The 72,089-nt window shown below is 40.5% G+C and overlaps 1 long non-coding RNA gene across 1 annotated transcript; it reads right to left on the reverse strand.

The window, feature by feature from the left end:
- Nucleotides 1–29,737: 29,737 nt before the first annotated feature.
- On the reverse strand, nucleotides 29,738–49,616 carry LOC309859190. The gene is made up of 3 exons (XR_014308590.1): nucleotides 49,444–49,616; nucleotides 48,764–48,856; nucleotides 29,738–30,785 (listed from the first exon to the last, which is right to left on the reverse strand). It is a non-coding gene; the product is annotated as an uncharacterized lncRNA (long non-coding RNA).
- Nucleotides 49,617–72,089: the final 22,473 nt, after the last annotated feature.

Consider the following 72,089-nt stretch of genomic DNA (forward strand, 5'->3'; position numbering starts at 1 on the left):
CCCTTTGAAGTCGGGACATCACCACCCTGCCTCATGGGACTGTGTGCTGTGTCCGCGAGCAAAATTGTTGAGCAACTGACACATTCCCAGCAGCAAATATTTCAGCAGGTAGTGAAGATAATTAGGAGCAGATTTTGATCTTGCTGACTTGTGGTGAAAAGCAGGGTATCAAGGGATATGAATACAGAGACAATCAAGTCATATTAAAGTCTACCATGAAAGCTCCCTCCAATATGAGGGACGAAAAGCAGTAAAAACAAAGCTATTTTCAGTTTGAAGAGGAGAAAATGCTCCCCTTTGATCCCTGACATACTATGACAGGGAAACAAAGCTCTCAGACAAATCATCCTCTATGGTAATTCTCTTTCTTGTCTGAAATTTTGTGTGTGACAACCAAATTGCTGCTGCTTTAAAAAGTTCATTCAGTTTGTTCATTCAACAAATGTTTGATAAATGCCTAACACATGCCAGGCACTATGTTAGGCCCATGGATCTTAGCATTCAACCAGTCATGGTGGATAGGGAGAGATGGAAACATTTTTTCAGAAAATTATAGTACAGCATGTTAAGCATCAAACAAGGTTAATGAGGGTGACTTTGAAGCAAAGGAAGGGAGCCCTATAAAAGAATGGTAGACACATGATGAAGTTAAGGGTGGCTTCCTGGAGGAGGAGGCATTTGATGATCAAATAGGCTTCAGCAATATTAATGGAGAAAGGCTGTTTATTAAAGGCCAAAGAGCTTTTGGAAAGGCACAGAAGCATAAGGAAACTCAGGCAATAATAACAAGTTTAATTAATGAATTCATTTTGGTGCAGGTGTTAGGGCTGTGAGAAGTAAGGATAAATGGGACCACATCAGTGGCATGTGTTCTGCTAAGGCATTTGTCCTTCAGCCTAAGGGAAATGAAACATCTTGGAGTGAATTTAAGAATCAAATTTCTTCCCCCCCTTTTTTTAAAAATTACTTATTTATTTGAGAGAGAGAGAACACAAGTAGAGAAGAGGGAATGGGAGAGAGGGAAGAGGCAAAGGAGGAGTAGCGGAGGGGGAGAGGCAGAACAGGAGAGAAAAGCAGACTCTCTGTAAACCAGGGAGCCCTATGTGGGATTTGATTCCAGGACCCCAGGATCATGAGCTGAGCCAAAGGCAGACACTTAACCAACTGAGCCATCCAGTTGCTCTTAGGATCAAATTTCTATCTTCAAAATGAGCAGAAGACATGAACAGACAGTTCTCCAATGAAGACATCGAAATGGCTAACAGACACATGAAAAAAAGGTTCATCATCATTAGCCATCAGGGAAATCCAAATCAAAACCACATTGAGATACCATCTTACACCAGTTAGAATGGCAAAGATTAACAAGGCAGGAAACAACAATATGTTGGAGAGGATTTGGAGAAAGGGGAACCCTTTTACACTGTTGGTGGGAATGCAAGTTGGTACAGCCACTTTGAAAAATAGTGTGGAGATTCCTCAAAATATTAAAAATAGAACTACCCTACGACTCTTCAATTACACTACTGGGTATTTACCCCAAAGATACAGATGTAGTGAAAAGAAGGGCCATATTTACTCCAATGTTCATAGCAGCAATGTCCGCAATAACCAAACTGTGGAAAGAGCCAAGATGCCCTTCAACAGACGAATGGATAAAGAAGATATGGTCCATATATACAATAGAGTATTATGCTTCCATTAGAAAGGATGAATACCCAACTTTTGCATCAACATGGATGGAACTGGAAGAGATTATGCTGGGTACAGTAAGTCAAGCAGAGAGAGTCAATTATCATATGGTTTCACTTACTTGTGGAACATAAGGAATAACATGGAAGACATTAGAAGAAGGAAAAAAAAAAGTGAATCAGTGGAAATCGGAAGGGGAGATGACCCATGAGACTGTGGACTCTGAGAAACAAACCGAGGGTTTTAGAGGGGAGGAGTGTGGGGGGATGGGTCAGCCTGGTGGTGGGTATTAAGGAGGGCATGTATTGCATGGAGCACTGGGTGCTGTATATAACCAATGAATCTTGGACCACTGCATCAAGAACTAATGATGTATTTTATGGTGGCTAACATAACACAATAAAAAAATTTCTATCTTCGAAGATCACCAGAATAGATGGTAAATTACATAGAAGAAAGATGGCTAGGAAAGCAGGAAGTCACCTAGGAGGCTATTGTAATCACTGGTAGGGAATTCCTCAAGCTCCACAACAGTGGGAATGAAAGAAGAGCTCAAGCTCTTTTTAGAAGTTGAATTCAGAGTAGAATGAACTGAGATCTAAGACTGTATTTTATGAAAAAATAAAAGCTTATCTTTAATGAAATTAGTAATTAAGACCACCTTGGTTTAATTTATGGGATGTTGTGTGTTCTTGAAAAAATTCTCTATGTAGATTAGATTCTCATAAACTAAATCACATCTGAATGTGGCAGAAGAGCTTGTTATTTAACACATTCTTATACTGATTGATTAGAGGTAAATAATAACCCTCTAACTTATTTGCTTTTTTAATGTGAATTTTAGGAGTTGGAGATGACACAAAGCATGTTGCATGTGCCTTTGCCACCAGTTCAATTTTATTTAGCCAAATGATCTACTTTTTTCTCTAATAATGTATAGCTATCATCTACTGCAGTAGTATTGTACCCCACTGTATCCATTTCAGAAGTGTCCTGGCTAATTTTTGTCATTTGCCTATAATGTCAAGTTAATACAAATGACCCATGTACTGTAAAAAGACCATTTGTGAGTGGCACGAAGGCATCTTTGATGGAATTACAGATGGATGCATGCATAAACAGGAAAGAGGGGGAGTGGTAAGTGGAGAGATGAAAAGGTGTGGGATTTGTAGACTCTTACACCTTCAATTAACCCTGAAGAGTTAAGTCATGTGAGGAAACAGAGCCACAGAAACCAGCCATCGCCAGATCAGAAGTCAGATCACTTAATAAACAGTCTAATGCAACTGATTTATGTCATACAGCTACAAAATAGACTTTGGATAAATAAACAAATATGTAAAGAATTGTACACTTCTGCAGCATACCAAGATAGTGGCAAAAGAAAAGTTAAATGGAGAGAATAATAGGTTTTTTCCAAATTCCACGAAAAAAGATGATCCCAATTTTTAAAAATTTTTTCGTTATTATGTTCAATTTCCAACTTTAAAAAGAAAATGGCTTTGCATCAAAACAAGGAAAATCCATCAGGTGCTGCATGTACATTGTCCCATTTCCATCTGCACGATGAACTAAATCTGTAGACGTTCCTAGCCCCCTTTTACAAATGACAAAATTGACACTCAGAAGAATTAAATGGCATGCCCAGCATCCTTCACTTCTAAAAATCTAAGAAGGACATGCAACTTGATCCCACAACTCCTATTACCATTCTGAACATCTCCCATGGAAGCTGGGCTTCTGCAAGCTAGCTCTTGGTACTTTGATGTGAAGACTCTCCATGAACGCCTTCTGTTTGCCTTTATGGAGTTGTGTGTGAACTGCTCTCTAGGAGGTCATTCAGTAAGTTACTGGAATCCTTTCTTAATACTTCATAGATAATAAAAAAATTTCCCTTTAATAATTCCAAATACAACGTTTCGAAGACTCCAAGACATGTGTGGATGCTTGTTGAACTCTCTCAATTATTTCATCAGGTTCCCATGAATGAATACAAAAAGAAAACATACTGGGTCAAGTCAGTGGTCCACTCTGCCCAGTGGACGACACTCATGCTGATATGAAGGGCCATTTGTCATTTGCGCTCTAATGTGTCAGCTTCAAAGGATTCAGCAACCGCCCAAACAGGTCAAGCTTGTCCTAGTTACAAATTGTAGCTTAACCATTCATCATCTCAGCTCAATCCTTTTCAAGTGTATTGGTATAGGTTTATGTAGATGACCTTTACTTATGCATCTGGTAACTCAAAAACACTTATTGAGCACCTTTTGTGTGCCAGACAATTTCTAAGATATAACAGATCCCGGGAAGAATAACACCTATTGCCCCTGAGAAGTGTAGGTAAACAGACAACTGCTGTGTATTACAAATTAGTTATGATAGAGAACAGCAGATAGCACTACAGAAATTGGTGGATGGGCTCATATATTCCTGTTGGGGGTGGGCTGCTTCAGAGAGCGTGTCCCCTTTATCCCAGGCTCCAGAGCAAACTCACCGAAAGCAGCCCAGCAAATCCACAGCCTAAAACAGAACCACCCTGCAAAGCCCAGTCTAGATCAGCCAAATGGTAGTCACATCCCATGATGGACTTGAAAACAAATATTTGTTGTTTATAAGACTCTTGTTTGGGTTGGTTTTCTTTTATGTAACGTTATTACAATAGTCATCTAATACTAGATGTATGACTTTGGCACATGAATGGTGCTTGCTAACTAGTGGATCCAACTGTTCTTATCTTTTTTCTCTTGGCATCAAGTATCCATTGAAAATGGAATGTACATGTAAGTGAATCTGTGTCTACACCATATTTAAACAAAATACTCTACAGTTTCGTCACCAAAGAGTATCTAACTCCACATTACAGAGAGGGAAATGATGGCATAGAGATTCATGGTGCCTACAATCCATTAGTTAAATAGTCAGTGCAGTACATAAGGCAAACCTGGCCCAGCGGCGTTTTGGAAATTTGCTGCCTACCATGCAACGGGGAAGCTCTGTGAACATTTCAGCATTCCCTCAAAGGTGAATCCGTACTAAGGAATTAGAAAGGCTCTCTTGGCACCCCTGCCAAGTGGCTTTTCTTTAGAGGCAGACATAATGTCACAGTTGAGAATGCAGGTAAAAAGAAACACCCAACGATTCTTAGGAGAGCTTTATGATGATGACTGAGGCAGGTAACTGACCCAGTTTCTTTTTTGATGGAAGCAGTTCCTATCCCCGAGAAAATTCTCGTAACCCTCCCTAAGAGACACAATATCCTGATGTGATTGTTGGACTGTTCTTTCCTTTTCATAAAAAAGAGAAACTTAAACTTACTACGAGCAAACTCCATGAGACTTGAACTTGGAGGTTTCCTTTCCAGAGTGCACACAGGATCGCCTGGCATTTGGGCATCTTGGCTTTCACCCATGTCATCATGCTGCAGGCTAGGGAAAGGATACACGGTCACCTTTACATGTTTTATTCATGCTACAACTGTGCGCCTACCATTTATTTGTGGTAGCAAAGGATTAAAGTGTGGTCCAGGTTGTAAAGAAAAGGAAGGAAAAGAAGCTGATGTCCACTGGAGGCCAAATACGGCATTTCTGTTCTGTATTTTCCCTGTGATCTTCTCAACAACTCTTCAGGGTAAGTAGAATCTTCTTTTTAAAATACAGAAAACGGAGCCTCGGAATGATGCCTTAGGCTGGGTTTACTGGAACCAGACTCTGCAGCAGAGATTTAAATGCAGAAGTTTTCCTGGTTGAGGGGGGAGGGGTGTCCCTATGGGAAACCCAGCTGGTAGGACAAGATGGGAGAAAGGCCTGAGCGGAAGTGGATGCATCACAACCGAGGCCTCAACTGATTCTATGAGGAGTTCTAGAATAACTCCAGATTGAGACGAGGGGTTGGGATAGACCCAAGTGACTACACAAAAAAGTATTCTTTTATGAAGTCCTTGCTATAAATAACCAGGTAAGAAGAATGAATTCACTGGTTTACTTTATTTGCTCATTCATGCATTCATTGATTGAATCATTCATTCACAAATACTTATAAAGCCCCTACTATGTGCCAGAAGCTACTATAGGTCCTGTATAAACTCTGAATATAGATTAAGTATACTTTTTGCCCTTTGAGGAACTTGCAATTCAGCCATGTGAATGGCTAAGTAAACTAGGTCTTAAAAAAAAAAAAAGCACATACCATAAAACTTACATTAAATTAAAATAAGGAAAGGCCTAATCTGCAAGCAAATATCTCCCGAAGACTATAGGAAATCCCTGACAGACAAGAAGGCACTTGCAAAGAGGACCCAAGTATTCCCTTCTGCCTTGAAAGCTGCTCTCTGTGGGTAGGAACTAATTAAAGGGTATGCTTTTCTGTCTCATCATCTCTGTTTGATGGATTTGGCTCTGCACAGAGGCCAGAGTCTGGCTTGGATTGCTTCTGAATTTGCCCTTCTATCAGATGCAATCTCTAGACTCTTTCTCTCTGCCACAGGGGGGAAAAATGTTCTCACTATGAATAATAAGCCCTTAAGTGAAGTGACTCTAAAGAAAGTAGATTGGAAAATAAAGACTGAGCTAAATAAAAATGTCATAATAGGCAAGAAGTCCTGCCAGTACTTTTCCACTGAGACCCTTAGCCCACTATCCATCAATATTTGGGGCTTAAAGTAGAGAATGTAATTAGTATGACACCATTTGCGGAGACCTCCACGGACATAAAAAGGCATGGTTCTGGGTTCAGAGCACCCTCATCAGTAGAGCAATATAAACACAGTATGAACAAACAGAAATACTTAATAAAGATGAGGTGAAATTTCTTTGAGGTTTCTTTTCAAAATTAACCAATTTGAAACAGGATGCATAAACAGCCTGTTGAACTCTGAATCTATCATTACAATTCAAGAAGAAACTTGTGGTAGTCTACACTGACTACACAAAAAAGTATTCTTTTATGAAGTCCTTGCTATAAATAACCAGGTAAGAATAATGAATTCACTGGTTTACTTTATTTGCAAAATTGAAGTAAAAAGAGTAAGAATGACTTATCGTTAAGAGAAAAAGAGGGAGTTGACATTTAAAGAGTGTCAAACTGAGGTTGAATTATGCTAATCTAATTTCCTAGAAACACCCAAATTAATCAGCTCAATTACCAAAAGAGAGTAGGAAGAAAACTATCTGGAAACTACGAAGATTATCTCACTTAGGAACTCATTCATTCATTCGTCCATTCAGCAGTGTGCACTGAGCACCTACTGTGTGCCAGACAGTCTTCTAGGAACCATTCAGATGAAGTGGTAGATACAAGAAAAATGTTCTTATTTTTCTTGAAACTCACATTCAAGAGCATAAAAAAGAAATAATTAGCAAGCACAAAAATAAATAATACGAGTATAATATTGAGGATTGATAAGGGCTTTGGAAGCATAGTCAGTACATAGAGAATAATGGCAGGGTCAAGCATTTTGGATGGAATGGCAGATACCAGCTTCTCAGAAGAGGTGGCATTTGAGGAACAGTTTCAAGGAAGAGAAGGAGCCTTCTAGAAATCTGTGGAGAGAAGGGTACTCCAAAGATGAGGAAACAGTCAGCACAGAGGCCCTGAGGTAGAAACAACTTTGGTGTAAATGAGGAAAGTCATTGTCTATTCACAAAGCTGTGTGTCCCAATGTCTGTTTCTCAGTTGTGTAAAGACTCTAGATTTAGCCATGGGAGGTCCATGAGTTTTCTGAGGAAGAGGAAGGATGGCAGGAGATGCATTGGCAAAGCCTAACTGTGACATCATTGGAAAAGCGGTACACCTAAGTCAGATGTCCTGGTTTCTGATTCAGATGATGCTGTCACTCAGGTCCGAGTGACTTGGGGCCAGCCCCAGCTCTCCAAGGAGCCCCCATCTAAACAACACAGAAGCTGAACTTGATCTGTAAGTCCTCTGCACCCACCCTCTTCACAGTCCTGTAAACCTGCTGTTTAACATGCAATTTAAAGTGGGTGCCCCAGACCTTCAGGACTTTGAGATGCCAGCGGCTAATCCCATTGTGTGATGTTTGGCTTTGTTTGTTTAGGTGAAAATAATTAAATCAATTATCTTTTACACAATAACCAGGGAGCAATTTTTTAGTGAGATGAGTAAGGGAGAAGATAGAAGGTAGATGTGCATCTTTTGCCCTGGGTAAAGAACCCCAGCCCTCTTCTGCACCTGCTGGGGGCTGACTATGTGAGCTTTCTCCATTTTAAATATTAAGCCTATTGTTCTTAGGAACCAATTACAGCTTGTCAGGAATTTTTAAGTAACCTCAGTAATTGGATGGGATGCTGGCAGACCATCCACTGAGTGAAGAACAGGTCTACATTTTCAGAGTGCTGACGAGACATACTTTGCATTTAACTATCCAGATTAGATGGAAGTAGCTTTTTCATTCTACAAATGAGTGTGCAGAAGTCCAAAGTAGCTAGGGAAGCAGCTTAAATGTTTATTTCCAGCAAAACCAGGGCTAGAATCCGTATTCCTGACTCTAACTTCTTACTTTGACATGTGCATAATTGAATAATATTATAAGTATATTTAGTTACAAATATATTTAGTTTACAGAGCCCTGATTTCTCTTGCACCATCCAGGAATCTGTTAACCCCAATATTCCTTTGGGTTAATTAGCAAAAATAAATAAGTAAAGCAGCCCCATGCCAGGGTACATGGCTCTGTCAGTAAACCTCAGGTTAGAGCAGTCCCTCTCAACCCCACCTTGTTGGCCTTAGTTGTGCAGTGTACAGACTGCAGAGCTGTATTCTGGCAGGCCTGATCCTGACTTACCAACTAACTTTTAGCCATTTGAGGACATTGTGGATTTTACCTTCTTTGATGAAATAGCAAGAGGAGAAAATATAATACATATTACTTGTATTTACCTTTTGTTTTCCAATGTACTGAACTATTTTATAGTATTTTGATTGCTCTAAAGAGCAATCTTAGGGGATAGTGAAGAAAAAGAAAGGATTGATGCTTTTATGTGATTGGTTAGGTAGCAAAGATTCAGAGAGATATCGGGACCTTTCCACATTGACCCAGTCAGTAACTGGAGAAAATGAATTTTGATCTCAGAACTTCTACTGCTGAATACAACTGTTTCCCCATCTTATTTCCGTAGAGAAACTTAAGCGTGATCTTCTTCTCCTTCTCCTCCTCCTCCTCCTCCTCCTCCTCCTCCTCCTCCTTCTTCTTCTTCTTTTACTTCTTCTTCTTCTTCTTTTAAATGAATTGTTAAAGCTCCTGGACAAGAGTTAAAAGCATAAAGTCTTGGGAAAGGAGCTAAAATGGGAACTGCAAAGAAATTTTGCTATAATCTATGGATTTCACTTTTCCAAGGAATCTTTGTGTTCTTAGGTTGAACCGGTTAGTTGTTCCCACACACTGAGTACTGTTGCATGCTGGGAACTGGTTAGAGTCAGCTGCGCACTCATTCTTGTCTATTTGGGGCCCAGACCTGTCCAAGTGCAGAGAAAATGACCATGTTACTTAATGCAGAGAAAATGACTGGGTTGCTTACGCAAAACATACGTGTAATTGAAAAACAAAAACAATTACGTTAATTAAAACAATTGCTCAGATTTTGGAACACAATAAAAGAGATTTAAAAGTTATGATAATTTCACCAAAACAAACTGTTATAACTAAAAAATGAAATTTCCTCACACGCTGTCTTATGTTTATAATGCCACGTACACATTGACGAATGACCTTTTTCATTTCTGAGCTCTTTGTATTGGTGTCGTGGGAAGGCCCAGAGAGACACGCAGTTGAACTCTCAAGGGCAGGGCAAGATCATCAGGGCGATACATCTCAGTACAAAAATGTGAAGGAAGCATTCTGGCGAAAGAGAGAATTGCTGGGTGAAGATTCAACTTGTGAAGAAGTAGCTTCTGAGGTCAGCATAGAATTTTGTCTTATTGCTGTTCAATTATATTTAGAAGTGTTTACAGTTGAATATGTCTACACAAGCTTGTGGCCAACCTGCAAGTCTTGTTAAAATATGTTGGCCTAACTGGAAAGGCCTCTGATCAGCCACTAACCCTGGTTCAGTCATCTGTCCAGTCTCTAAGTCCCGAGCCTCACCTGGTCCTTGCTGTAGCATCCTTATTGGGCATTTTCTTCTTTCATCAGGACTGTATCTTTGGACAGACATTTAGGAACTTACCATGCTTCCTGGGCATGCTTCCACTCCAAACCTACATTCTGGCTTCTCCTCAGATCTTCCCCTCAAAGCCAGGGAACAACCAGGCAAGCTTAGCCTGGCCCCCTGAGGACCCTCCTCAGACCAAGGCTGTGGGTTCTCAGTTGTCTGTGTGGGAAAGTTTGGATGAAAACCTTGTGGCCCTTCTGAGAAAATTACTGAGAATCTTTGACAAAAGAAAATGAGTTAGAAAAGGTACAGGCTCCTTCTGGAGGCAAACCCACATATTAAAAGACAAACTGTTTTAAACTGTAAGAAACACCTAACCGAGCTTCTATTAGCTAAATTCATGTTGGAGAGAATATTTTCTCTGTGTTCTGTTAAAGTATTCAAAATCACTCTTTGTATGACTAAGACCTAGGTTTTGCTGTAAGTGTGAAGACAAAAATGTACAACTACATTTTTCTCTTTGGCGCTCAGGGAAGAAAGAATGGCAACACCTCTTCAAGAAGAAACAGCAGGTTTTTCTTGTTCTTACACAAACTCGAGGGACAGATAAAGTCAACGTGATGTCTCCTAATGATTGGAGTTGAAATATTTTAAGAAGACTATAGTAACACTTTAACTGTTCCTGATAATATTTTAGAATGATGATAATATATCCCAGTATAAGAGAGATCAGCTTACTTAAAGTTGAATGTGAAGCCTCTGTATTTCATGTAATTTATGTCACTAAAACTTTGTTATAAAGTTCTAAAGAAGGCACACCCCCATCTCTACTATATAGACAGCATCCCAAGTGTGGTTAAAGTCTAGTATATTAGAATGTATATCCAAGCTACCCACAGCAGTCCACTGCATTTTTTTTTTAATTAAGTATATATTTTTGAGTGAGTGCGGCAGGGTGAGGAGCAGAAGGAGAAGCTGACTCCCCAGTAGAAACTCCATCCCAGGATCTGGGGATCATGACCCAAGCCGAAGGCAGATAGATGTTCAACCTAAGGAGCCACCCAGGTGTCCAACTGGTCATTTATGGCAAGCAATTCAAGTGATATTGGAAATTTTTTGATAGTTGATCTGCCAATACACATACATAAAAACACCGGCCACTAGCTTCGACTTGCAGGTTCATCATCTTAATTTCAGTCCAACAACTAAAATAAGCCACTCACTGCAAAGCAACTGCATTCTCAGGATAAACCTGATCATTTGGGAAGTAGATAGCCACAGCATGTGTGTGGACAAAGCCTGAGGTCCCACACTTATCCCATCAATCTTATGGTTCTATTTCTGAAGAGAATAAACAAGTCGAGAGTAATTTTAAAAAGCAAATATATAGAGTACACAGGTATATTTAATTTCAGCAGAATGGATGAGGGAGCAAATCTAGAATCAGACTACCTGGACCCAAATCCTGGTCTAGCCACTTCTGACCTACGTAAATGCTGGACAAAGTGTGTTGTGAGCTTCTGTTTTCCCATCTGTAGGATGAAAGCTAAGACTTGGCATAGGTCTTTTACAAAGATTAAAATAAATCATCTCTGCCAAATTCAAAGCACTTTTTGTCATTCAATAGTGTTAGCTATTATGCTTTTTTTTTTTTTTAACTTAGAAGAATGAAGACCTGTTGAAGTAACACAAGGAAATTGACAAGAATGCTATCCTACTGAATAACACCCAGACCTCTGGTTTATAAAACACAGGTGAAATATAACTGAGAGAAGAGAAAAATCCTGGTTTTACAATCAGAAGGACTAAATTTGAATTTTTCCCCTACTGATCTTGAGCCTATGGCTTCTTTTCTTTCTCTCTTTAAAATGACAATGTCGATTGCCACCTCACCCGGTGGTAATGGAGATTAATGAGAGCAAGCATGCAAATTAACAAACGCAGTGCTTCTAGGCAACACAGTAGGTGCTAAATAAATACTCTCATTGCCCTCTTTTCCCTTCCTCAGACTCTGATGTCAGAGTTTATCATTTGTCTGAATTGGATACTTGAGCAGTGATACTTCTCAGTGGTTTTAGGTCAAGACCGTTTGTTTCTAAAACCAGTTCATGAGCCCCTATTGTAAAGTGCTTAGATATCTGCATAGATTGGACACATTTTCATCACAAAGTGGCTTCAAACTGCATCAGTAGAGGAGGCTCTGTTTCAGACTTGGTTCAGCTGTCTGCTCAGGTGCATATCATGCATCTAACATAGGTTGTTGACTGGCACAATGCTGAACGTTGCATTTCACATTCATGGCCTCTAAATAAAGTGTCTGAGATAGTTCATGCATCTGAGTCATATCCTCCATACTCCAGACCTGTCTGGAGAAAATATCACCCCCTTCTTATTGGAAATGCCTGAAGGTGTAAAGTTGTTACTAAGTTTCTCCCTCATTGAGTCCAGTCCCTCCTCTTGATTCAGGCTGTTCTCAGGAAGCTATTTCTAGTCAAATAAATGGACCAGGAGATTTTTTTACCCGCTGTTTTGCTAGTTTTTAATATGGTATGAAGGTGACTAATGTGTTCCAGTTTCAGGCTGGGACAAGATAACCTTTCCCAGAAAGCTGGTTCTTTTTTTTTTTCTTTCTTTCTTTTTCAAAGACAAAATTATGCTATGCAGTTAAAAGATCAGTTAGGGATTTCCATTCTGGTCGGAAGTCTGGTAAACATATGCTAATTTTCAAATACAGGGTTGACTTGGACTTCCCTAGTGTAAGGAGATTCTGTTTAGAAGAAGATGGAAAATCAATTCCTCGCTGGTTAAGAAATAATGCCTTCACTTATTTTAAAAGTGAAAGAGAGCCGGAAGTTAAACTTCCTTTTAAACTTGAACCTGTCAGGCCACAAGAGCTTCCTTAGCAAAATGGTTTTTTGTTGTTGTTGTTGCCTGACATCAGTGTTGTAATGGAGTGTCATGATGTTTCTGTTCAGCATTCAGAAATGATTTGCATCTCCCAGGAAAGTATTTGAACAGCTTTTCTAGCTCTCTGATTCCGGATGCTTTTCCTCAAGGAAGTTCAATGCAAAGGTCTGGCTTTCAGTCTGCTTTACTAATCTAGCCTGACAATAAGGCTGAAAGTGTTCAAGGACACGTACCGACTTACTTAAGCATCTCTACTGAATGCACCTGCTATAAAGACTTAGACAGTAAACAGTGGTATGCAATCGTGGTGTGCCTGCCATCGATGCTTCCAAAGCCTGCCACAGGAGTCTTCGTCATTATGAGACATGCCTTTTGTTGGCTTGCTTTTATTTTAATTGCCTTCAGTACAGCAATTCAGTCTGATTCAGATTTAGCTAAGTGATTTTTCATCGTCCCCTACTGTGTAACAAATACTAATGATTGGATTTCACGTATATTACCTAACTTAATCTTTGAAATAATTGCTGAGGCATGCATTACTGTTTCTGGGAGCTCTGGAGGTTAAAGTGACTTGCCCAAACTCACTCCACTCTCAGGGGCTAGGGCAGCAACCATTAAAAAAAAAAAAAAAAAAAAAAAAAGAATAGAATTGGGAATTGAACCCAAGTCTTCCCAGGGCAGGCACTAGTTGTTCTTGCCCAATCTGTGTCCAATACACCAGACTCCTATTGAAGAAAGAAACCAAGAACACCCCAAAAGTCCTATGGGCAAAGAAATTTGGAAAGCATAGAATGAAGCACACTTAACTGGTTTCTAAAGTGTAAGATTTTCTTAACACCAAGAATAAGATTTCATAGTAGCCAAGATGAATCCCAAACATTTTACCAGTGGAATCCTTTCTAATAAAGGACCCTCACAGGACTTCATACCTGTTGGGAAATGTCTGCATTACGGCTTATCCTTGTGTGGTATTTTCTGAGTTTTTTTAATAATATCTCGAAGAATGACAGTGCCCCCCACCTTTTTTTTTTTTTTTTTTTTTTTTTTTTTTTTTTTTTACCGCACAATCCAACTGTTCAAGTCATTAAAGATGTCTCTGGGAAAACATGACCCACACCGCAAAGCCATTAAGAGCCCATAGTGCATAGTGCATAGTCCCTGCTGAGCTGATTTCAAGAATCTCTGCTTGCCCAAAAGTATCACCAGGATCCTTTATTTCCAATCATGAACTTGGAAACACCTAACATAGTGAGCTACAGAGTGCATCTTCCAAGAACATAGGTTCCAAGAGCCATGAAGGAACGTTTTATGTTCCATTCTGTGATTCTCTGTTAGAACTTTACAGAAATCAAAATTCTGGGAAGTAATAGACTCTTGTCCTCATACATACAGAAGATCATGAGGATCTTCTCTTTTTTAATATATGTCCAAAAGAGAAGAAATTCTATGAGCTCATTTACTCCCCAATCAGCTGGGAAGGAATCAGAAGAAAGGAGATTGCAAAAGTCATGGTAAAATCTATTGAACTGAAGCAGAACTTCCTGAAACTTAGTTGTCCTGCAAGCCTCACATTCCCCATTTAGGGCTGGTTAATGTGGGTTTGTAGATGTGATGGGAACTGGAAGTCATGGTGGGAGGGACAATCCTTCCTTCCGTTAACCGTTGTTAACAGCAAATGAACAACATGAAAAAAAGAAGGTGAAGAATGACTAATTCCTTCACCCTGGGTCATTGTACTCAGTCTGTGAAGGAACTGCACCTGCTCTTGTTTCCCATGTGTGAGTAGGCCTAGAATCCTGGAGGTGCAGCTCAGTCCCTTCTAGTCTAAGGCTATGTTGAGTCTGTCCTCTGCACAATGTATGTGGGAACAATGGGCAGTTCTTTCATCATGGTGGACACTGGTCTCCAACCCAACTCACTATCAACCTTCTGAGACTGTCCATTCATATCCTCAACCTCTTCTCCTCCATCAACTGCGTGGATACCCAGACTACACTATTTAGGATTCCATCCCCCCTTATACTACTCTGTGTGGCTGCCATCTCTGCAAACTGATTGCCAACCCCATGGTTTATGTCTTTGATTGTATTTTCAAGTTTTGGAGTGGACAGACACACATAAACATACTCACAGCCATATACAAATACATTCCAAGATATATCTTTTAAGATATGTTAATATAATACATACTAACCCATGTTAATTTCTAGTTATGTTACTGCATTTATTCCTCACTTTTAGTGAATTGGGATATTGGTACAGAACAATAGAGTTGTTTTGGCCACATACTATGCCACTAGATATCTGTCTTTTGCCAAGAACCTTAATTTCTCCAGGAAGCAAATCCTTCATTTGGAAAACAGGGCTCTCACAGTGTAATTATGAGTTTTAACTATGCATTTAAAACCATTCCACAAATCCCGAAAGGCATTATGATTTCCCTATCTTACCTATTCACTGATTCGGCAAAAACCTATTGTGAGTCTGCTATGTGAAAACATGAGGCAAGGTCTAGGGACCCACACATAAATAAAGTCACATCTACCCACGAAGACTTCCCATAGAAGCACTTAATGCCATAAAGCTTTCTTGACCTCTTAGCATTTAATTGCATCCTCCTTCTGGACACCCATTTCTCTTATGTTCCAAGAAAGCACAAGTCTAGGTATTCCTTCTCTCTTTCCCTCCCTTCCTTCCTTCTCTATTGCTTTGGCTGGCTAAGTTCTTTTACACCATTTCTAAATGTTGGTGTTTCCAAAAGCATTGATCTCAAGCCAAGTCATGATCTGTAGTGTCTTCTATACAACATTACTTATTACCTTTAAATTTCATCTGAGGTCAAGGCCTCCAAAATGTGTATCTCTAGCCAGAAATGTGATTTCTTTACATAGTACAACTAGTAATACAACTAACATGTTTTCATGACAGACATGTGAGTTTGGAAAATCTTGACCTGCCTCTATGAATCTGTCACTACTGGTGTTTTCCTTATCTTCATAAATGTTACCTCCCCTCATCTCCCTGAACAGGTCCCAAACCTGGCCATCATTAGTTAGACCTTCCCCAACATATCCTGTCAAAGCTTATCAAGAATCTCCCCACCTCTGCTGCCACCATCCAAGTGCAACTGCCAGCATCACTCACCTGAACCTTGGCAATGACCTTTCAACGGATCCCCCAGGGTCATCTTTCTCAAACAAAAAATGTACTTTCTAGCTAAAAACCCTTCAAGGACTTCCCCTTGCATTTGACAAAAACAAACAATAAACAAAACACAATCCCTCACATGATGTACCAAGCTAGATGACTTGCTACCCTCTTACTTACTGGTCCCACCAAGGGTGACCCCCTTGCTGCTTTAACCTTCATTTGGGACATCAGACACAGCAGCCCTCTCCTGCCTCTGGATCTTGTATTTGCCCCAGGCTCTCTTGAAGCCTTGCCCCTTGACTCCATCTTCATTTAGCTGAGACCTACTCATAGTTCAGGTCTAGTTTAACACTGCTTCTTCAGAAGACTGCCTTGACTCACCCATCTAATGAAGATCCCCTCTCATTCTTTCTTTTATAAACCTGTACTTTTCCGGGGCGCCTGGGTGGCTCAGTGGGTTAAAGCCTCTGCCTTCAGCTCAGGTCATGATCTCAGGGTCCTGCGATCAAGCCCCATGTCAGGCTCTCTGCTAAGTGGGGAGCCTGCTTCCCTCCTCTCTCTGCCTGCCTCTCTGCCTACTTGTGATTTGTCTCTGTCAAATAAATAAATAAATTCTTAAAAAAAAAAAGAAAGAAAGAAATCTGTACTTTTCCTTCATGGCACTTACTTTTATAATTTGATTCATCTGCTTAATATTTATCTTTCCCGCATGAGAATAAACCCCATGAGAGAAGAGACTAGACTGTTTATATTCCTGAATACTCAGCCCCTAGTACCTGGTTAATAGCCAACATGGTAGCATGTATTTATAGAATGAACTAAGGAAAGAATGATATTTTATAATCTGTTTGAAACCTGACTCTTTAAACTACAGTTTTTCATTAAAAATATTGTAGATGATATGTTAATCATTTACCTGACTTCTTACGTTGAAGAAATAAAATATAACATCATTTTTTTCCCTGATGACCTAAGTCACCAAAGAACAAAGGATGAAACAGTTAATTCAGACAAGACTTATGTATAAGGTCAAAACCAACTGCACTAGCATAAGTTACAGAAACTTGGCTTTATAACAGTTAATGAGAATATAACTCAGGAGTTTTAGTTTGACTAAAGATTCAGAATGAGTCAACAGCAGACTATGGCTCCTGGAACATTAATATAGACATAAGTTACATTCATAGAACTTTAGAATCTAAAATAAGGTGAAAGTTCCTCTCTCCTCTGAACATAAAATATCTATTTATTTTAGGACACCAGCATTAAGCACATAACAAAGCTTCAGGGTACTGGGAGGAAAGGTTAAATGCTAGAAGACCACCTTATTGCCCTGGTGGGTATTCTTTTTTTTTTCTTTTTTTTTTTTTTTTAAGATTTTATTTATTTATTTGAGAGAGAGACAGTGAGAGAGAACATGAGTGAGGAGAAGGTCAGAGGGAGAAGCAGACTTCCCATGGAGCTGGGAGCCCGATGTGGGACTCGATCCTGGGACTCCAGGATCATGACCCGAGCTGAATGCAGTTGTCCAACCAACTGAGCCACCCAGGCACCCCTGGTGGGTTTTCTTAATGGCCTGGTGTGGGCATTCTTTAGCACACTGGCCTCCCCCGTCATTGGATAATTATAGCCTCTTAGTCGGGCTTCTCCCCTCTCATTATTCCCATGACTTGCCATCAGCCACTTATTTCCCAAATCCAAATTCCTCCCCAAGATCTCTTCCTGAGCTTCACATGCTCCAGGGCACACTGAGTATCTCTGCCTGGTTATCTTGTAAGGAAAGTTCTTCCAACTTAAGCCAGCACATTTCCATTTATAGAGTACCTTCTACCTGCTCTCAAATCAAAAACCTGAGAGATATCTGAGGCTCTCCTTCCTCAGCTCCCAAACCTGCTAAAGTGATGTTAACCATCACTAGCATGCATTAAGATATGAATGGTCTACCATGCTCTGGGACTATTTCAGAAACCATACTTGCATTGGAAGTGGGGTTAGGTGTCTTATTGAGCTCCAGCTACTGCAACCAACATTAATAACGGGATTGGTCAAATAGCAGACATTTATTTCTCACAGTTCTGGAGGCTAGGAAGTCTAAAATCAGGTGCCAGCAAGGTCAGGTATCTGGTAAAGAAGGGCCTTCTTCTTCTTGCAGATGTTTGCCTTCCTCCTGTGTCCTCATATGAGTGAGAGAGAGGGCCCTCTGGTTTCTTCCTCTTCTTAAAACGTCACTAATCCATTATGATGGCCCCACCCTTATGACCCCATCTAAACTTAAACATTCAGTTGATCACTTTGGAGACCTCGTTATGATGCTGTCAGGTAAGACAGTGGTTCTGTTGAAATTTGTGAGTCTGTCTGTGTACTATTAGCTGCAGTCTATTATTTCTGATTTTTATGTCTGATTTTATGATTTTACCGTTTTTTCCCACTTCCTTTGAGAGTACTTGTCTCCAGTATCATGTTCTCTTCCTTGCCTACTATTTGCTGAAGCTTAGGAAAGCAGAGAATTCAGTTGCCTGAATTTTCTAGAATATAGGTAATTAGAATATGAATGTGGATTTCTGGATTCTTCCGTGGATGTAGAGTTTAAACAGTTAATTTGGTAGCATTCATCTCGCCTGCCTAATTATGGCTTCCACCACACAACCCTATTTCACATGGTGCCTTTGCCAATGCCATACCCCATACCTGGAATGCCCTGCTTACCATCACTAATTCTCTGTCTGGAGAGTTTCTGCTCATCCTTGAAATCACATCCAAGCTTCTCTCTAAGGATGTCTCCTCTAACTGCTCAGGCCTGGCTAAACCTCCCTCATTCATGTCTACCCAGCCCCCTGGGCCTGCCACTCTCATCGTGTGTGTTACTTTGTGCTATCATGGTTGTCACAACTGGAATGATTCCATTTGATAGATTTAATGTGCCATGAACAACCGTTATAAGTTCTGGGAGAACTCTAGGACCTGCTAAATATGTCCCAGAATTTGGGGAAGGTGGGGGAGGGTATTGCATTTACTTGTCCCAGCTCATCCTGCACTTCTACTCCTTTGTATTTGTAAGTCCCAGTTCCCGAACCTTAGACATGCTATCCTCACACCACCTTAGACATGCTAGCCTCACCAGCCTACTATCTTTCCTTCCTAGTATGTTTCATGCTGTACAATTTCTATTCTCTCATCTGTAAAAGGGAAATATTGGGACCTTTTTTTGTATTATTGTGAAGTTTAAGCTATTACTTACAAAGCACGTAACACAGTGTCTGGTGCCCAGGGAAAGCTCAGTAAGTGTAGGTTGTTGTTTGAATTGTTGCTACGATCGACATATGAGCAGGGAGAAATTTTGTAATCATGGTTTCTTCCATTAAACTCCGCTGAATTTATTCACCACTTTTCATACAACTAGAAAATGGGTTTTCTTCTAAGACAAAGCCAACTCCAGAGACTGATCCTTTCCCGTTCCTTGCTCTCATCAACCTTCCTGGGCATCTTCTTCTCCCTTTTCTCCTTCCCCTTCTTCTTCCCAACCTCTACTCTTCTTTTCTTCTTCCTCCAACTTCTTGTTGCAGAGTTTCCTGGATTGACTTTTCTGTTAGAATTTAAACTCCTTGAGGGTAAGAATTAGGACATATTCAACTAGTAAGACTGGAGATTGTCACATGATGGTCTTCATTAAACCCCCAATTGCTGAAACACAGAAGCTTTCTCTTGGCTATCTTCCACTTTCCTAGATGTGTCTGGATGCTGCATTGCTTTGTAAGTAGCCTCCAGATACATATTCCTTTTTGCTTACTTATTTATGTGTGTGTGTGTGTGTGTGTGTTACAAAAAGCAACAATTGGTGTGCCTGGCTGACTCAACCCATAAAACATGCAACTCTTGACCCTGAGGTGGTAAGTTTGAGCCCCATGTTGGGTGCAGAGTTTACCTAAAAATAAAATCTTGTAAAGAACAACAAAACCAAAGAGTAATAATAGCTAGTATTATTAGGGAAACTCTAGGTACTTACTTTATTCAAATATTACCAAAATTCTATGAGACATGAATTATCTTTATTTGCATTTTACAGATGAGAAAACGGAGGCTGAGGGAGTTTAAGCAATTTGATTAGTTTTAAAATAATAGTTAAGTAGTGTAGTGAGGAATTAAACCAAGCAATTAAATTCTAATACCAGTGATTTAACTGTACAAGCAAGTATGTGTACTAATTTTATCACAGATAATGGCTACTAAAGGAAACTGGGAAAAGTGACTAATGTTTCTAAGGAAAATATTTTTAGCCCATATCCAATACAGAACAAGTTATTAGATTAAAAAAAAAAAACTACAATTAAAATTTGTCTGGGAAACTAATCATTGTTCCTAATCATCCTGTAAAAGCTAATCAGTGAATGAAACTCCATGCCCAGTCTCAGAAAAAAAGAAGGAAATCGTTCAAAAGTGTCATTTTGCCATCTTTTTGCTCAGACACATGAAACAGCCTTAATATGATGGTTAGCAATAGAGACAGACAAAGCTAACCTCCCCTCTTCTTACTCTAGCCATCCACTTGCAGGAGCAGTAGCCCTACTTCAACCTTTTGCTGATTGGCTGGGCCCAATCAATGAGTGAGCCTCTAAAATCTGAGTGGTAGTGAGCAAATAACAAGTTGGAAAGGCAATTTTTCCTAATGATTTGGAAATTAGGTAAAGTAAGGGATCAAAGACAAGAGAAGATAAATACATGTATAAAATTGCAACAAAGTGGGCCTAGTTCTTGATTTTGATAATGTCTTCTAAACTGTGGATTAAAACAATGTCTTGAAATTTCTCTGCTGAAAGTGAGTATAATGAAAGAACGATGACAAAGCTTTAGCAAGTTATAAAAATAAGGAGAACCATGTAATATTTTCCCCCAGATCTATCTCTGGGATTTTGCTTTTCTTTCAAAAAGATATACGTGGACTTTGAAAATCATCTACTCCATTTCCCCATCTTTTCCTCCCCACTCAAGATTCAAGATAGTACACATTAAAGATCTTTCCATGGGAATATCAGCTCAACCATCAACTGCTTCTGTAGACTTCTCTTCTTGCAAAAGATTAAGTGGGACATACAGGAAATGTACATAAAACAACCCACACAGTGTTACTCTCCTCCTTGACCTCTCTGGGTGAAGAAAACTAAGGCCCCTGTGAAAGCATACTCTTCCTCTTCACTTAACATGTTCTTTCTGTCACAGGTCAAATGTAAAGCAAACCTTTCCACAACATGCCATTGTTATGCTCTTTCTAACCAAACCTTCTATCTCCAGCTAAATTCTGTCCCTTTGATTCAGTGTTCAACCCATTCCTTCCATCCCTTCTACTCTGCTGAAATGGCTTTCTTCAACTTCAAAAAACAAGGCCACCATCTTAAGCTTAAAGTACTTGGTTTCCCACTGAATTTATAATAAAGTAATAGGTTACATTTTTTGCATTATCTTCCTCTTATATTCAACCTTTCAGTCACAGTGTCCTTTCCTCTACTGGAATATGCCAGATTCTGTCCAACTGCAGGGCTCTTGCACATGCTATTTCTGTTGACTGGACTATATTCTTTCCATCTTCACCTAATCCATTCCAAAGATCTTTCAGTTCTCAAACCTACTTATTTTATGTTCTCATAGGCACCACACACCTCTGCTTTGTAACACTTGTCATGATTGCAATAGGTATAAATGTCCTTTGGGTAAAGGAAAATGTTGAAAAGATAATGGGTTTCTTATCCAGCTATCTTAAATTCTAGAGTAATAAAAGTCAGAGTTTCCTGGTAGTTCTTGCCTCTACCTATTTAATTGTTAAACTTCTCCCTGGATCTTCTGTTTTTTCTTAGCTAAAGATCAGAGGAAGCTACAGGGCACCTGACTGGCTCAGTATATAGAGCATTTGACCCTTGATCTTGAGGTCGTGAGTTCAAACCCCATCTTCAGTGTAGAGTTTACTTAAAAAATGATAAAAATCAGAGGATTTTAAAAAAGATTTTATTTATTTTTTTTTTGACAGAGAGAGACACAGCAGGAAACGGAACACAAGCCCGGGGAAGTGGGAGACAGAGAAGCAGGCTTCCCACAGAGCAAGGAGCCCAATGTGGGGATCAATGTGGGGTTCGATCCTAGGACCCTGGGATCATGACCTGAGCCAAAGGACTTAAGCTTAAGGACTGAGCCACCCAGGGGCTCCTCAGAGGATTTTTAGTTCATTATCTGCGTCTTCTATAAGTATCATTCACTCCTTACAAATAATTTGCTTCAGAATGAGGAACTGATTGTTTATGTCCTAATTTGACTCCAAAATCAGATCCCTCATAGTCCAGGGAGAACTTACTTTAACCCCAACTGTAGCACAGCAGGTATGGTCCTTGTGACACAGGAGAAGGGAGATTTAGCAATGACAAATTTAATTCATAGGAAGCAATCTCTGAGTTTTAGACAGAGATGAATGAGAGGGACTTCCTCCCCTAATGAGGCTCAGAGGAGATATTTATTTACTTATTTCTATTTTTAAAGAAGATTTTTTTTTAATAGACCAAGCACAAGCAGAGGTTGCCACAGAGAGAGAAGGAAAAGCAGGTACCCCACCCAGCAGGGAGCCTGATGCAGGGCTCGATCCCAGTACCCTGGGATCATGACCTGAGTTAAAGGCAGAAGCTTAACTGACTGAGTCACCCAGATGTCCTTCAGAGTGGATGGCATCCCATTTTCATAAATTGATCTGAAATGACAAGGGAGAGGTGGAGTGAATGAAAAGAAGACAAACAAAAAAAAAATGGACTTTGCAAGAGTAATCTAATTAGATCTAATTAATCTAATTAGAGTAACCATCTCTCAAGGTAAATTTGATTCAGTCATGAACAAGTGTCATCTTTTCTTTCGACGGTCACCTCTCCAAGATGCCATGTTGGCCAATACACAGTAAGTTCATGAAAAGAAGATGCAAGCAAATGAATGATAAGAGAGTGTGTAAAATGTCCTTCTGTCTCTTTGGGGATACAAACAGCAAATCTATGGGGAAAGGAAGGTGGCCAAATAGATAAGATATGAGTCTGGAGAGGCTTTGAGGTTATACATTGGCTCTCAGAGGGAGTAATGTCAGGCCATCATGTCAGATTTAATATGTGTGAGAAATGCAGAAGAAAAGGGAAAATACAAAAAAAAAAATGATTGTAGCTGTAAAGGTTAACAGATTGCAAATGGAGTTTTTTTTTTTCTTTTAAAACTCTTGAGTGAAGCCTGAAATTGAAATGTCATTGGCAGTAATATTAAAGAGCCAATAAAACCTACAAATTCTATAGTGACTGTGTGATCCAAGATGGAAATGATGCTGATGGTTTGCCAACAGTGTGGGTCCATTACATGGATCTTCTGTCATACAAGAATGCTGTATATGTTATTCATCTCATCCCTCTAACATTTACACATGCTTGAGGTTTTGCAGTCTGTCTGCCCCTACCTTGTTTATGTCACCTAGCGCTAGCTGCCAGCCCACTGGGGTTCCATGATCCAGATGCAGCAATCTTGCCTGGCTCGTCATCACGTTTACTACCTTTGAGTGGCACAAGGTGTGCCTGTCTTGAGAATGTCACACCCCCTGCATTTCCCTCTAGATCAGTCTTTCTCCCCAGAGGACATTTGATTACCTTTTTGCTTGTCACACTGGGTAGGCATGCTATTGATATCTAGTGGGTAAGGAACAGGGATGTCATTGTACATCCTGTAACGCACAGAACAACTTTCCACTGAATGGAATCAGCTGGCCCCAAATGTCAATAGGGCCAGGAGAGAGAAATTCTGTTCTAGATTATTTCTAATGCTCCATCTTTCAAGATTTCCACTTACTGTTCACTTCTGGGAACCCTTCCTTGATCTCCCTAACTAGATGAGGGAGCCCAAGGCACTTGGCCTTTCTACATTGCAACAACTCTCACAGTTGTAATCAATTCATTTTTCTGTTTAATTATGTGTATAACCCAGTCAATGAGACAGCCAGAAGGAAGGACATACTTAAAGAAATTTATCTGGCTGAACAGTGACTAGGAAAATAATTGAAACTTATCTTGCTGATAATTGAATAGGAAACATTTGCACCAGAGGATGGTGCAAATGTTTTTATTTTCCTTATTCAATGCTGAGTCCCTCACCCCCGCCATTTTTAAAAAGATTTATTTACTTGAGAGAGAGAGGGAGGGAGGGAGACAAAAAGAGAGAGAGAGAGAGGGAAAACAGGGGAGAGGGAGAGGAGGAGAAGAGAGAATCTCAAGCAGACTCCACATGGAGCCTAGAGCCCAAAGCAGGGCTCTATCCCATGACCTTGAGATCAGGATCTGAGCCAAACCAAGAGTAGGATGTCTAACCTACTGTACCAACCAGACACCCCTGAGTTCCCTTTTGATGGATGCCCCATCATGCTTGTTTTATACTCCTCTTCTCCCTCAGAGTCCAGATTCATCCAGATCGCCACTTTTGTTTAATCCATTTCACTCCCAAGTGGATGTTTCTTAAGCGCAAGGCCCAAATTGGCAATTTCAGTTGTTCCCTGAACCTCATGTTCTTCAGAGTAGAATGGTGACATAGTCCATAGACTCTTTTTAAAATATTTTTGTTGATGACGATCATCTGCATTGGTAACCTTGATGTGCTTTCATGCCAGAAGAAATCCCGACTTCACTAAGGGTTATTATAACAGGAACAAACCCTGTTCCAAACAACTAACTCCTGCCTGCCACACATGGAGGGAAGGGAGAGATAAAGGGACTTCTGGAGGAAGAAGTGTTCACAAACCTGAAAATCAACACATCGCTTCAACCTCCACTCCCAAGTCCTGAAGTTTCTGCCTCATTAGTTCCCCACTTCTTCCTCTCTCCCTACATTACTTAAAGCACTGCCATCTTTGGAGCCTTATCATTCCCATCACTGTGTATCTTATTCAGGTGACCATTCTCTGGACCCCATGGCACAGGACTTGAGGGACCAAGTCTTGAGTAACTTTAGGTCACTAACATATTGGTTTGGCACCTGGTATGAGTACAATGACCATGTTTCTATTCTGAGAGCCCAGATATTTATTATAGGGACTCATCTTCTTTTATATCTGAGAATAATAATTTTATCCAGGTACAGTGAACCTCTGGTGTGTTTTAAGAAATCCTTTAGGGGCACCTGGGTGGCCTCAGGGTCCTGGGACCAAGCCCCACATTGGGCTCTCTGCTCAGCAGGGAGCCTGCTTCTCCTCTCTCTGCCTGCCTCTTTGAGTACTTATGATCTCTTTCTGTCAAATAAATAAATAAAATCTTTAAAAAAGTCCTTTACTGTAGATCTCTGAATATGATGGTCTTCATATTAAGACCTATTTCATTCTGTGAATTGACAACTCGAAGTTGGAAATACAATTGGCTAGGAGAGATATGGAAAAATCCTTAACATCATGAGTATTCAAATAAATGTAATGATAAAACGATGAAATGGGATTTATACAATTTTTTTAAGTAAAATGAGAATATCTAGTATTGGCAGGAGTCTGGGCACATAGCTCTGCTCATCCACTGGTGCTCTAAGTGGTTAAAGCAATCCAGCAGTAAGTCACAAGACACTTGAAAAACATGTGATATGAAGCACAAAAATGGGTTTGTTGTGAATTGTAAAAAGAATTCAGAAGTATCACAAGCCTTCCTCTTTCTCTTTGTCCTCCTTTCCACTTCCTCTTCCTTTCTGTTTCTTTGTTGGTGGCAGGACCTAGAGGTAGAGGGACTGAGGTGATAGCAGGAATCCTAATGAAGAAACATAACTTTAATGGGAATCCTAGAGAATCAGAAACTCAGTCTACCTAAGCCAACATCAGTCACCATGTCAGGACTATTCAAAGTTATAAGCCTTTCAAAAGAAAGTCATCAAAAGAAACCATAGGGGATAGAGGTTAATTAAATACATAATTAGAATCTGGCTTCTTGCAAAGTTCAAAGTGGGGGGAGAGTAGAGGGGTATGGAGGAGAGAGTAGGGGGTAGGGAAAAGACAAAAATAAAAATTTGCATTTGCATTTTTTTTATTGTTTTGCTTCTGGTATTCTAATACCCCAAAACATATCTTTTAAAAGTCAACATGAAGACCATTTACCCCAAAATAGATCTTTTAAAAGTCAACATGAAGACCATTATTTAAAAAATTACCATTTATTGACAATTGCTGGAGACTATGCAAATACTTCCCCACGTTTTATACAGTTATTATCAGCTGCTTTTCATCTCTGGGGCTCTTGATTCAGTTAAACTTGGCAGGCATATATGGAGCACCTACTATGTACCAAGTACCACACTAGACAATAAGCTTAGGAAAATGAGGGTGACACCATCCCTGTGCATACAGAGCTCCTGGCCCAGTGGGGAGGACAGGTACATATAGAAAGCATGACAGTAAAAAGGGAGGTGTGTCAGAATTGACTTAGCACAGAGCCAGAAGCAAGGCTGTGTCACCCGGAAGGCCACACACACAAAGCTAATGCCTGGTCTCGAGCTTTAAGGTATGGCAGATGACCAAGCAAAATGGAAAAAGTAAGTGGAGTCCAGATCCAGATAATAGGACGCACAGAGAGATCTGGAAAAGGCAAGGGAGAATTCAAGGACAGCAGGAGGCTTGGGCATGTAGGCACTGCCAGGGCATGAGGGAGGATTTGAGAGCGTAAGATGAAAATAAGGAGCAAGATGCTCAAGTGTTGGTTTAAGACGTTACATATTTTAGTAGCTCCCATAGTCAGAGCTGATCCTCTAGTCTACAGGATCCACGCAAATCCTATTAATCAGGCAAGGGTCATCATCCCCACATTTACATATAAGCAGGCACATCAGAGTCTAAGTATGTATAGATGTCAAATGCTGCACAGCAAATAGAAGTAAAGCTGAGAGCAGATTCCACACCTTCAGGCTAGGAGGATCTAAGTCCTTTAATCCTTTGTTCCTTCCTTTGCTCCTTTCTTCCTTCTACAAAGATTTATGGAGTCTCCATGATGAGCTAGTTCCTATCGCGAATGTAGTGTTCTAGGTCCTAAGGATGGAGGCTTAATCACCCACTATCTTCTTCTCTGTGTTTCTTCTTCCTTTGAATGAACTACACTACTGGCAGTGTAGTTCATTCTCAGTGGAAACTAGTAGAGAGCCTGGCACAAAGTTAGGACTCATTAAATGAGCAGTTAGTGGGATTGTTGTCGAATTAAGCCAGTGCATCTCATAACACCTGTCCCAAGAAATATGGAAGCTGAGCAGAAGGAAAGACATCTACACTGCAGAACGAAAGGTATGCAGTCATATATGGGTTTTGACGTCAAGTCATCAGTTTGAAATCCCAAGTCTGTGACTTTGAGCAGCTTCCTTAACGTCTCTGAACTTCCATGTCTTTATCTGGAAAATGCAGCAATAATATTTGCCCTCAGGACTTGGTCTTAGGGTAAAAGAAGACAACCTATCATCATCTGGTAGTCGCATCCTAAGCCTGGCATAACACACTGGCAAGTAGGAGGTGCCCAATCAAAAGCAGCAGTTATTACTGGGGCAAGGCTAACCAGCAGAGGTAGCATCAGTTGGAGTTTCACAAACACAGTTGGTGTACAGCAAGGCTAACACTAACCAGCATTATGACTGGCATGTCGCACTTTGAACACAGAGTTCTTTCTCAGACGGACAGACCCTTTGGAGCTCTTCCCTTCTCCACTGTCGTGACAGGGAGGACCAACCCCTGACCTGGCAGAGCTGCCACATTTCATTCTGGGGCTGAGTCACTCTGAGTAGAGCCCAGGACAACTCGTGTCACCATCATCAAAGAGCAGAGGTCTACAGGCACCACAAACATGAGTCTGGATTTTCATCCCCTATGCTACACAAGCCAGACTCACACACACAGAACAAAAAGGTAAACACACGACCCAAGCCTTTGTTCTCACATTGGTCACTATGTCCAGCCCTGTTGTCCTCATGTTCCCACCTTCTATGCCAAGCCTCAAAGAGTGGAAGCTCAGATGAAAGAAACATTCACCCTTGATTGATTCTAAGAGAAGCTTGGATTTTGGAGCCTGGGATTTTTTTCTTTAGATTGTATGTAATATTTTTGGTAAGAACTTACAGAACTCATTCTCTGAATAGTTTTGACAAGTATAGAAATGTTAATGCAATAAATGAACCCAGAAATATAAGAGAACCCAAACCTAGAAAGCCAATAAGTAAAAAATGGAAATAACCTTAATTATCAATAATAAGAAAATGGTTAAGTAAAACTAAGGCACACCCAGATATTGGAATATGGGAAGTCCCTAAATTGTTAGTTTTAGTGACATGGGAACATGTCTAAAACCATGTAAAAACACAGACTAGAAAACTTTGCATACAGCATGATTGCAATTATTAAACATATATTACATATATCAAGAAGGCTACTTTTGTATGGGATTACAATACTTACTTATACTTTCTGTATATCTACACTTATACAGTAAATATTTATAACTATTTATATTGAAAATGTTTCAAAAATATAATAGATAGCTTAAGTAACTTACAATCACCCTTGCCTTTGAAGGCGGTATGGAGGACAAATGAACTCAGTAAGAACTTAGTTAATAAGCATTTACCCTTGTAAAGTTCTGGTTGGTGCCATAGACATGAAGTGGCTAAGGTTTGCTGAACAAATCATTAGTCAAGGGATGTCTTTGTTGCCAAATATTTGGAGAACAGTGTCAAATGAAAGGGGGAAAAAAAAAATCCTGGTGTGTGAGTCAGGAAATCAAAGTGTTAATACTAACTCCACCACTAAATGTACTTGAATAGTTTATTTTCCTCTATGTTTCAGTTTTCCACTGGAATAGGAGGGGAAAATGTTCCTTCCTTCATTCATGGATTCATTTATTCAAGAGCTATTTCTTGAGGATTTACTATAGATCAGGTTCTACTATAGGTTCTGGAACAGAGCATTAGACAAAAGCAATGTGGCGTCTCCTTTCAAAGAACTTATGTCCTGATAAAGTAGACGAACCATAGACCACTGATCAAATACATAAGTAAACTGGGATCACGGGATCTTGAGAAATAGAGGTGGGATGAGGAGAAAGAGAGCGGTGTGGAAGGTCTCTAAGGAGGTGATTCGTTAAGTGAAATGTCAGAGCAAGCCAGGCTGTTATCCAGGGGGAAAGGTGTCCAAGCAGAAGGAACAGCATGTACAAAGGCCCCGAGGCAGAAGTGTGGCTGGGGTAAAGGGACCCAGCCAAAGGTGGTGGAAATGAAGTCGATTCTTTTCCCTGCAGTTTAACCAAATAGAATTCAGCAGAAAGCCTGTTGCAAGCTCAAAATGCTCCCAGTGCTGGAGCTTCAAAGTCCAAGGCCTCTGCACAGGTAGTGCATTTACAGAAACTTCATCAGCCCCGCCGCAGGACTTTGAAGGCCCGCTGTGCAACTATTAGCTGATCCCACTTAACAAACAGTGACGCAGTCCCCAGGCATGTTTGTGCCCAAGCAGGTGATGATTTTCTCTCCACTGACTCCAGTCAAGGACTTTCTGCTTCCAGATTTCAGGCTCCAGGTGACGTTGGGCACAGGGGGTCAGGTGGCGAGTGGAACAGGTCACACACCAGCCAGGTGACATGATCTGTACCCGGCTCAAATTTCAAAGAGCCCACTTTTCCGCCCGTGTGTCAAGCACACAGTTAGTTTGAATGTTGCAAGCAGAGTAAGATGATTCATCAATTTCCAAACCCCTGGGAAAGGAACCTATTGTTTCAATTCTTTAAAAATGTTTTCCTAACCCCTACAGAGGTAGCTATAAGTTGGGAAGATAAACTAGGATGCAGTTAAGGGCCAAAAAAAGAAGCAATTACTGTCATCCATAATTACAAGGCTTATCATTTATTGTGCAGTAATAGTCGCATTTCCAAGCAGACATTATTAATTAGTGAACTAACAAGGCAATTTGCATTCATCTCAGTCCAGAAGAATTCAAACTACTTCAACAGACCAAACATAGGTAATTTAGCCTTATTACTTTTTGTCTTTTTAATAGAAGGGGAAACCGAGGCAGAACACATTGAATGGATCATGAAAAGAGGTAAGTCCACCCAAAGTTTTGTAGAAATCAGATAGTCATCCAAGAGAACACAGCATTGCATCGATTCATAGAGATGTATTAGAGCATAAAGATGTGCAGGCAGGGACATTAGGTTAATTTCTCAGCAGCCCCATCCATTCTGACGTGGGACCAGATCTCTCCCGATCTGTTTCCCTCTCCGCGAAATGGGACTGTCAGTTTTTGTCTGACATGATTGTTCTGCAGAATAAATGAGAAATGTGTGCCTGCAAAGCAGGTCTGGTTTGTAACATGGGTGGATACTGTCCAGATCTCAGCAGAAGGACTGCTTAAGGAGGAAGGAGCTCTGCATTGGCCCTGAGTGTCGGGGCTGAATGTTTCTGGAAGAAGGGAAGGGAAGATGCAGGAGGAAATCCAACTCATTTTAAGGAAAAATGTCAGAAGATCAGCTAGGTTTCCAGTTTGAGGCATGAGGAGGGATCCTAGCAGATCCATCTTCCATAGGAACAACAGAGCCTGCAGAGCAGACGTATATCCAGTCATCCAATGACTTGCTTCTGGAATGAGTTTGATTTGTGAGAGTGTTTATAGGCCATCTTCTATTGATGTTGGCTTTGTGGCATGGAGAAGTCCTCATGGCTAACACGTTCAGCTTGTACAATGAGAGCTTGTGGCATATAATATGTATGGAAAGTGAGTATCTATGTGTTTATGCAGATTAGGAAAACTCATACATCGGACAGACATAAGTAGCCCAGGTGACCAGGAGTGTTTCTCCCTGTTAGTTTCTCTCTTTTCCTTTCTCCTCCTCCTCTTCCTCTTCCTTCTCCTTCTCCTCTTCTTCTTCTTCTTTTCAACAGGGTCAACTGGTATGAACAAAACAGAAGAAGCAATTATGACACTATAACACGAATCTGAGACATAATCTAGGAAAGTCTCTTTGCTTTTAAAACTAAAGAAGCAGACGCTGAGAGACCCACTTTCCCCAGATTATAAAGCTTTTACAGTACTTAGTCAGAACCTGGACTCAGGTCTTCTCTGACCCTACAAACCTAGCTCCTCCTGGATGTACCTTCCCGCCCCTCAGATAGTATCTCCTCAGAAGAAAGGAAGTTTGTCATTTCTGAGTCCTGGGTTCTGGCCACTCAGAGTCTTGCCACAGAGAGAAAGAAATAAAGAGCAATGTGGTTTATTAGGCACAGGCTACATGGTATTGGAACTTGGGGACCTGATTTTAATTCCTTCATCTGTATTTTTTTTTAAGATTTTATTTATTTATTTGGCAGAGAGAGACACGGCGAGAGAGGGAACACAAGCAGGGGGAATGGGAAAGGGAGAAGCAGGCTTTCCGCGGAGCAGGGAGCCCTGGGGCTCGATCCCATGATCCAGGGATCACGACCAGATCGGAAGGCAGCTTAAAGACGGAGACACCCAGGCACCCCTCGTCTGGACTTTGTGATCTCAAAGTCAGTTCCTCATCTCTGAAGTGTGGATCATGGAGGCTGCTCCCACGGAGCATTGTATTTAAAGAGATTATATACTGAAGACACAGATAAAGAGGAAATGAACCCCCCCAAAAGTTCCCATTCTCCTTTTCTCATCCTCCACGAGATACTAGTATTGTTATTCGTATCATTCTTATTGTCACTCAATAGCAGGAAAATACCCTCTCCTTTCATCTAGTTCCTCATTGGGCATGTCCGATTTGATTCCTTTGATTCTGGGAGAATGAAGACAGTCTTTATATAGTCATTATCTTTCTTAAGGCAACATTCATTTTTCAGAACAACCTGAATGAAGATGGGAAGCAAGAGGCGAGAGGCTCTACATCTCTCCCTATTTATCAATTACTTGGAATAACATAAGGATTCCACCTTCTCCCCACCTGCTGCAAGTTATGGACTGTAATATTCTATCCTATTGCCCTGGATTACTTGTGATAAGGAGGGAGTGTTTGTTAAATATTATCCAGCTAGTAATACCATTATTTGTATAGGACACCTGTTATCCAAAGGTTTCACTGTACCCTTCAAAGGTCTCATTATCTAAAAGACACATTCCAGGGCCATCAATCACTAAATCTCTTCCACGGCCTCAGTTTCCAAGAGAGGCAAGGCTCGGGCTCTCATTCTCTAGTCATTATCTCACCCTTGGAGCATACTCTGTCATAGTCTGAAAGATTTTATATTTTTGTTGTTGAAATCTGGGAGGCAATGATGTCTCAGGTATTGGGCTGAGGTCAGGAGATCTCTGTTTCCATGGCGACGATCATAGTGGTTATTATGATAACATTCTTGTTCACCTACAACATGGCTTGCAATTCTTACATCTTCACTGCTTCAGTCCTACCCCAAATACTGGTTGGTATGTTTTTGACATAGGTAATGAAGGAACCAACTAGGAATGGCATAAATAAGGAAAAATATCATTATCTCACCTAAAACTTTTCTGGTAGGAGGACACTTTCAGAATTGGTCCCACAATCTTGGAATTCTGCCATCTTGAGCCTGTCAGCTTTTGCTTTCAGATTTTTCTCTTAATGAGCACAAGGTGGCTGTTACAGTTCCTGGCATCAAATCCTCACATGATAACGTGCACAATTAGAAAAGGAGAATAATTGTCACTCTCTGAGCCCTTTTTTCAGAATGAGGTAAATTTCACACACAGAGGAAAAAGAATGAAGAAAATTTCCCAGAAACTCATCAGAGGACTTCTCTCCATGTCTTTCTGACATTACCCATTACTGAGTCATTCACAGGCAAGGGGGGTGGCAGGGTTGCCCCCACTGGCTTCAAGTTGTCCAGTGCACATGTGTTGTGTATGAGCACATGTGTGGGCACACATACACACCATTCCCTGGCTAGAGCTGAGGAGGGACCCAGACTCTCTTAAAGCAAAATATTTCCAATTAGCCTATCATGATTAGGGTCCCATTAGCAAGGAAAAAGAGAAAGACTGTCGGGTAAGTAGCCATTACTTGCCCTATTTTACAAATGAAGAAACGGAGGTTCAGAGTGGTTATTAACTGCATTACTCAGAGTAGATTAACCACTGTGACAAAGGACTTTAAATATCAGCGGCCTAATACAATAATATTTTATTTCTCACTCATGTCATGGTCTGGTGACACTGTGGGGAGGGGACAGGGCAAGCCCCATGCAGGTATTCAAGGACCAAGGCAACTTCTGCCCATGAATCTACCCCCTTCTGCATCCTTGGAGTTCTTCCATTCAGCTGAGGACAGAGAAAGAACAGGAGGATTGTCTAGGGAAAGTTCTTGTGGGCCAGGCCTGAGTGGTGCATAGGACTCAGCTCCCATTCTTTGGCTACGGTTCTGCCATCTGGCCACACCTAACTGCAAGGGAGGCTGGGAGCACAATACAGTGCCAAGGAAGGGAAGGGAGCCCTCTCCCATGGTCATTGAGTAGACGGCCCAGCTGACATGCCATGCCAGCTAGGTCTGAATGCACGGGGGAGTTATGGCACCTCTTGTCCTGATGATGCTTCTACTTGTGTGACACTTTGCAAGCTAAACTCATTCAGCTTTCCAATCAGTGTTTCCTGCTCTAACCCTGATAGTCCAATCCCTCCCCCTTATCATGGCTCCTAAACTCCCTGAAACTTGTCCCAGATTTTGTCTCACGTCTCAAGTTCGTTGACCTTCCATTGACGTTAGATTCTACGAGTTCCCTTTTGTAGAAACATTTTTCCTCAGTTCTCAGACACTTGTTCTTTCCTGCATTATTTTCCTCTCTTCTTTCTGTAGGTCCATTTGCTCTCAGCACAAGCATTTTGGTCTCCTTTTCCCGAATCCCAGTCTCCATGCCACTCCTCTTCCCATGGAAAAGATGGTTTATAGCAATGACTCCATTCTGACCTCTGTGTTACCTTCTGCAAAATGTATCCTGTTGCTCTGAGCCTCTCACCTGACTGTAAGGTAGTAAGTCAGATAGTCAGATGTTGATGCTATTATTATGACTATTGTTACTTATATTCATACTTTTATTATTACCCCTGCAAGTTTCTTAGTATTTGCCAGACAGTATTGTAAGCACTTTGTTTAAGTTATCTTGAAGTTTCTCAAGAGCCCACGGATGGTTTCATTCCCTCTTTTTTCAATGAGGGTGGAAAGAAAAATAAAATGCTGTTAAATGACACAACAGAAATTCAAAACTAGACAGTCTGACTCTGAAGCCAAAACTGTTTGTCCTCGTGGGCACCTGTCTCTGCAAGCTACGTCCTCTCTGTTCTCTCTGAGCATCACCAAGACTGGTACAGAGCTAAGCACACAGCAGCTGTCAATCTATGCTAAATTTAAATCCACAAATCCAGAATATCCTTTTCAGCCCAATCCTAGTATCTCCCCAGTTCTTTCTGTATTATGTCATTCTTTCCTTATGTATCCTCAGACTGTGCCACCTGTGTTGACATATCCTCTTTCTTAGATCTCCTAAACAATAACATCAGGTAATATTTATCAAGCATTTGCAATGCTTTTGACTCTCTGTCCCTATAAGACAAATCTCATTACTATTTTCATTTATAGATTGGTCATTTAAATTTAAAGGTTAAGTGGAGGAGAGAGGGTAATAACCTGGATGTTTAATTCTACCATCCGCAATCTTACCCATTAAGCTCTACTGCTTGCGGCAGTCCACTCACTTTAGTACATTCCTTCCATAGTCTCGTCAGGCTGCATTTGCCCTTCCTAATTCCTGTTGACAATCTCTGGGACAGATTCTTAAGTATCTGATCATGGAAAAAGCTTTCTTCCTAGGCTATAACTGGTCCACCCCTTTCAAATTAATTTTATTAACCGCTATTAGCTAAATATTTTATATTTTAATTGGCTCCAATATCTGTCCTCACCTTGTCTGTCAATATCATCTTTACTCTCTCTATTGAAAAAGCAGAAGTCACACACCAGCTGGATTCCTCATTCTCTCCATGATGTAAACTTTGTTAGGAGAATCAGGTGGGACTTTTGAAGCATGGTGCCCGTCAAGCTCCAGTAAAGGTGTTCCAGACCCATGGAGGGCCATCTGCCAGGATTTTGCTCATTCCTTTAGCAATTGTTTTTCACTTTGCTGGCTCCTGAGGGGCACCCAAACGATCTTCATGGTAAGTAACATGAGAAGTAAAAACAAAACAGAACAAAAGATAACAAAACGGAACAAAAAGCAACACACACACACACACACACACACACAAGATTTGGATTTATTCATTTATCTAACTACTACCATTCAATAACTTGAGTGCTTACTAGGTTCTAAGTTCTATCACATTTTCCCCCTGGAGGGATGCCATGAGAATTAAACAAGGTACAAGTCGTCTTCAGCAGACTTTGTGGCACAGAGTAAGTCATACATATGTAAGTCGCAATCCCCATTTCCTTCTGAATAAAAAAATGTGTGAACGAATTTGCAAGCTCAGTTTTCCTATGGCTCCTTTCAGCATGGCAAGAGCTATTTCTCAGAATCTGCCTTTCAGCCCATGAGCTCAGCAGGATACCCAGTCAATGCTGCTCTGTATGGATTTTGTCAACTGTTGGTTTTGATCTTGCCTACCAGCTTCACGTTATGTTTTTCATTCAACGTTGATTCAATGAGTATTTATTAAGCACCTGCTGTGTGCCTGGTACTTAACTGGGCTCTGTGTATATAGTGGTGAGTGAGATAGATATGGCACCTACACTTTATGGAGGAAATAAGTAGTAAAAAATAAGTGTAAAAAAGGATAAACTTGGGGAGTACAGGGTGGTATGAGAGAACATGCTCAAAGCAAAGCAAAATATATGTTTAACATAATATCCCTTTGATCCCACTTGTTTGGGTTCATCTTTTTTCCTTGAATCTAGTTAGGTCCTCCTCATTTCACGGTGCTTGTGGTAGTAGTTACAAGAGGGGAAAAACTCAAAATGACTTCAATAGCATAGGCCAGTTTTTGGTGCATATGACTGAAAAGTCCAGAGATAACTAATTTTAGGAGAAATTTTATGTGCTGACTCAAAATAAGACCAAGAATTGTTTTCTCTCCATTTCTCGGCTCCAGCTGCTGACATTGGCCCCATCATTGGCCAGTTCCTCCTCTCGTGGTTCCCAGGTGACTGCCATTGGCTGGTGGGGATGCCAGCACAAAAAGCAAGGAGGAATGCATTGAATAAAAGGCTTGACTCCCCTTGCCTAATTGGACCTCCCTAAGTCTTATAAAGGTTCCATGGGCAGATAGAAGAATTTCCACCCATCTCTTTCCAACACGCAGAATTTTATATTGAGCCACCCCAAGACCCAGGGGTAAAATCAATTTTCCTGATCTGCCTGAGGGAGGAGTCACATAAAATCCTGGTATGCTCTCGTCAGATATATGGCTATTGCCAAATTGCTGTGCAAACCAGACTCCAGCCTAAATTCCTGCCGACAACAAATGAGAGACACCATTCTCCACATCCACCCCAACACATGGTATTTTTTTTTTAAGTATTTGTACTAATACGAAAAGCTGTGAAATGGGAATTTTATTGTTTATGGCCCCTTTTTCTCTCCTTTTTCATAAAATATCAGCTTAAGTAATCTCCCTGTTCTATAACTAGGTTCTTTTCCCTCTCCTATATTTCTTTTTTATACCAATTTTTTTTTTCCCTCAAGGACATGTTTTGCCAATAATTTGTACCAGTCTGTGTCTTTTCATTTTGTTGTTGGTCACCTTGTTGGGCAAGGGCTTTGAAATTTAAGGTATCCAGAATTAACCAATCTTTTTCTTTAGGTTTGGTCTTTGCGTGCCTTATTAAAAAACAAACAAATGAGCAAACAAAACAAAAACAAAACATAATATATATTTTCTTTTACAAGTTTTAAAGTTTTGTTGTTCACTTTTGTGTCCTTAATTCACCTGGAATTTGTTTTTGTGGATGTTATGAGGTAAGGACTCTATTTTTTTACTTACTTAATGCAATTTGGATGGTCAGCTTTTCTAGTACTACTTACAGGCTGGTCCATTCATTCCTGGTGATGTTTCATATAGTCTCCATATGTAACTAAGTTTAATCCTGGCCTCTGTGTTCTACCCATTGGTATTATTTTGTGCTTTCTAACTTCCTTTCTTTCTTTTCTTCTCCCCTGCCTTCCCCACCTTCTTTCATTCAGATTGACACAATCCTCTTCATGCTCCACTGATTTAAAAATTCTTACTTCTATGCTATTCTTTAGAGACTATCCTTAATATCACCCCACTGGACACTGATTTTAGCAAGGTCAATGTTTATAGTACATTAGCCTATCTCTCCCCAAATAGAAGCATTTTAGCACACTTAAACTCCCATCACCTCTTCTTATCTACCAAGGTACTGATAATTAGTATTTTAATTCCATCCTGCCTGCTGCAACATCTCGTTTTCTTCTGTAGTCAAGTCAGGTTTAGATGCATCTACATGATTCTCTGTTCCTTATTGCTCTTGGTATTGCTCTAACTTAGCTCTGCTGCACTTTGCAAATATTACTACAGGTTGTCTACATGTTGTATCTTCATATGTACCTGTCTTTTCTCTCTGCTCCCTTTTAAAATGATCTGTGTTCAGTATTTGTATTTCTCCATTACGTTTCTAATTGAAGTTTGTGGTTTTTATAGCTGTCGGAATTCAGTGCACTTCTTTATTCTGAAGATACATGTGCTTCTTTTAATTGGGATACTTCTAAGGCATGATTTTTTAAAATATCACTTATCCCCCTCTATTTTCTCTTTTTTTGGATAACCTGCTAGATACATGTTGGGGAAAACTTATGCTACCTTCCATATCTTTTCATCTTTCTTTCCTGTTTTCTATATCTTTAGTTTTGCTGAACTACATGTCATGCAATTTCTTCAGATTTATATTCACTAATTCTTTTTTCTTCTTTATTTAATTTTCTATGAAACCTTTCCTTCAGTAGTTTTCCCCCACAGCTACATCTTAAAAACTGTGTGCATGTTTGAGTGTGCATTTTATAAAATGCACCTGTTACTTTTATCCTGGTATGCTCTTCTTTCATCTTGGTTATACTTTCTTTTCACTTCTCCTTAATATATTCAAATTTTTATTTTATAGATCCTTTCAGATTATTCTATTATATTGAATTATTGGTGTATCACTCTAGTGGCTGTGTTTGCTGGCTTACCTCATGGTGTATCTTTCCTCAAATGGTTGTTTATTGATGATTGTGAGCTCATCTTCATTGAGATTGTTTCCTTTCTGTTGGACTCATGCAGGCTAAGTTGAGAATGTTTTATATTTTTTATAGTGACACCCAGTTTGTTCATGGATCTATAACTAATTTTTATACCAGGAACTCTGCTTGGGAATTGTAAATTTAGAACCCATACCTCAAGTGGTAGAGCCTTAAGTTTTGATTTCTCATAGAAGACATTTTTTATTCACTTGGGGCCTTGTAAATGTAAGTGGAACCCCTTACAGGACCTTACATCTGCAAGATAAAAGTTTCACTCTGTACTGTCCTCAGGCTCCTGCTTCAACCTTTCTAGTCATATGCAGGGAATTTGAATCCCAGTGACCAAACATAAGAGCCTATTCTGCATCTAGTATTGACTTACAAGTTGCCACAATATCAGCTCACGGATTTCCCACCATGACCAGTTTGAATTTCTTCTTAATTTGTGGTATTTATAGATTCATCTTTCCTTTGAGATTTTGCCTATATACCTTTATGCAATGCTTATCTTAGCCATTTTTATATGTATTTGGTGTGAGGCTGTATTGCTTAACTTTGTCTTTTAGGTTATTAAAAGTTAAATTTCAAAGTATACCTCCCTATGTAGCTACCAAGTTAGCTAAATCACCCAGGAGACTGAGTTCCTGATGGCCTTAGAGTTTAGATTTTTTATTAAATTGGTAATGAGCATGAATGAATATTGGAAAGTTTGAACAATTGCCAGTAGGAGTACTAGTGAGTAATAAATATTCTAAGCTCCAGTTTTCTCATTTAAAATAGTGATACCAATACCTATCTTTACAAGCGTAATGCAGATGAACTAAAATAATTCATAGAAGAAAAAAAAAAGCACAATGTGTAACAAAAACAAAACAACAAACAAAAGCAGAAGAAAAATAACCTCAATAAATGCTGATTAGTATAAGGAAATTTGCCAAATGAGTATTTGGATAAATGAAGGGAACTTAGCTATCCACATTTTAAGGGCTCTCTATCCCAGATTCTGGAGAGCAGAGTTCTCTCAATATGGAAGCAATGGGATTTCATTCTATGACAGAAGGTATGTGAGCCTCCTCTGGGATCCAGGCCTTAGAGGACTTCCAAGTAGAGTTGCCTGGCCTTAGGATTCAGACATTTCCTAACATCCCTCCACACCTTTATAGAATAAAGCTCTCTGACCCTCCTCTTTGTTTACTAGAATTGCAGGGGTAATAGCTTACCACCTCCTTTGGGAATTTTGTTACTTGCAGGTAATTTGCTATGCCACTTTTATATGATTAGAATGTCATTTGTTGTGGGGTGGGGGGGATTTTAACTTGGGGTTTTGTGGGGTTTTTTGCATTTTATTTTATTTCTTTTCAGTGTTCCAAAATTCATTGTTTATACCCCACACCCAGGGCTCCATGCAATACATGCCCTCCATAATACCCACCACCAGGCTCACCCATCCCCCCACCTTCCTCTCCTCCAAAACCCTCGGTTTCTCAGATCCCATAGTCTCTCATGGTTCATCTCCCCCTCCAATTTCCCCCAACTCACTTCTAATCTCCTTCTCCCTGTGTCCTCCATGTTATTCCTTATGCTCCACAAGTAAGTGAAAGCATATGATACTTGACTCTCTCTGCTTGACTTATTTCACAATGTCATATTTTTTAAACTTGGAAGAAAAAGAGTGTTTTGGGTTAACAGGTCTCAGGATATACAACAAAAGTTGAGGACTAAACACAGGTTAATACCTTATTAAGACAGAAGGTAAATGAGGCAGGTCTTCTAAAGGGACCTAAAAAACCACTTCCCATTGCAGAATTGTGGTGCTCAGGCTGCACTCTAAGTGTTACTGGCTCATCAAATGTTTCTACTCTGTAGGCCTCACGCAGGTTAAATTCTTCAAGTCTGCTTTAAAGTTGTCTACTCTTCAGAGGGGGAAATCAGAACAGTGCCTCACAAAATGTGTTTTGTTTGGGAAACGGAAATGAAGCTAGGTGACTAGGGGGTGGGGGAGTCAGGGCTCAGAACAAGGCTGTGACTTTCTCCTTGGGTTTTCTCCCATAGTGACCCTAGCTGTGAAGACATGAGAAGCAGCTGGAAGAAGGTGAGGGAACTAGCAACACCTCATTTTAACAAGAGATGGGAAAAAGACATGAGAGATGCCCTCTCATATCTGTATGTGCAGTTCATGAGTGAAGTAGACTCTATTTGGGATGCTCCCCGAACTCAAAGTATATGCCACTGGTTAATAAGCCCCACTTGCTGACCACCTGCTAGGTGCCAGGCCCTCTTCAGGTGGTGGATGGAAATATATTCAGAAATGTAGTACACGTGAACAGCATATGCCTTGTGTGCAAGGCATTTTGTTTTTATTATCTCACTTAATTTCCACAGTACTGCAAGGACTGTGTTATCTCAAGTCCTTAAGGACTGTATTATATTGCTTCCCAGTTAGTGGAAAGCAGAATTGTGCTTAACGTGGAAGGCACTATGACTTAATTGAAAACACAGATGCAACTTCAGAAACCCAGGTTTATTTCCCAATTTTTCTACTTACTCGTGCTATTACCATGATCAACTTCTTTCAAATTCTCTTTGACTCAATCTGTTCACATATAAAATGGACAAGTAATAATGGCCTTGTAGGATACTTACAGAATCAAAAGGAGATGTATTTACATTATAAATAATGTAGTATTAGATGTTACACATTTATTGGGCACCATTTTGTGCCAGTCATGTGCCAAACAGTTAACAAACATTTTATTTAATCCTTACCACATGCCCTCTAAAGTAAAAGAATTGCAATTTCTTTTAAAGGAACTAAGGCTCATAAAGATTAGTTTTTGCCCAAGGCCATCCAACTACTAAGGGTCATGACTGGCATTCCAAGTCCATCTGACTTTCCCTACATCCTGTGGTCTTAACCCTGCAGACATCAAAGGATTAGGAAAGCCTAAAGAATACTGGAAATATTCACCATTTTTAGAAGTTTTGAAGAATGTTGGTTTTGAAGTAGTTCCTGTATCATAAAATGAGTTAGAAGAGGTAGTTTCTACAGTTCCTTCCACCTGTAAATATTGTTTCTACAAAAAAGATTTTCCAAACCACTAAGTAAGAAATAAGTATGTATTGGCCTAATTTGGCCCCAGTATGAGCTGTAAACCATGGTTTCCCACACTATCCATGACAGACACAGACTTCTGCTCAGTCTTCATAAAGAAGATCCCTTGGTCCAATCTCAGACCTTGTTTCTTGGATTTTGCTCTTTGCATTTGTTTGGACCACCTTCTCATTCCATTTACTAACTCACCATTAATCTCTGCCAAACACTTTTAATCTCTGTTAAACACTTTTAACACTGCTCTCTGGAAACCTCCACCATGCTCAGCACTTGATGCCTAATTTCTCCTCAGCTAGAGGAGGCTCTGGCCACAGCATCTTTCAAAATGTCATTCCTGAGGCACAGTGAACTTGTCTCACTTCACTCACATTGTTGTTTCTTATCCACACAGGCAACCTCTCATCCCTCATTTGTGCCTAGGTCACTAGGGGAGGAGGGGCTAATAACCCAAGGTATAGAGTCATCTCAACTCCCACCACCACTGAAGAAATTCATCCAGGGAATTCTTCTCACCACAAAGTAACTTCCTTTCAGGTCCACCAGCTTCGCTAATAGTGTATACACCTAGAAGCTACATTATAAGGTTCCATTATAAGGAACCTTATATATTATAATATACATATATTATAATATATATATAACCTTATATATTATAAGGTTCCAAATTATCAAGTGTTCCACCTGATTTTTCTGTCAGACTTGGTTTGGCTTCTAGAGAAATAAAGATCTTTAAACATAAGTGAATGACAGAAAGAAGAAAACAGCGCTTCCCTTCACACAAGGGAGACTCAATGTGGAGAGTTAGAAGGAACACTGAAAACGTTACAGTTGTGGAAAATGAGGACCAACAAGAGGAGTGCACTTGTCTGAGTATCTTACCCTTAATTTCCTACGTATTTTGTTTGCCTTGTTCTCTGCCCCCCCCACACACACCCATGTACACACATGCACACTGTCCCTGAAATTATTATATCCAAAAATTCATTTGGATATGTAAACCTCAGGTCTTTTTTTTTTTTTTTAAAGATTTTATTTATTTATTTGACAGACAGAGATCACAAGTAGGCAGAGAGGCAGGCAGAGAAAGAAGAGGAAGCAGGCTCCCTGCTGAGCAGAGAGCCTGATGCGGGGCTCAATCCCAGGACCCTGGGATCATGACCTGACCCGAAGGCAGAGGCTTTAACCCACTGAGCCACCCAGGTGCCCCCAAACCTCAGGTCTTAAAAATGTGACTATTTCACGGAGGACCAAACTGTACACCAGACTTTTTTTTAATTAGATGGGTTTTCTCATTAGAGCACAGCACAGTGGAAAGAAAAGAGATTTTTGAGTCTACTTTTGACTTTGGTTTGAAATGACTCTCTCTTATTCATTCACTATGTGACCTTGAATGACTTATTTAATGTCTTTGGGTCTCGTTTTTTTTTTTTTTTTTCTAAAGAAGGAAGGTTATCTCTTTCTCATGAGCCTGTTGAGAGTATTAAACAAGCTTCTATAGTTAAAAGTTTCTGTCTTCTGCCTGGCACATAGTAGCGTCTTCTATAAATATGAGTGTCTTTCCTTGAAAACAATGAGTTTCAGGAACTCTGAAGGAAACAGGGTTTAGTGAATGCTGTGGTGAGGTGAACTGAAGTAAACAGGCAAGAGGCCAACAAACCCTCAAGAACAGACCTGTATTTGGTCTAACCACACCCAAATTCACATAGCATGCAAGTAATATGTACAAAAGGAATAAAAACATAACTTGACCTCTAGGTGATGGAGATACTTCTATACATCCAAAGTAGCATGCTTTCTCGATTCTACTAACATGGGAAGGTCTCCCTCAGGAGGCACTGATCACACCTGTCAAAGCCCCTTCCAGGCCTGCCGTGTGGGGCTCTTTGGGATGAAGAGCCCATCTCTGAGGCTGAAAAGGAAGCAAGAGCCCTTTCATTTCGTGGAGCCTGAGAATCCCAGTCATTGCCCCAAGGGAGGTCACTGGCAGGCTTAGCCAAAGCGATCTGAGTAGGGATGAGCCATGATATCCAGTTCCAGTAAAACCCACAGAATGTTCTGAACTCATGACTAAGCCTGCACTAAATAAACAACCCTCCCCATCTACCTCAGAAGGATGGCTATGTGTGGTATGGCCTAGTAATCTCTTTTCTCAAAAAAATGAGAGACCAAGAGTTGTATGTTGCAGTTTTCAACATTCTTTTAACAACTGCATGTTCAGCCCCTATTCCATGCCAGTCATTGTGTCAAGTGGGGATATTATTAACCATGTTTGGTGAATCCCAGGGCGTCCTCAGGACCACCGTGGGGGCAAGGGTGGAGCCAAGCAGGCTGTGTCTGGCTGCCACTCTGTTGAGTCAACCAGAACAGATTCCCTTTTATCTGTTTTATTGGCCTTCCTCATAATATTTTATTGAAAAGATAAAAATGTTAAAAAAAAAAAAGAGTCCTTTTTTTTAAAGTGTGGAAAAAGAATCTAGGCCAATGATATGAAATTAAAGGATGATGAACCTATTATTTTGAGCTAAAGAGAGAGAAAAGAAAATAGCTGATGTTTATTTTTTATTGTGTACAAGACAGTGTTTTCAATTAATCCTCACATAACCCTAAAAGTGAGAACTATTATTAGCTCCATTTTTGAGAAGAGGGACTGAGGCCCAGAGGATTTAAGTAAACGTGCCCAACTCAGCCAACAAATGATCTGGTAAATATTTAATCCCAGGAACGCTGGCATTAGAATGCGTGCTCTTAACCACCACACTACGCTGACACCTTCCAAAAATCTCCCTTGGTTACCACTTCCAATCTCCATCCCTGGACTTTGCCATACTCAGCTTCTGCTCAAGGAATGCCCCCTCAGAGAGACCTTCTCTGATCATCTCACCTAAAACAGCTTCCCCTCCAGCCAGTCTACCTCTCCTTTTTGTGGCTTTATTTTCTCTTTGTTCTTATCCCAAACTGAGAAATATTGCACACATACTTGTTTCTGTTTTTTGTTTTCTAGAATGTCACCTCCGTGAGATCAGGGATTTGTAAGCCTTCAGATAATGGTCCTTCCCTGATAACAAGATTAGGTAATAAGTATGTGAGGGGGTACAAGACTTGAAGAGAGAAAGATCTGGACTGGGGAAAGCAACACAGTGTAGGGTGTTAAATCATGAATATAAGGTCAGCTTCAATTTCTATCACAGCTTTGCTAATAATTAGCTGTGTGACCACAAGCAAGTTCTGGCTTCCTCATCTGTAATAGGGATGATTACTATAGATTCACATGTTGTCATGAGGATCAAATGAAATAGTATGCATTAATAAATGGCTCTTATTGTTTACTTCATTCATTTTTTTCCCCTATAACTGGTCTTGAAAACATAGCTAAACACATAGCAAACACTCAAATAAATATATGATGGACAATGGAATGTCAGGTCATAATTAATAATTAGAGAGGACATGCTGTGTTATGGAAAAAAACAATGAAAAAAGAGTAACGAGTGCAGCTATTACCCAGTTCTGCCATATAACTAGTTGTGTGCCCTTAGACAAGTCACCTTGCCTCTTCTTCACCCACATTTTCTCTTGGGTGAAACAAGAAGGTTGGACAGGCTGATGTGTAAATTCCTTTGATCTCTGAAATCTATGAAATTGAAAATGTCCCACAGTTGATCTGGTTTCCATTGGATTTTCAGTAGCAAACCATCCTACCTTGATTGTTTTCAGGAATCTAAAATTATCTGTTAGGTTTTTAAGTTGCTCCTGGGGTTCTAGTCCAAAGGAAAATTCTTCATACTACTCACATCACGGAGTAACTGCTGGTTGCTTGTCCAAAGGAGACTGATATTCACAATGGGCAATTAATTCACTCTCTTATCTGGGTGTTTGAGGGTCGTTCTGGATTGGTGAGCCTCTTGACTGGTGGAAGGAATTCCATCACCTCTCATACTTGCTCTCAGTGAATGAGAAAGGAATGAGATATATCGAGGTTGTCTTGGAGACTTCTGTTCCAAGTCCACCTTGGGGAGTTCAGTAGTTTCCTTTCTGTTCCATTGGAAGGGCCATTGTTTCCTTTGACATGCTGATTTATTGGAAGAGGTTGCTTGTTGCCAAAGATTTTGCTGGCTTAGAAAGTCATATTGGTGACCTGATGTGAGGGTTCTGTGTCCTTAGCCATCATTTTAAGAGTCACCATTTCAAAGCAACTGATATTCTACCTTTGTCCTGTATTTAAAAGATTGCATAGCCACAATAACTTCTAAGAATTCAACAGAGTCAACCTTTTTTTTTTTTTTTTTTGTGAATTTGTGTCCTTTGGGTTGGTGGACTAGCAAACACAACTCACTCATAAAAGATGGATTACCTGAAAACTCATTATAAGTCTCATCTTCTGTTTGACATTAAAAAAATAAAAATGAACAATACATAGTACTTCTGAGTTTTTGAATCATTTTCACATATATTACTTGATCCTCAGAAAGGGGCATAGACATGGTATTATTAGCCATATTATTACAACCTCATTGTTCATATGTGGAAACTGAGTCTCAGAATGTCTTTAAGACTTGCCTAAATACACAGATGAAAACCTGGATTCAAGCCCATGACCCAGAGTTGAAGGAGAGTGAAGGTGGTCAGAAAAGACTCGTGGCCAAAGTTCCTATGTCTAGCGAAACACAAGACAGTGCTTTTTACAGCAGCTTCCCAACCTTCTAACCCCCTAGGAAATAGAGAAAATCTCTAGGGAAGGAGAAATGACAGAAGTAACCAGCAACTTACTTGCAAGCATACTAACAAAAGCAAGACCTGAGCTGCTGTCCCCTATGGAAATTCAGCAGAACTACCTCGGTGCAAGGGTAGGAGGGGAGATAAGGACTAGGAAGGCACCTGCTAAGGAGTCATCAGGATCTAGGTTGAAGACCCAGCTGTGACACCCACCTGACAGCTGTGTGAGTTTAGGCAAATGATTTCCTCTCTGTGTGCCTCACTTTCTTCAGGGACAAATAAGAATATCTCCCCATAAATTTACCATAAGAATCAAATACAGTAATGCACACAAAGTGTGGGGCAGAGTCCCAGGAACAAAATAGAAGCTACAATTATGTGTGATGGTGAATGAAACATTTCACCTCATTGGACCTCAATTGTCTTATGTGTAAAATAAGGTGGTAGGTTAGAAATTCAGGGTTTTTTCCCTCAAGCTCTCTACATGAGTTATGACTATATTCTCTGGAATAGAAGGAGATAGATTGTCAGCTATTTTAGAGTGACATGTCACTTATGAATGAGTAGAAGGTGGCTGTGGTTATTATATCTCATTGATAATAAGGATAATATTTTAAAACCTATCTTTTATTAAGTGCCTGCTGAAATATATATTCTCTTATTATTTCTCCTTGAAAACCCCATAAAGCAGGCAATAGTAACTCCTGTTACATATGTAGAGAGATTAAAACACAAAGAGTTTACCGCACTTATTTAAAGTCACCTACCTCATCCATGGTGGGTTACACTGCGTCCTATATGACTGTGTCTCTCTTGCCCTTTGCAACCCTGTGTTGGCTCTATTCATTGAAATTGCTATTTAATTTCTCTATATAATCTTAGTTTTCCTCATTCCGTATTGACCTCTCTTCCTATGTTCATCCTTTTACCCAATAACAATGTAATGCATATTTAAATACAAGTACCCACAGCTGCGCTGTGTGCTTTTGTAAATGCATGATCTATTATTATCTACTTAAATCTATGTCTTTATTGCATAATTCAGCATTTTAATATTTGCTTTGAAAAATTTTGAGTCCCTTCTCTGCAAAGGTGCTGTATTAAATGACATTCATTATTTTTGCTAAATGTAGACAAGTCATGGTTCAGGTGAGCTGGCAGGTAACTCCCATTATCCTTGGCACATTCCATCATATTCGTTATTCTCTGTGACATTTATCAACACAGCATTTAGACATTTTCAAGAAAGAAAAAAAATCACTTTACATTCCAAGACATTTAACTAACATGTAGCCAAAATTTGCAGGTGAAAAAGTCACTTCTTTGCTATAAGTTACATGTGTTGCTTTAACTCTTTTGGAACACAATGAGAAGATGTGAAAAAAACGTGCTAAGGATCACGGTGTGTGAGCTATTAAACCCCCTGCCATGACTTATGTTGCCTCATGCTTACGGTTATGCTTATGTTATTTTTTTTCTTTTATTCTTTTCTTTTCTTTTATTTTTAAGTAATCTCTACATCCAACGTGGGGCTTGAACTCAAAACCTTGAGATCAAGAGTCACACCCTCTATTGACTCAACCATCTGGGCTCCCCTATCATACTATTCTTAATAAAAGATGACTTCCCATGTACCAAGGATATAGAGGTTGTGCTGACATTCTCCTAGGTGTCTTTGGCCTTTCCCTGTGTTATCTTCTTCATTCTTGTACAAAAGCTCTGTCATCTAAGGGACACACCATCTGGCCTTGCTGCCTTTCAACTATCATGATGGCTGGCATTTACCAGCCTCACTCCCTTACTCGTGGAGAAATCACAGCCTTACTACTGCCAACTCTAGTCATTTTAGGTGCTAGAGAGGCAGTCAATATTGTCGTAGGCTGTGGGCCCCAGAAGTTGATCCCAAGACGAGGATTCAAATGCAAGTAATTTATGAAGGCAGTACTTCCTGGAGAATCTGGTAAAGAAATGAGGGAAGCGGGGCAAGAAGATCTCAGATGAAGTCCCATCCTTATCCTGCAGGGGATCTCTAGAGTATAGATTCCAATCCAGAGCCCAGAAAGCTGGTTGTTCCTATTCCCACACCCTTCAGTCATTGGCCAAGAGCCACTCGGGGGAGGGAGGGAAGTTATTAACTCCCAAGGACTGTCTGTCCAGGACTGGAAAACTGTGCCAGTACCCTGAGGGCTGACCTCCAGGAGGAAGGTACAGGCCAATGAAGAGAGAAAAGTAAAAAGGCATCCCAGGGAGGAAGAGTGAAGTACCACCAGTAACCACTAGAGGCAGCCACATGGAGCAACTATCCAAAGTCTTACATAATTCTTTGATACTCCCATCAGTTTGCTAGGGCTGTCATAACAAGGTACCGTGAACTGTGTGGCTTAAACAACAGACGTTTATTGTCTCATAATTCTGGAGGCCAGAAGTTCAGATGGCAGGGTTGGCTCCTTCTGAGGGATGTGAGGAAGAGATCTGTTCCAGAGTTCCTTCCTTGGCTTGTAGAGGGCCATCTTCTCCCTGTGTCTCCTCCCATCATTGTCCCTTTCTACATGCCCCTATGTCCAAGTTTCCCCTTTGTATAACGACACCAGTCATACTGGATTAGGGACCCAACCCCACTCCAGTGTGATCTCAGCTTAATTAAGTACATCTACAACTACTCAATTTTCAAATGAGATCACATTCTGAAGTATCAGGAGTTTGAACTTCAACATATGAAGTTTGAGGGGACACAATTTCACATCTAACAATATTTCAAAACTATAGTAAACCCTAATTCAGGCACCCCCTTCCATACTCACATTTAACTTCTTACCTCCTGGTACTGCTCTCTGGAATCTTTAACTCTTCCTTTGTTCCAGTCTGTTCACTGCTCACCTGTTCATTGTCTTTCTCACAACGTTTAGTCCTTAGTGAACAAAACACAACATGGGGCAGTTAGAAAATGTAAATGGTATGAATATGATTTGCAAATGATAAGTTCCTGTGTGAGTTTTAATTGCCGTTTATTTTCATTTCATCAAGAAATGCGCACGGAGCTCATATCTTGTATTTAGCTCAGATTTCCTGGGGTTTCTGACTTAGAAAGCTTTGTAAGTACAGGATGGATTATGGGAAGGAGAGGGTAATTGTGAGGGCATTGTAGTGTTACAGATTTAAAAAAAAAAAAAAGGGAGTTTAGATTAGGGAACCACAGAGGGGATGCCAAGAAGGCCAAGTGAGACACACCTAGAAAGAACAGTCATACAGAAAGATTATATATTGAATAGGGACATTATGTGAAGAAACGCAGATTCTGGCACCTTTACTTTTTTTTTTTTTTTCCTTATATCAAATGCTATAGTTGATTTCAATCTTATCTTATTTATCTTGTTCCTACACTGCCATGGATTCCCCCCTGACTGCCAAACAAAAGGCAAATGCTTCAGCAAAGTCCCTCCAAGCATCTGCCCACTCCCCAGCCTTAAACTCACCCCCCCCCACCAACACCCTTACTTGCACCTCAGCACATGACTTGGAGCTGAGCCTTTCCTTCTGTTTCTTCCTGTTGCACCTGCTCCCCTCTTTTCCTGCAAAGTCCCTCCTCCATGTTCACTTGACAGAGGGAAGTCTGCTGCTCCTCCTGTCTTCTGGGGGTTCAGCTTCTCCTGCATTTACGCCACCCTCTGTGTCCGGGAAGTCCTCTGTCACTGATCCTCTTAAAGTGGAATGCCATCATTTTTTATGTGTCCCTCGTGAAATCATAAACTCCCCAAAGACAATTTCATGTTAGACTCATCTTTGTGCCCACAGTTCTTGGCACAATGTCCCGCCCTTGAACACAGTCAGGAAGTATTTGTTAAGTGAATAAGTGAATGTAAACACAGACCAAATCAGATGTTAGGTAATGCATTGCACCCTGTCAGAGAGATCTTTCTGGCACTGAGACATTAGTGACTATACTTTGGAGGCTATGTTTCAGATTAAAAAAAAAAAAAAATCTGAGGGCGCCTGGGTGGCTCAGTGGGTTAAGCCGATGCCTTCGGCTCAGGTCATGATCTCAGGGTCCTGGGATCGAGTCCCGCATTGGGCTCTCTGCTCAGCAGGGAGCCTGCTTCCTCCTCTCTCTCTCTGCCTACTTGTAATCTCTCTCTGTCAAATAAATAAATAAAATCTTTAAAAAAAAATCTGAGAGAAATACCAATTCCTGAGATATGACTTCTTCAATTGCACCAGCCTCACCAAGCTGATGCATTAGACCCTTGATTTAATTATCAGATATCTCCAAAAATTGGCTCAGTTTCCAAAATACCTATGTGGGAAACTCCTAATGTTCTCTGGTGTCCAGTGTGGATGCCCAAGGGCATCTCCACTGTGTGTGCACACCAGCTCTGAGAGAAGAGGCTCCTGGTACAGGAGAAACTCGTTATTAGCGAGACAAGTTCTCTCCTCGCTAATGAGCAGCTTCTCATATGGCTGAAGCTGCAGAACTTCAACAATCACCCCTTAAATTAGCTATTTTTTCCCACCCAATTAGGATATTCCTTTTCAAATTATGATAGGAAAGCTGACTCACTCCCAATCTTCCATTTTTCAGAAGGACTCAAGCACTAAGATCTGGATGTCTGTAATCAAGAAAGCAGAGTGCAGCAAAAAGACATTAATTTTAGAGACAGAAATCTGTGAATTTGAAATGAGCAATGCTAATTAATAGCTTCTTGACCTTGGGCAAGTTCTTGAAAATCTCACTTACCTCATCTGTGAATTAGGGGTAATAATAACTGACCTTACAGTATTTGGTAATGATTAAAAATGATGCAACCCACATTATAAGACCTAGCTCTGTGTTTCCCAACAAGGGTGTTGTTGACATTTGGGGTGGGGAAAATCCCCTTCTGGGAAGGTCTGCCGCATATACTGCAGGACAGTAAACATCTTTGGAAGCTGAACTCCAAATTCCAGTAGTGTCCCTGTCCCAGTGACAGCTACAAAGCCCCCACACCACATACACATTGCAAAATGTCCGATCATAATAAGAGATAAAACTTCACAGGCGCTACTCTGTGCTGGTAGCGTTCTAAGAACTTTACTTGATTCATCACATTTAAGCCTCCTAAAAACTTTGCGATGCACTGGAAGATTAAATCAGTTGCTGGATTATACAAGTGGACAGTTGAGGATCTGGTTGGTAGGCTCCTGAGTTTAGCTTCTGCGCTGTGTAGGCTGGAAGCATGGTAAGTCCTCCACCCGTGCTGCCTTCCTTTCCTTTCTCCCTGTGGTTTCATTTCCAGTGCCTTTGGCTAACTCCTCAGAAAGCTGCAATTAGATTTTGTCCCCACATCTCTCCCAGGGGACCCCCAAAAATGCAGGCTTTATTGGCCATAGTCCAATCTTGATGAGACTTTTGTTGTCGTTGTTGTTGTTGTTGTTGCTGTTGTTTTGTTTTGGTGACACGTATCTCAGGGCCAAATTTGTCTTGCTGTGATGTGGCCCGCTGTGGGTTTCCACTGGAGATAAATGAACAAAATATTAGCCTCCATGTTTTTTTCCCTCTTATTTGGTTCTTCCCCTCCCTGTCCTCTGGGGCCCTCCTATGCTGTGGGTAGCACCTCTCACTTGCCTGATTTTTGTGATTGCCCCTTTGGCTGGGAAGGGAAGAGTTCTGGACCTAATTCCAATGTTGCCTGAGGAGCGGGTTCCCCACACAACCAAGCTCTCCTCTGACCCCAGCTGAGTGTCATACAATTAAGCTCAACTCCAAAGCTATCTACTCAGGGATAGAGTGATTCCACAGGTGAAGGGTTCAGTTCTACCCAGCACCCAATTCAGAGGCCAATGGCAAGTTCAGGTGTCACCTGTGAACCACTGGCTAGAAATCAGAGGTCCAGTAACCCCCTCCCTTGATTCTATGAATTTGCTAGAGCAGCTCACAGAACTTAGAAACATTAACCTACTAGATCACCAATTTATTGTAACAGGCTAAGTCAAGAAGAGCCAGATGGAAGAGATGCACAGGGTGATGTGTGGGGAAAGGGCTGAGTGTCTATGCCTCTCTGGATACTGCACTCTCTCCCAGCTCCATGTGTTCACCAATCTGGAAACTGTCTGAGCCCTGTCCTTTTTGTTTTTTATGGAGGCTCCATTATGTAGGCACAAATGATTAAATCATTGGCCATTGGTGATGCACTCAACCGCCAGCCCTCTTCCTACACCCTAAGTGGGGCTAGAATGGAGTCTCCAGTCCTCTAGCCCCCAGCCTTACATTACTTAATAAGTTACAAAAAATCACCTCATTCACATAATAAAAGACACCTTAATCATTCTCCTCAGTTAGGAAATTCCAAGGGTTTTAGGAGCTCCAGTGCCAGGACCCCAGGTGAAGATTAAATATATATTTCTTATATAAATTACATCACAGTAGGCTTTCAAAATAAAGTCAGAGACACTTGTAACTAATAGGAGTCCCTGGCCCTGAAGCTTACTAGCCCACATGATATGATGCAGAAATAGCTCCATCAACTCTAACATTGAGAGACAACAAGCTGTTTGCCACCTGCTGTCTGTAGTTGCTAGGAACAGATGTCACAGTGGGATTCAGGGTGGTGGGAGTGAGGGAAGGGCAGTCTCCCTGAGCTAAGGTGCTGGGGTAGGAAGAACTCTGCACTAAGACAGGACTTCTTCTGCCACCTAAGGAGTTCAGACTCCCTCTTATAACAATAGAGTATTAAAATAAATGACACTTTATCTACTCTACTTTAATATTCTGGTACATTCCAAAAGGTGAGCTGACAGTCAGTAAAGAGGCCACAAAGAGAGGAGTGGGAAACACGTGGACAAAATGCAGCTCAATTCAAGCAGCAGGTACTGAGTGTCCATCTTGTGTCTCTGTCAGGTGGGCACTGGGAGTAAAGAGGTGAATGATATCATACACCCCAGAGTAGCTCAAACCAACTCCTTAGTTACTGGTTTGAATTAATAACAAGGAAAAGTTTGTAGACTATTTGATTTTTGTGTAATTTTATAGAGGTGTCAGAAGACTTGACCTAAGTAGTCTTAAAAAGCAAAACTCAACCAAATAAATTTGAAGATCTAATTTGACTTTCTTAAGCAATTCTGGACTCGGGGAGTGTCCCATCTAGCAAGGAGAGTTGCTCTGAAGAGTTGTACAAAATGGAAGGTTTTTATAGGAAGAAGAGTGGGGCAGGAAGTTGTTAGCAAAAGACAAGAAGGGATTGTTTCATCTTCTTTGGGGCGGAAGGGAATAGCAGGGTTTTTAATCATGCGGAGGCCCTCACTCTTGCAGATGAGAAAATTTCCATCTGACTGTTAAAAGGTCAGGTTTCTTTGGTAGATTGGTTTGCTGTCTTGGGGAGCAAATGACTCCTTTTGGGACTTTTTTTTTTTTTTTTTAAACAGAAGGCAGTGTTAGAATCATTGAGAGATTGGCTTGGGAATGGAGGGACCTACGGACTGGCCCCAATGTTGCCATAGACTCCACTAGGGTACCATCTCTGAGTATCATATGGTAGGTCCACATGGGGTTCTGCTAGTTTTCTGGCTCTGATTTATATCTCCAGATTTCTACTTTGCAGTGCTGTAAACTTGGATGTCTGTTTGCTCTCTGCTAACCTTCCTTCCTTCCTCTGTACAATGTAGACAACATTACCTAAATCTCAGAGCATGCTGAGTATGAAATGAGCTAATATGTATATATATAATCAATGTATACACATGCACACACTTACATATATATAGATAGATAGATATATAGATATAGCACTTTCCATATAATATAATTTGCATATGATTACTACTCTTTGAAGGACTCTCAGAAATCATCTCATGTAACTCCTGAAGATACAGGTGCAGGAAATGAGGTCCAGAGATGCAGCCACTTACCCAATGTCATATTTGCCTACTATTCATACTACTGACATCTAGTCTTCCAAAATTTCATATCCAACTTAAAATCAAAGCAAGGAATAGTGAATATCTTCTCCCCTTCTGCGTGTTGCCATTTTGTTTTGTTGACTGCTTCCTTTGCAGTGCAGAAGCTTTTAATTTTGATGAAGTCCCGAAAGTTCATTTTTGCTTTTGTTTCCTTTGTCTTTGGAGACATGTCTTGAAAGAGGTTGCTGGGGCCGAAGTGATGTAGAGAAAGTCAATTATCATATGGTTTCACTTACTTGTGGAGCATAAGGAATTATACAAGGACATTAGGAGAAGGAAAGGGAAAGTGAATGGGGTAAATCGGAGGGGGAGATGAACCGTGAGAGAGTGTGTGGACTCTGATTAACCAACTGAGGGTTTTGGGATGGAGGGGTGTGGGGAGATGGGTGAGCCTGGTGGTGGGTGTTAAGGAGGGCACCTATTGTATGGATCACTGGGTGTGGTGCATAAATAATAAATCTTGGAACACTGAAAAAAAAAAAAAAAAAAAAAAAAAGGAATAGCTAAGTGCCTCATACTGTGCTAGTTCTTTTCACAAGCAACCTCTGAGGATGAATATTGTCATCCCCACTTTACAAATAAGTAAATGGAGTCTTAGAGAGGTCATAAGGGACCTACCTACCCAAGGTCACACAAATGGGATATGATGGTGACAGAGCAGAAGTCACTCCACCTGCCTCTGTGCCTGTTCCTTGTTCAACTAACTTATGTGGACACAGATGACCCATTATTTGTAAAAGTTTGATTATTTGATTTCTAGAGCAGATACATCTTCAGTTTGAAAGGTACACCAATTGCTTTCATGGGTGCAGATGGGTTCTTCAAAAGCTTTCAGGCAAGGGAGTTTCTGCCTTGTCCTGGACCCATATTTCTGGTGACCGCTCATGTTGTAGTTTCAGGATCATGGGAACTAAATTGAATCCCTGTAACATTAAAATGCCCAGAAGAATAATCAGACAAAAAGGGGGTTTCTTTGTTTACTTAGCATACATAGAGGTACCTTTGTTCCAGATAAGCCCCTGAGAAATGTAACCAACCATTGTAATTGCATTTATGTGTGAGGAGGCAAATCATTTTCTGAAGGGGGAGTCTGGGTCTTCAAGAATTGTGCAGGGACCAAAAAGCAGAAAAAAACAGTAAGTAATAAACAAAAACAAACAAACAAAGAGATGGAAGAATTTTAACATTTTGCCAAATAAGGTTGCTCTGAGAAGGTTTTAAAATCTATGTAGGGGAGGGATACCTGATGGCTCAGTGGGTTAACCTCCACCTTCAGCGCTGGTCATGATCTCAGGGTCTTGGGATCCAGCCCCACATCGGGTTCTCCACCCAGTGGGGAATCTGCTTCCCCCCCCTCTCTCTCTGCCTGCCTCTCTGCCTATTTGTGATCTCTATCTCTCTCTCAAATAAATAAATAAATAAAATTTAAAAAAAAATATGTGTAGGGGAAACTTGTACCTGTCAGCCAGGGCTTATTGGACCTAGAAATTAGTGAATCCTTAAATGTTAGAAACGAGCAGGCTAGGCTCTATGGCTGTTCCTTTCTAGATGGACACCCAGACACATCTTGCTTTTCTTGGTAACTATGATACAATGACTCTCTCAGGAAGGCATGGGCTTAGAATCTTTGCTGGAATAGGAATGAATTCACTCATTCATTCCATCATTCCATCATTCCATGCATTATTAGCTCTAATGCAAGTTTCAGGCACCACGTATATTATATCCCTCTGAACAAGTCAACCTCATGACCATTTACAGTTTTAAGCATATTTATAAAGTGATGACCAGAGGCTAACCAAGCTGAACAAACTTAGGTGACCCTAGGTAAAGATGGCTCCCCGATATCACTTCATTTTTCTTGTCTGCAGTATTACAACTAGGTGGCCTCAGACCTCTTCCAACTCTGACAATTAAAGATTTAAAAAATGGTTCCTAGGGGAGAACAAAAGCCATGCCCATCTCCCACTAGATAAGTGTGGTCTAGGACAATGACATGCCCATGGCTTCCATCCATTAATTCATGAATCAGCTTCTCACTTACACTCCCGTGACAACATGTACTGAGCATCTCCTCATATCTCCTCAGAGATATGCCCAGCCCACTCAGTGAGACAGACTGTGTGCAGGCACTGGCAGTCTCGTGTGGTTTCCTGTCCTATAACAATGAGAATGACTGGGACCCAGAAAGGATAGAAAAATCTTTTTTGTTTGTTTGTTTGTTTTCTAAGACTTTATTTATTTGAGAGAGAAAGACACAGAGTGTGCATAGGCAGGGGGAAAGGGCAGAGGGAGAAGGAGAAACAAGCTCCCTGCTGAGCCCTGGATCATGACCTGAGCTGAAGGCAGAAACTTAACTGACTGGGCCACCCAGGCACCCCCTACAAATAAGTTTTTTAGTGGATAAAGAAATAGGAGAATGGCCCTTGCATAGAACCAAGAATGAGGCAAATCTCTACACAATTATTTACGAGTGAATGTGAACACATTTTGCTCGTTACTAAGCCTGGTGCTCTACCTACTCTACAAGTGTGGTGATAACACTACTTAGTAGTAATAATACTTCTAAAAGTGTTTGGGAGGGCTCAATGAGATAACTGTGGGAAAATAGTGTTAGACTGTAAGGAAGTCTGAAAATCTGTTTTTTTTGCTTACTCCCTTCTTTTCCTGATCCCTAGGACAGAGCACCATACTAATTGAGTTTGCTTAAGAAACTCTGAGTTGCCATTCTTTCTTCATAATTTTAATGCCATCACCAGCCCGAAATAGTGAAATCACCGGATCCATTCTCTCCCCTTAGAGGTTTCAAAATCTCCCCACCACTTCAGGCCATCTTTTTATAGCCTCCCAGGGTCTGAGAGAGGATTAGCTCACATTTATGACCACTAATGCACCCTGCCCACTTGGAGGGTTGAGGCTGATAGAGCAAATCCCTAGCAATTGATTTCCCTCCAACTTTAAGTTCACAGTGCTCTATCTTCCCCACCCTTGTGTGTTATCTCAGAAAAATAAGACTTCCTTATGCTCACTGAATCGCTGGAAGAGAGGAAGAAAAAAGAGCTGAAATTGGTACACTGGGTTCACAGAAGCTGGAATTGCAGAACGAGGCACAAGACGCAGCTCTGGCCACGAGTAAGCTGTGTGAACTTGGCTAAGCCATTTAAGGACCCTGAACCTCAATTTCTCCATCCCGTTTCACAACATTACTGTGAAGGTCAGAAAAAAGAGATGATATACATAAAAATGTTTTGAAAATGCTAAAGCCCTGTACAAACCTTAGCTGGGAGGTGTTAACATTGATAATGACTGAGCTGTGTCTTGCAAAAGCACCAAAATGAATGTGCTTTATTTATTTGTCATAATAAACTCGGGTTTTTTTGAGTTCATGAATGGGACTCATGTCGTGTGGGAGAGTGTGACCATGTTTGATGATGGCCCTGTGGTGCCACAGAAATGGAACTCATGGAGGTCTCAATGAAATGGCCCCATCCTATAGTTTGATGGTAAAAAGGCAGAAAGCCCTCCATTTCTTTGTTTTTCCAACCAGGTGGCACACCTACTCTTTACTGAAGATATGAATCATTGAATTCTCCACACCCCTGTGGAAACCAAAGCAGCATTCCCTTAGCCTATTTACTGGTTCAAGGGTAAACTTCAATAGAAAGCAACATAAACTGAGTCAGGGTCATTCTCCTCCTCCTTGTTTATTGAATGTGGATCAGCCCTGTATTTGGACTTTAGGCAGATATTCGATGACTTCTCTGAGCCTCTTTTATGCACCTTATATAAAGTTCTATCATGACAACCACACAGTATGACTGCATTGCTAGCTATCTGTCCGACCCATGCCATTAGACGCTAAGTGTCTCAAGGGAAGAGACCTGTAATGGAAGTCTTGGACACATGGTAAGTAATTAATAAGACTAGTCTGGATCTATATATCAGTGAATCAGTGAGTGGGTGGGTGATTAGATAGATAGACAAATATGTCCTGGCCACCTAGAACACAGGGCAAAGAAGTGTATGCTGTCTTTCAAAGGAAGTTTAACTTTGGTGTCAGAGAAGATGCTTCAAGTGGCTTGACTTCTACATCTACACTGATCCCTGAACTCCTCTGTCACCTCCACCATGGACAGCCTCTTGTTTATTTTATATTATCTTCAATGTTTCTTCAAGTCCTCAGGTTCAATTCCAAGTCTGGCTTTGATCCCTGAGGCCCATCTGTCGACCTCTGCATATTGAGCCTCATGAGGGCAGTTGCTCTGGGCTTTGGCTATTGTGGTCTCCCATGAGCATCCCTTCCACCTCATAACACAAAGACCAGGGAAACTGGTACTCTCTGGAGGTACCAATGTCAATCAGATGACCTTCAAACATTCTCCCAGCTTTGTCCTGCCTATCTGCCCTAGACTACAGAGAAACCCCAGCTCAGCTACTAAGAGCTGAAGTCATTCTGCTACTCAGGTCAGCAAATTGTGGCCCATAGGCTAAATCTGGCCTGCCATATGTATTTGCAAATAACACTTTATTGGAATATAGCCCTACTCATTTGTTTACAGACCATTCACAGCTGTTTTGCAATCTTGTTGCAGAGTTGAGTAGTTATGACAGAGAACAAATACACAAATACACAAAGCCCATTACTATCTAGCCCTTTACAGAAAAAGTCAACCAAACTCTCTTCCTTGTAAACTAACCCAGATGTATAAGTTAGTTGAATAATGCTCTGCTAGATTTGGTTCTGGATTTAGTGGTGAGTAGTCAACCATGCTTATTTTCATAACAACTCCAAACTCCAACACTACCAAGAGAGAAGGACTTTGTTGGCATGGGCCAATTGTCTGGTGGAACCCGAAAAATCTCTAAAGGAAGAAAGGAAGGAAGGGAGGGAAGAAATGGGAAGAGAACGCATCAGTAAACACTTCTGGCACAAAAAAGATCAATCCAGGGCTCATCAGAACAACCCTGTAAAGTGAAAATAATATAAACAAACCTTGGTTCTCTACTTGGTTTGAATACTTATCACCTGAGTGACTGTATATGGGTCATTTATCTGAGACTCGGTTTCCTCATCTATAAAATGGTTAGAATATTTCCAGATACAGAGCATTTGAAATACATGTACGTGAGGCAAAGAGGAGAGATTATACATGCCTTGGAACCTGAGCAGAGGTCTTCCTAAGACACCTTTCCCTGGGCATCCTTTCTCTTCCATACCCCACTCACAAGGAGTTGTCCCCATGAGCACTTTCTACTTTATGACATTTTGATGTCAGAATGACGCCAATAACTGCAAATTAGGTGCTTGTATGTGTTGTCACAAGCCCTGAAAATGTGTGGATTAGAAGTAGCAGAGGGTAAATCACTGACATGGCAAGCACAAATCACAGCTGGAGCACATCACAGGCTGGAAACCTAATTGAACTGAATGCCATTCACACAAAAAGAGATCTGGGAATCCAGCCAGCATCTTTCCAGAATGATAATTTTTCATTTAAATTCACCCCCACTTTCCCCCCTCAAGGCAGACCTCCTTCTCTATCATCATCTGAACTACTGAATTGTTTCTCTCCTCCCATCCTTGTGGTAGAAGCAACTGGATTCTTTCCGGACCTTCCCTAAGATGCTATATGTGGACACCTGCAAATCAATGTGGTGAGCATTGTGTACCTACTTCAAGCCCCAAAGAGTCATGGGGATAGGAACATGGAGAGCTTCATCTGAGCTTCCAGGATGTCATCAGGGTCCTAAGGCCCAAGGTAGAGTGAAACTGTTTTTAAGTTGACATGTCCCTAATGGTTATAAGACATACTGGTTTTTCCAGGCCCAGTGATGGAATACCTTCTGCAAGAGAGTAAGAGGTTTAATCCCACTGCCATTGATTGGTATGGAGTGAGCATGAATGTACTTCATGACTCTCAACATTTCATAGACAGAACATCATCTTCAGGAATTAGAAAGTGTCTATATTGTCTGAAATTTAAAATCCAAAAATACAATTTGAGTTAAAAAACATATATAATTAAACTTTTAGCAAGGATACATTAAACTCATAGTTCATGTTAAAACAACATATGTGATGTACAATCTTAGAAATTTTCCAACAAGCTTAAAGATCTAATTCTTTATTAATTCAACGCATTCAGCAAATATATTTTAAGTGCTTATTATTAGTCATAATTATATAAATTAACATTTTATAAAACTTTACAGTTTCTAGAGTATTTCATCTCATCAACTCTTAAAAAATTCTCTGAAGGAGGAATTACTGCATTCCTTATTTTACAAAGAAACTAGTTCTTCAAGAATAAGATCATTTGTTCAAGGTCACATGGTCAAAGGGACACATCACTAAACAGTGATGAAACTGAAAGGAATTTAAGTCTTTTGACTCCAAATCCCCAAATTAATGTGTACTCACTCTCTCCTGCCTTAGCTATAGTCACTAATATTCTGTATCTTAGTTCTAGAGCCTCCAGTCTGTTCTTCACATTCTGATGTTTATTATTTTCTGAATCTATTTCCACAGAAGTATTTCTTAGTTCAGACCTTCAAGAGTCTAGTGCCTAAACTTGCCTCCACAATCAACTCTTGAAATCAGGGGTCATCAAATATTTCCTGTAAGAGTCCAGATAGTAAATAGCTTAAGCTTTGTGGCCCATACGATGTCTGTCATAAGTACTCAATGCTGCCATTGTATTGGGCAAGCAGCTCTGGACAATCCATAAACAAATGTATGGCTGGGATCCAATAAAACTTCACTTACAAAAAATGACAATGCATCAGATTTGGTGTAAAGAACATACTTTTCTCTCCCTTTTGCTGCAGACCTATATTGCTTTCTGGTAACCTTTTAACTAGTAACAATTCTCCAAATTAAGATTTTTATTAACTGTCCAACATTTAGTCATTTATGGAAAATGCTGCAGTTTTCTACCCTTTGTGTCCAAGAAAGTATATGTCAATTAGAGGGGGGGGACACTACACAATAAGGGCCCAATGGATGACAAGATAAGTGTGTACTAGCATACAAGCAGAGTAGTAGGTCAGTTCATCCTGAGCATGGTAGTAGAAAAAGTGCCTCATAACTGCTTTTTTGTGATGGGTAAATCTAGAATGCAGGGGAATAATCAAGAAAAGGAATGATCTTTTTTTTTTTTTTAAGATTTTATTTATTTATTTGACAGACAGAGATCACAAGTAGGCAGAAAGGCAGGCAGAGAGAGGAGGAAGCCTGCTCCCCACTGAGCGAGAGCCCAATGTGGGGCTTGATCCCAGGACCCTGAGATCATGACCTGAGCTGAAGGCAGGGGCTTTAACCCACTGAGCCACCCAGGTGCCCCCAAATGATCATTTTTAAGTGTTTATTATAAGCCAGCCACTGCACAAGACATTTTATATATTTCATAATTCTCAAGACCACTATTTTATACCCTTTATAGCTAGAGAAACAGAGCTCTGGGCTACTGAGCCTCTTGTCCAAGTCCAGACAATTAGCAAGTGGTGAAACTGGAATGCAAACCCACTCTTGTCTAATTCCAAACTACACATTCTTTTGAGTTGATGTGGGACCCACTTAGGAATGAACTAACCTCCCTCATTACCAGGAATTCAGACTCTTCTGCATCCCCAGCTCTAAGCACAGAATATTCAGGATACACAGAATACTACAGACAAATTTATTAGAAAGATATCATTGAATAGATGGTCATTGTCTTTGACTTTACTGGCAATGAAAGGTAGAGCTGAATATTTAAACTCACCAGAATAATTTATTCTGAGCCCTTGTCTCTTCTGTTGTTGACCAGCTCAATTAAAAAGGGTTTATGGTCGTATAGGAGGCAAAATTAGATCACTATCCCATGTGATTAATGAGTCAGCAAAACCAACGTCATGAAACCGAGTCAGCTGTGGGCTAAATCAGAAGCCAAAGCAGGTTCCAGGACAACAGAGATATTTCCCAGAGCTAATAAACAATAATGATGCATGGTTTGATGTCTGGGTAAAGGTGCAGGGAAGATGCTAGTACTTAATAACATATGTCTCTATCATATAGCATTTCTATTTTTTCCTGTAGCCTGGAAATCACAGAGTTCAGAGACCAGGAGATGGTACTTTTTCTTTTCTTTTTTTTTTTATTAATTAATTTATTTTCAGAAAAACAGTATTCATTATTTTTTCACCACACCCAGTGCTCCATGCAATCTTTGCCCTCTATAATACCCACCACCTGGTACCCCAACCTCCACCCCCCCCGCCACTTCAAGCCCCTCAGATTGTTTTTCAGAGTCCATAGTCTCTCATGATTCACCTCCCCTTCTAATTTACCCCGACTCCCTTCTCCTCTCTAATACCCCTTGTTCTCCATGATATTTGTTATGCTCCACAAATAAGTGAAACCATATGATAATTGACTCTCTCTGCTTGACTTATTTCACTCAGCATAATCTCTTCCAGTCCCGTCCATGTTGCTACAAAAGTTGGGTATTCATCCTTTCTGATGGAGGCATAATACTCCATAGTGTATATGGACCACATCTTCCTTATCCATTCGTCCGTTGAAGGTCATCTTGGTTCTTTCCATAGTTTGGCGACCGTGGTCAAAGCTGCTATAAACATTGGGGTACAGATGGCCCTTCTTTTCACAACATCTGTATCTTTGGGTTAAATACCCAGGAGTGCAATTGCAGGGTCATAGGGAATTTCTATTTTTAATTTCTTGAGGAATCTCCACACTGTTCTCCAAAGAGGCTACACCAACTTGCATTCCCACCAACAGTGTAAGAGGGTTCCCCTTTCTCCACATCCTCTCCAACACATGTTGTTTCCTGTTTTTGTTAATTTTGGCCATTCTAACTGGTGTAAGGTGATATCTCAATGTGGTAGACCTTTTCTGAAGCAGTTGTTATTTCTGATGATTTCCATAATTTTATTTCTTTTTTTATAGTGGTGTGGGAACCTTGATCTAAATAAATCTTTTGTCTAAAGATTATCTATTCATACAATATCAAATAAAAGACAGTAAACCAAATTTTAATCCAAATCCAGGATGGACGCAAAATTTAGCTTCATTCCTATTTAGTTTAGAATAATTGGAAGAGTCAACTATTTATTATTCTACACTATTATTTCCTGAACTATATTCTTCAGACAGTTGGCATCCTGAGAGAAGCCCATGGGGAGGAATTGGAAAAGTATAGGATGTTTTCAATGAGTAAACATTTCAGGAAGTTGTACAATTATCTGTTATTATCCAACAAATGACTCTGATGATTGACAGTTTAAGACTACACACTCATTACTTCACAGGTTTTGGGGGTCAGGAGTGCAGTCTCTGGTTAGCAAGACACTTCTGGCTCAAGGTCTCACGTGAGGTGCTAGTGAGGTTGTCCGTGATGGCTGTAATCCCCTCAGGGCTCCGTAAGAGCTGAAGAATCCATTTCCCACCTCATACCTGACTGCTGGCAACCCTACAAATACATGTGTTTGTAGATTACCTTGTAGTTTCACCAGAAGCTTCCTCAATGATGTGGTAGCCAGTTGTCCTGGAGCCAGAAAGAAAATCAGAGAGTGCTTCAGACCAACAAACAAACAAACAAAAGAACAACAACAACAACAACAAAAGGTCTTTTTATAACCCAATCTCAAAAACGACATCTCATACTCTTGCCATATTGTATTTGTTAAAAGCAGATCGAAGTCCAGGTTATATGCAACGCAAAGGATTGTACAAGGTTGTAAATGCCAGGAGGTAGGAATCAGTAAGGACCATATCAGGAACTGTGTAGCCCAGAAATGCTGAGTTAAACAACATTAAAAGATTTCTTAAGTATAAAACTTCACAAAGCATTTTACTATACAAATGTGTTTTGGGACCTCTCCCAAAGGTTATTTGAGCAGGGGTCAGGAAACTCTCCTTTAGAATGTCTAATAGTGAATATTTTAGATGTGTGGGTCAGAGGGTCTCTGTCCCAATCACTCAGTTCTTTTGTATGAAAGCAGCCATAAATACACAAATTGGTTATTCTCGCCATAAACAATATTGTCAGGAATACATCTACATCTTCTACGTATATGTGTATATATGTGTGTGTGAGTAGATATAAACAGATAAATTAAAGGAGTGGTTGAAGATGAATGTGTAATCAAAATTTTTCATACATGTACAAGGAAATTAACACTTTTAAAAATGTAAGTATAAATATCTAGCAGTAAATACATAAAATTGTTATAAGGGAGGAGAAATATGTAAATTGGTGTAACTGAGTTTCAATGAAATTTTATTTGTAAAAACAATCTATTTTGTCACCCCCCGAATTAGAGGATGTGGCATTAGCTTATAGTATTTAACAATAACAACTTTTGTCATAGAATCCCTCTCGCACAAAACAGAATGAAATGCTGCCATATAGACATCTGTGATTTTATCAATAAATGCAAAGATGTCAGGAAGAAGAAAAATGCGTTAATCGTGCCAGAGTAAGTATCATCGTTTCTCCTCTTTGTTTAGATTCATGGAACACTTTAGGGTCACTTAGGTTTCTTGAAACTCTAGATTATTAATTTCATGAGGGAAGAATCCACATCTCCCATCTTAACCCACCACCATGCTTCTCATGTCTAGCATAGGGTCAGAGACCCAATAGGTACTCAACATTTTTGAATCACGGGTAGATGGCTGAAATAATCCCAGCCTTTCATATTGATACTACCTTTCTTCTTTTTCATGATTAATGTTCTTACCTACCCAAGTGTTCACATTCCAATACATGAAGTGTCCTGACCTGAAGCTGACCTCCTTCCCGTGGCATCTCCCTTCTCTCCTGCTATCAGCCTACCCCTGAAGCCTGCAAGTCAGAATCACTATCATGGATGGATTCAGCATGGGGTTGCTGGCCCTTGGCCTCAGCTTCCTCACATGAAGACTGAGGAGGACAGGCTGGCAGGAAGAAGGGAAGAGAAGAGAGAGAGATGAGAAAGAAAGAGCAATAGGTTTTGAAAGCTTGCAAGTCATCATGAGAGAGCTAGATACTGCTCTGCATGGTATGCTATTTACTACTTAGAACACAATTTTAAAATGGACATTATGGGGACATCTGGGTGGCTCAGTCTGTTAAGCATCTTATTCCGGCTCCCCGGGTCATGATCTCATGGTCTTGGGATTGAGCCCCAAGTCAGGATCCTTGCTCAGCGGGGAGTCTGCCTGCATGCCCTCCCCTGACTCAGGCATTCTCTCTCACAAATAAATAAAATAAATAAATAAAATCTTTTTAGAAAATTAGTTAATTAAAATGGGTATTACTACTCCATTTTACAAATAAGGAAAGAGTCTTAGAGAGGTTCTATGACTTGTTGATGGTGACACAGTTAATTAAGGACAGATTTGAAGGATAAACCTGGTCTAGACTAACCCTAAAGCTTATTCCCTAAAACACACATCCTGTTTGCCTGGGACAGACCCAGTATACATCCGTTGTCCTGGCACAATTATTAAGATCATCCCTTGTACTCTGAAGGTGTCTCATTTTAAAAAGACATTATCTAATCATCTGCCTATAACCTTCTGACTCCCTAGAGATAGCTCTGGCTCTTGCCATGGATACAAATCAGTCAGAGGCCATGGCTACGATTTTACCCTAGAACCAGGGGCATTCCAACAAGGAGGCCACTGATTGCTTTCCAAACTAGTCTGTGGAGTTCTTGCCAGGCCTCTGACTGTTATATTATACATATTACAGTGGGGCAGAGGGATTCATGTAGTCTGAATGCCACTGAAAATGCATGTGCACAGGTGCATGTACACAGAGATAGGCAGACACACAGGCATTTATTTTTAAGCCACCTTCCAAAGTATTTTGCTTCCATTTGCCTCATGGAACGTGTTTTGAGTACAGTCATTTCTGTACTTGGATTCTGGTACCAAAAATGTTCCTCCTTTTCCCCCTATAGTCATCATTACTGCTCCTGTTCTGGGTTAATTTTGTCGAATTGGAAGTGGACATAAGAGATTCCTAATTTGGACTTGACTTTGTAGGGTCTCCCTTCCTTGGACTTCAATATGCAGTTACCATTCAGTACACCAATCTCACCACATTGTTGACAACTCTTTCATGATATTGGTCCTTTTCCATCTAACAGGACAGTTAGTTTGTGATCTTCTTCTCACCTCTAATCAGGATGCTCACTGTTTTTACGGCACCTCACAGTTTGCTGACAGTGTCCCATAGAATATTGTATTTGATCCTGACAACCACCCTCACAGGTCGCTCAACTGATCCGCATTTTAGAGATGAGAAAACTGAGATTAAGAAAGGTTAAATAAGTCACGCAAAGTCACACAGTGAGTAAAAGTTGACAACGTTGAGACAACTTGAAGAAAGGGATGAAATATGATTCATATCTATATTCTGCAGAATGCCTTTCTTATCGCACACATGTAAGATGTTTATGTTTGATGTCTGGCTGAATTAATGAACAAGTATAAAGGATTTTGTTTTTCTAATTGGCTCTGGTCTCTGTCCTAACTGGGGCAGAATTTGAAATCGTGTCCCCTGAGAAATGATGGAAGGACATGTTTTAATTGGGGGAAATGTCTCAGGGTGAAGAAGGCAGTAGGGAAGAATTGAGAGCCACCATGTGCAAAAATGAGTGGAATTCAGCTCTGTGTCAAAGGGGATATATCTGGAATTGTATGTCAAAGGGGATGTATCTGGAATTGTACGGATGTCAAAGGACTTCAGGTCATTCTAGCTAATAGAATTGTCCAGGCTTTACAAGACTCTCATGAGGAAGTGAGGTTCCCACCCCAGAGGATATCTCAACAGGAGCCTGACATCCTTGACTAGAATATGCTAAAGGGGATTCAAGCATTGCCAATAGTAGTTGAAGTGGCTGATCATTATTTCAGTCCCCTTTGAGAGTAGGAGTTTGAGGCTTTCTTTTACATGAATTTTGATTTCATGTTTCATTTAGTTGTCTCCTTCATGTGTCTCTAGGCTGTGTGATTGACATGTTGCTGAGCATTCTGCAATACTGACACAAGTGTCCATGAATGCTACCACTTTGTTCTGTCTCCCAGCAACCATTCTTGTTTTGATGTCAAAGCATCCAAGCCTTAGCCATGCATATAGTAACAACAGGTGTAAACCATTTAAAGATGGCTGCATCATCGTCCCAAAAAACTGGAGTTGATGTCACTGGGACAGGCTGCTTGGAGACCATTCATTGCAGGAGGGCTTGGCCCCTTCTTCAGGTCCAGAGTCAAGGGATCAGGAGTTAGGAAACAGTTGAAAGGCACTTTTCCAAACCCAGGCCCATGGGGAGAAGGAATTGCATATAACCAATATCTTTTTCAGGTTAACCTGAACACAAAAATTATCTCACTGACTATGGGAAAAAACTGGCAAATGAGCAGGAAAGATGGTAGGACTGGTGAATGTACAGGTCTCACTGGATAGGAGGTCAAATACATGTGACTCATGAAACAAAGCCCAGTAAAACTGGTTAAGGAGCTTAGAGATTATAAAGTGAGTTCCTGATTATATGGATGAAGAAGGTGAGGCACAGGGAAGGGAATTAACTGATCCACAGTAACACAGATGGAACCCAGAAACTTGCACACCTGATTCCTATGCTCTCCAGCCTATAATATCCTAAGTCAGAACCCAAGGACTGCACTGTTTATAGTAGTGGAGAGCACCCCAACACCTTGAACATGGGAGGATACTGAAAATTTCCAATATCAGATACAGTTGGGTAATTTGTCTTTCCTAAATCTTATTTCTTTTATTTACAAAGGCAGGGCTTGTCAGTGATTCATTTAACTCACATTCACTATATGCAAGGGAAGGAATCCACCTCAGCGATGAAGAGAATGACTCTGAGTTCAGACTGACATGTCCACATCACGGGAAGCTCTAAACCTTGCTGAGCTTCAGCATGCCTTCTGGGTGCTCGCCGTGTCCTCAGCCCCATTCTAAACTCTTAGCATGAATTATTTCATTAAAACCTTAACCAAGGGGCACCTGGGTGGCTCAGTGTGTTAAGCCACTGCCTTCAACTCAGATCATGGTCTCAGGGTCCTGGGATCCAGCCCCACATTGGGCTTTGTGCTCAGCAGGGAACCTGCTTCCCCCTCTCTCTCTGCCTGCCTATCTGCCTACTTATGATCTCTCTCTCTCTCTGTCAAATAAATAAGTAAAATCTTAAAAAAAAATCCTTAACCAAACTCTGAGATAGTTCTATAATTGTCCCTATTGTATGCGTGCAGTAACAGAGACCTCCAAAAGTTAGGCAATGTGCTAAAACTCAGATAATTAAGGTAAAGTCCTACACACACAGAGTAAGTTTTCAGCACATATTCTCTCTTCCTACAAAGGTTTCTTCTTCTTCAAGCGTCAACACCAAGACCACAGCTCTACTAAGTATCTCACTTCATGTTGGGGGCCAGGGATGTGTATCTTTTAACCCATGGTAGCTCACAAGCAAGCAGGGGAGTAAAATAATTGCACACAATGAAAAATCCAGTGTGGTATGTGGTTTCAAAGTATTCCTGTCTGTAATTCCTTAGAGAGGCCTTTGAAGACCCATGGTTTACTTACAGGTTTACTTACATAGCCTTCTCTTGCTGGCCACCAGAAAGAGCAACAGTGACAACCACAACAACCTGCAGAAGTCATATTGCTACTCATAGTTTCTCAAAGTCATCAATGCAGAAGGACCGCCCTTAAATGAGAGCAATGGTATTATCATTACTATGAATAGTAATCCTTACTATTCCTTGAGGTAGCTGGACTTGTCCTGATTATAGATCAGAAAATCAAGGCTCAGAAAGTCTAAATTCACTATCCTGGAAGCAGATCCAGATTTTGTTTCTAAACTTGTTTCCAAACCAGCACACTTGGGGCACCTGGGTGGCTCAGTGGGTTAAAGCCTCTGCCTTCAGCTCAGGTCATGATCCCAGAGTTCTGGGATCAAGCCCCACATAGGCTCTCTGATCAGCAGGGAGCCTACATTTCTTCCTCTTTCTCTGCCTGCCTCTTTGACCACTTGAGATCTCTGTCTGTCAAAAAAAAAAAAAAAAAAAAAAAAGCACACTGACTTCAAAAATAAATATTAAAAATTATTATTAATTCATGTAAAAAATAAAATATACATGGGGTTGTATAGGTGGCTTAGTTGGTTAAGCATCTGTCTCCAGCTCAGGTGATGATCTTGGGGTCCTGGGAACAGGTGCCACATCGGGTTCCCTGCTCCGTGGGGAGCCTGCTTCTCCCTCTCCTTCTGATCCCACCCCTGCTTCCGTTCTCTCTCTCTCTCTCAAATAAATAACATCTTAAAAAAATAATATATGTTATTCAGTAAAGACACGATTATGTGATGATATATCATGAGTCTGTTAAAAAGAATGAAGTAAATTTGTACAAATGTGGGAAATAACTAAGGTAAATGAATTGAGTGAAAAAATTGGAGGACAACTAAAGTAAACGATTATATTTGTCTAAAAATAATATTATACCTAAATTTATACATATATATACATTGCAATTTTCTTGGACGTTCTTTTTTTTTTTAAGATTTTATTTATTTATTTGACAGAGAGAGATCACAAGTAGGCAGAGAGAGCGGAGGAAGCAGGTTCCCCACTGAGCAGAGAGCCCAATGCGGGGCTCGATCCCAGGACCCTGGGACAATGACCTGAGCCAAAGCCAGAGGATTTAACCCATTGAGCCACCCAGGTGCCCTGGAAGTTCTATATGAAACTGTTACTTGTGGTTACATTTAGGAAGTAGCATTTAGAGGGTGACTGGGTGGCTCAGTAGTTTAGGTGTTTGACTCTTGATTTCGGCTCAGGTCATGATCTCAGTGCTGTGGGATCCCCGTCCACCACAGGCTCCGTGCTCAGCAGGGAGGGTCTGCTTCACTCCCTCTCCCTCTGCCCTTCTTTTCCCCTGCCTCCATGAGTGCACACACGAGTACACTCTTCACTCATTTTCTCTCTAAAATTAATAGCTGAATCTTAAAAAAAGAAAGAAAGAAAGACATAGTAGTTAGTAGTTCAAAGTAGGTGAGGAGGGATTTTCTTTTCAGTATATGCATGTCTATGCAGTTTGAAAATTCTATTTATTTATTTATTTATTTTATTATTTTGTGGTTTTTATTAACATCAAATGTATTATTTGTTTCAGGGGTACAGGTCTGTGATTCACCAGTCTTACACACTTCACAGCACTCCCCATAGCACACGCCCTCCCCGATGTCCATCATCCAGCCACCCTCCCACACCCCTTCTGTCCAGCAGCCTTGTTTGTTTCCTAAGATGGTTTGTCTCCCTCTCTGGTTTTATCTTGTTTCATTTTTCCCTCCCTTCCCCTATGATCCTCTGTCTTGTTTCTCAAATTCCTCATGTCAGTGAGAGCATAAGATAATTGTCTTTCTCTGATTGACTTACTTCATTTAGCATAATACCCTCTTGTTCTATTCATGTCTTTGCAATAGCAAGACTTCAGGGTCTTTGGATGGCTGCATAGTATTAGGTTATATATATATATGTATAAAATCTTGGAGAGAGATATATATATCCTCCCACATCTTCTTTATCCATTCATCTGTTGATGGACATCTAGGCTCTTTCATTAGTTGGACTATTGTGGACATTGCTGCTATAAACATTTGGGTGCACATGCCCCTTAGGATCACTACATTTGTATCTTTGGGGTAAATACCTAGTAGTGCAATTGCTGTGTCATAGAGTAGCTCTATTTTCAACTCTTTGAGGTCCCTCCATACTGTTTTCCAGAGTGGCTGCACCAGCTTGCATTCCCACCAACAACGTAAGAGGGTTCCCCTTTCTCAGCACCCTCACCAACATCTCAGTTTGAATATTCTCAAATATGAAGATGTATTACTGTACAATAAAAATAAAATTCTATTTAAAGAATTGAATTTTAAATAAATAAATTTTACTTAATTAAGTAATAAATCAATATCTGACCCAGCTGCAACAAAGACTATCAATATAGGAAAATGTGTCACAGATTACTTACAGAGATATGGTTTACTGAGCATCAATAAGAGCTAGGCATCATGACACTGAGGTAGGTCTAATGATCTGCATTTTATGGAAGAGGACATACAAGTCTTGAAAAGTTAAGAAATATGCCCAGGGACACACAGCTGGAACTTCAGGCCCAAGCTCTCATCCCAGATCTGTCTCATCCTCAGGTGCATGCTTTTTCCACCTGCACCTGTAATAATTCCAGAAGTGCTTTGAAAACCAATTTCTCCATTCTTGGAGATGCCACAGGAAGAAAATGTAAGATTCTTCAGTGTCAGAGAAGGAATAAATGAAACATGGACATACATAGAAATAATCTTTATTAATAACAAGAAAAAGTTTACATTTTTCAGGAGGCAGTGAGGTGCTTGAAAATCACCAGCATTATTCAGTTTAGGGAGAGATGCATTACCCTGTGTTTCTGGGCTGGAAGCCCATATGAATAAGATCATAAAAGCCATGGCTACTCTGAGGTCATCATGAAAAAAATAATACACCTTGACGATGAAAGAGCTAGTTAGTCATCAATTCCATGCTCTTTGCCAACAAAAAAGACAATATTTAAAGAACAGCTATCATTTATATTTAATTCAGACTCAATTCTTCTTTGGAACCAGACCTGGAAATACTCTACTTACTAACACAAACAGATTTTTTAAACTAACTTGGTTTTGAGTAATTTTTTAAAATGTTATTTATTTATTTGACAGAGAGATCACAAGCAGGCAGAGAGAGAAGAGGAAGCAGGCTCCCCAATGAGCACAGAGCCCGATGTGGGGCTTGATCCCAGGACCCTGAGATCAGGACCTGAGCCGAAGGCAGAGGCTTAACCCACTGAGCCACCCAGCCTCTCCGGTTTTGAGTGATTTTTAAAGAACTGGAATCCCGTAACTATTCTTTTATGATTAAAGAAAATATCCTTTACAGAGTGGAACCTATCTTTCTGCAGATCACCCTGAGGGAGATGAATTGTGTCCATCTAGAGCACAGGTAAGGGATTCTGGTGGAAATAAGGTAGAATTCTGCTTCTGCCACTTACGGCCTGAGGGCCCTTATGCCTAAACAAAACCACAGAATACTGGTTTGGGTCCCAAGATTGCCAAGAATGTTGACTGGGACCAGCTTAAGGTTATTCCCATCACTAAACAAGTAAACA

This window comes from Mustela nivalis (assembly GCF_964662115.1).
Source record: "Mustela nivalis genome assembly, chromosome: 2".
NCBI classification, from domain to species: Eukaryota; Metazoa; Chordata; class Mammalia; order Carnivora; family Mustelidae; genus Mustela; species Mustela nivalis.